The following is a 71,903-nucleotide window of genomic DNA, read 5'->3' on the forward strand; positions in this document are numbered from 1 at the left end:
TAGTTAAAGCTATGGTTTTCCCAGTAGTGATGTATGGAAGTGAGAGCTGGACCATAAAGTAGGCTGATCGCCGAAGAATTGATGCTTTTGAATTATGGTGCTGGAGGAGACTCTTGAGAGTCCCATGGACTGCAAGAAGATCAGACCTATCCATTCTGAAGGAGCCCTGAGTGCTCACTGGAAGGACAGATCCTGAAGCTGAGGCTCCAATACTTTGGCCACCTCATAAGAAGAGAAGACTCCCTGGAAAAGACCCTGATGTTGGGAAAGATGGAGGGCACAAGGAGAAGGGGATGACAGAGGACAAGATGGTTGGACAGTGTTCTCGAAGCTACCAGCATGAGTTTGACCAAACTGCGGGAGGCAGTGGAAGACAGGAGTGCCTGGCGTGCTCTGGTCCATGGGGTCACGAAGAGTCGGACACGACTAAACAACAGCAACAAACTAAAAGATCATAGAACCGTAGAGCTGGAAAGGACCCAAGGAGTCAATCTAGTCCAACCCTTTTGCAATGCAGGAATCACAATAAATAAATTTATTATCCTGAGAAAGCGATCCCTGCGTTAAGACTCCCTCTTGTCCTGCGGGTGGAGGGTGAGGAAACCCGTTTGGAGGACTGAGCCCGGTTTGGCATTTTCTCACCCAAAGGGAATCCCCGCCAGCCGGAGTCAAGCAAGGCAAATAATATTATTCCCCTGCAGGGCGATCTGTTTGTTTAACCCTTTCCAGAGACGGGTTTCTCCGGCTTTCCGAGATGCCTCTTCGGCCTCCTCCCCGCCGACCCTTATCTTCCTTTCCTTCCAACCAGCCCGCGAGGCTGTTCCTTTTCACTTCGCATAACATCTCTGCCTTCCCACTCCCTTCGGGCTCCCTCTCTCGATCCCTCTTGTCTGGGTCTCTCTTCTCCGATCTTTTACTGCCTTCCACCTTCCAAAATAATCTCTCCTACTTTCCAAATAAGATGCACGTCTCTCTCCCCAACCCCCAGCAATCTTCTCTCTTTTTTCTGTTGCTGCGTGCCTGGCGGAAGCGCCTCCTCGCTTGTTCCTTGCAAGAGGCGCTTGGAATCGGGACCCAAAACGCCTAGAGAAAAACTACTCTGGACAGGTAGAGAGGCGGGGTGTGTGTGTGTTTGTGGATTTGAATCTTCTCTGGGCTTTCGAGGGAAAGGTTTGCTTCCTGAACTGATCCACCATCAGGTTATGAAACTGACGTTCCGATCGTCAGGTGTGCGCTATATAGAACACGCACTCTGAGATCCTAAATGTTAATTTCGCAGCACTGCAGTCGTCTTGGCAGTTTCAGGGCTTTTGCAAGGCTACGGTCTTAAGTCAATTTCACCGCGAAACGAGACCCGCTGAATTTGCTTCGCATTGAGCTAACAGCTGAAAAACATAAAATAAGTAACTGCGACTTCCGTGATTTAAGGGGATCGCCAAGTTTTAAGTGGCCTGCGGTTTTTAATCAAAGTTAGTCGCTTTAACCAGGTTGCATTTCGGGGTGGGGCGGGGTCTATTATGTAAGGCAAGGGAAGAGGTAAGAAATAATTCAGCAGCCGCCCTCGAAAACGGTTTGCCTGCTCGTTCATCTTATTTGGAAGGAAAGACATTCCTAGGTTAACCTGATTATCAGCCCGAACCCCAAACAGGCTAAGCCGAAATATGTGGTTGGTGCCTATGCATACATTTAAAGCACATTATTTCCCTCAAGCAATCTTGGGAGCTGTAGTTTTCCCGCCCACAGAGCTATAATTCCCAGCACCCTTTCCAAACTATAAGTCCCAGAACTGTTTGAGGCAAATAATGTGCTTTCAATGTAAAAGTGTCCATACAGCCTGAGATCGCGGGGCCCTAAGTCCTTCGCTGTCCGCTTATCGAGAGCAGATTTTCCCTAGAATAATTCTTCCCCAGTTGCAATCAGTGTCATTCGCAATTTGTCCCCCGAAGTCGATCTTCTAAACAAAGTGCATGAGTTGGGATTGCGCCTGAAGAGCTGGGCAGCTGTGCCCACGTCCCTCAAAGCGCTTCCTGGTTGTTTTTTAATCATTTGAGAGATCGTGTGTGCCTTTGAAGAAAACAAATCTCAAGGCGTTTCATCGATATATTTATTTTTTATTATTGTATTTTATTAGCACCGGGGGAGTAGGGAGTGATCTGTTTACTCGATAGATCTCAGCTTGCATTGGAGCCGGTATTCACTGACTATAGACTGGACAAACTACAGGAAAAAAAGGGTTTCTAAGAAAACGCTGGTTTTTAGATCTCTTGCGCAAGTAGATGGACAGACACATATATGGCAGACAAATCGCCTCATCGAGATATAAAATCGACTGACACCCCATCCTTAATGAATACAGTTCATTAAAGCATAATTTAACAACCTAATGAAGAATTGAGTTGCTAACTCGACTTCGGTTAAATGCTGCGCTTCGATCCCTTTTAACACTAACCAGATATTAAACATTATTTAACCGTTGCTGAAAGCTGTAAATAATGATTGTTTTGATCTGAACGGTTAACGCAGAGCGATCCCGATCACCTTAACTTGTCAGTGGGAATCTACGAACAATAGAAAACTATTTTGTAACGTTTTCCAGAGAGGCTGCAACGAACACATAAAAATGAGCTTTGTGGCACCGCAAATACTAATAGATGTATTGCCCTCTGGAAATTGCTAGTAAATCACACGAGCGCGCACGCTGCCCATTTAAAAGAATAATAATAATAATAATGTACGGAATCATATAAACATAAAATGATTGTGTGTGTTTTTAAGAAGCATTTTATATTTTGCATACGTTGTCAAGTTAATAATGCTACCCAGATGGGAAACACATCGCCGTGTAAAAGTACAGATGTAGTTGACACAAAAAGTCTTGATATGAATGGGTGTGTAGTATTTATTTTAAAGATGGCGTGCATCTTTAAAATCTAGATCTAAAAATCACTTTTAACTGCATTAAGCTATTCTAGTGGCATCCTCTAAAATAGACGATATATGTCCATGAGCTGCATACGGAACAGTCTATCGTCTGACTCATAATTCACAGACATTCTGCACAGATCCAATACACATCATTCTACCATGACAAGGGAGTAATTAAGACGGGCAGAAAATGGACACTTAAGTTTCCAGAATCCCGAACTACCTAAGAGCATAACAATCCGGAAAAAAATCAGGAGATATCAAAGATCTTCATATTGAATTTGCTCTTTGAGGTCCTGCGTAATTTTTCAGCTATGGAACTGGATTTCCAGCTTTAGGGAACGTTCTCTGTGCTCAGGTTTTGGCAGCCAGATTTGAAACTTACTCTAGCCAGGTTTAATTAAGCGGGATAAAGGCGGGATAAGACCCAGTCAAAATGAAGTACTTTTAAGACTGCTCCACATTTAATTGTGAGCAAGCCTCATTAAAGAAAAGGAAGCTTACTTCCGAGTCGGGCAACGCACGTCCTGAGACGCGGGAAAAACACTCTTAAATCTCTTCCATGTGAAATAAGTAGGATGGACCGAAACGGCCGTTTTTCAGACGCAAATGCCGACTTTCTCTTGCCCCAAACCCTGGAAATGAACAGCGCGACGGTTTCCTGGAAGTTCCAGTTATTTGAGGGAGAATGGACAATTTCTAGCCTTTTTATAAAGTATTATCATTTGCAAACATATATATACAGTGTATGTAATACTGGGAACCTATGAGAAGTACTGCTAGCTCAAATACCGAAGTTTCGTCTAACCCAGTTTTCTGTTTCCAACGACGGACAGTCAGGTGTTTCCGATGAGGATCACAAGAAAAGACCTGATGCTGAATGTATGTTATATGTCATTAGAGGCGACTCCGCTGGGCATCGCTGCCATTTCAATGGACTGAGACTCCAAAGAATAGAGGTGGAAAGTCGCCACCCCGTGAATCTTCAACGGCCGAAGCATCAGAGAGCATAGGAGCCAACTCCTAGGTGCCGAGGGGCCTCCACCCCCAATAAAATATTTGAGGGGGCTGCCCCCTCCAAGCTGATGAGCATTGCCACTCAAATGGTGTGCACGCACCGTTGTCATGCAATCAATTGTGCGCGGTGGGGCTTACCTGGAAACACCCCCCCCCCAATATTTTATTCAAGTGGGCACCCCTGTCAGAGAGATATACAGAAAGGTGGTTGTGAAAGGTCCCCTTCTTGGGAGGGAAAAGCCATGCAGCGGCGCGACCACGTCTGCAAATGCAATACAATGCAATGCAATGCAATGCAGGTAGAAGGAATCCTCTTGGGCTGACTGCCATGGTTTTCAGGCTACGTGGAGGAGAAGGTCGGAGCAGAGGGACAGGGAACCTGTAGTTTTCCAGGCGCTGTTGTACTCCCAGCTCTCATCCTCCCTGACCATTGGGCACGCTGGCTGGGGCTGAGATGATGGGACCCCAGCTCTCCACCAGTAGAAGCTACAGAGCAGCTTTTAAGGGGAAATTCACAGGCAGAACTCCTGGCGCTTTGAGGGGAGGGTGGAAGTTTTCTCGAGGCCACCCTCCTCAACAAAATAAAAGAAGAATCTGAAGGGTCGGCTTCTATTTGGGACTGTGCACGGTCCAAGAAATGCGGAGTGAGGCTTTAAATAAATACTTGCTGGTTCTTAAACAGGGTAAATGCTCCACTATAGGTCAGCATGATTATTACCATATCGCAGAAGGAAAGGGGTGGTGAGAGAATAAGTCGCTTTGGCATAGTAAGATCGTGGAGGAATGGAGATTTGATTTACTAATGTTATTTATTTATTTCTTCATATCCTACGGAGTGCAGAATAGGCTTCTCAGCGGTTCACAAGTATAAAAACAAATCGCACGTGCATCAATTAAAATACACAATTAAAATTAATGCCAAATAAAATCCATCGCGTTGCAACATAAAAATAGAATCACCCCTTATTAAAATATACACCAAAACAATCCCATTTAAATGACACAGTACTGTAATTAAAAATAAGAGAGTGGAGGCGAGAGGGGCCCCTGATTCAATCAAGCCCCTTGCTGGGGCTTCCTGAATCAATAAACTAATTGCAAGTTAATTTTTTTTTAAAAAAAAAACTAATTGCAAAATGGGGTGGGAGGAATGGGGGGGGGGGTTCCTAGTTCTGTCTAACTTAGTTGGAGATGCTTCGAGTCATGCGTGTTCTGGCATCTCGGCAGGAGACCCGCACAAATATGTCTCTTCTCCCATGGTGAGGCTGAAAAAGGAGTTAGGAAATGAGGTTAACAACCCTGAGAGTGCATAAGGCTAGCACCTGAGGAAATGAACAGCACAGGTGAGTTCAGAAGAGAACTCAGTGAGAGCCAATGTGTAGTGGTTAAGAGCGGTAGTCTCGTAATCTGGGGAACCGGGTTCGCGTCTCCACTCCTCCACGTGCAGCTGCTGGGTGACCTTGGGCCAGTCACACTTCTTTGAAGTCTCTCAGCCCCACTCACCTCACAGAGTGTGTGTTGTGGGGGAGGAAGGGAAAGGAGAATGTTAGCCGCTTTGAGACTCCTTAAAGGGAGTGAAAGGCGGGATATCAAATCCAAACTCCTCTTCTTCTTCTTCAGAACTTGGGAACTTGGGTCTTTTTCTCTCTCCCTTCTCCCAGGCAGAATGCAGTGGGGATTACTTCTGGGTCCAGATGCCCCTTAAAACATGCCACAAGTACAGTCTGGTATAGTGGTTAAAGGTAAAGGGGATCCCTGACCGTTAGGTCCAGTCCTGGATGACTCTGGGGTTGCAGCACTCATCTCGCTTTATTGGCCAGGGAGCCGGTGAACAGCTTCCGGGTCATGTGGCCAGCATGACTAAACAGCTTCTGGCGAACCAGAGCAGCGCACGAAGCGCCATTCACCTTCCTGCTGGAGCGGTACCTATTTATCTACTTGCACTCTGACCTGCTTTTGAACTGCTAGGTTGGCAGGAGCAGGGACAGAGCAACAGGCAGTGGCGTAGTGTGGGTTGTCAGCACCCGGGGCAAGGCAAGTAATTTGCGCCCCCTAACCCGTGGATTTGTGCCCCCTAACCCTAACCCCCAGATGTTGCGCCCGGTGCGGCCGCCCCCCCTGCATCCCCCACGCTACACCACTGGCAACAGGAGCTCATCCCATCATGGGGATTTGAACCACCGACCTTCTGATCGGCAAGCCCTAGGCTCTGTGGTTTAGAGACCACAGTGCCACCCGGGTCAGGTATTGTAGTTAGTGCACTGCCATTACAGCAGGGGACTTAGCTGTAAAATCCCCACTCAGACGCAAAGCGTAGGCGACCTTAGGCCAGCTGATGTCTCTTGGCCTTACAGGGTTGGCGCGAGGATAAAGCGGGGAGGGAGACTCAGCTCCTTGTAGGAAGGAGGCATTCGAATGTTATAAATATGTACACATAGTAAGAATTATCACAGACTATGCTTCTTAAGCGCAGGGTGTGGCAGGGTGTCACTGGAGGTGTAAATGATTGTTGATAGGGGGACAGAACCTTAGATTTGTATTGATTTTGATTGATCTAGGGGGGGAGCTGCCCCCCCACACTTTTGTTGTTGTTGTTGTTTAGTCGTGTCCGACTCTTCGTGACCCCCATGGACCAGAGCACGCCAGGCACTCTTGTCTTCCACTGCCTCCCGCAGTTTGGTCAAACTCATGCTGGTAACTTCGAGACCACTGTCCAACCATCTCGTCCTCTGTTGTCCCCTTCTCCTTGTGCCTTCAATCTTTCCCAACATCAGGGTCTTTTCCAGGGAGTCTTCTCTTCTCATGAGGTGGCCAAAGTATTGGAGCCTCAGCTTCAGGATCTGTCCTTCCAGTGAGCACTCAGGGCTGATTTCCTTCAGAATGGATAGATTTGATCTTCTTGCAGTCCCTTGACTATGTCCATGTAAATGACCATCAGATTTTGAAAAGCTGGAATCATTGGATCAAGTGCGTGAGTTTTCTTGAACTAATCAAACTAAATAACTTTAAACTGGAGTCTGAATCAATGTGAAATTAATTCTTACTGTTTTGAAAAATGCTTTTTATAGGGCAGGGTAAAAGGCACTGGAACCAAGTTGGGGGGGGGCAAAGTTTGGGAGGCACAGTTTTAATCGCTCAGCCCCATAGGAACCAACTCCTAGGGGCCGAGGGGTCTTTGCCACCCCCCATAAAATATTTGACGGGGCCGCTCCCCAAGTTAATGGGCATTGCCATTTAAATGGTGTGCGTGCACCTCGTCATGTGATCAATTTGCGGGGCGGGGCTTACCTGCCCACCCACCCCCTCAATATTTTATTAAACTTGGCGCCCCTGCTCAGCCCTGTTAAAAACAGATTTGGGATTGAGAGACTCAATCTCCGAAATTGTTTCCATTTTGCGGCCTGGGAAGGAGTGATGCGCGCAAGGTCCCGGGTTCTCCGGGTCCATGAAAAAGACAGGATTCGAACCCAGGTCTCTTCCTAATGCCAGGCCTGTTTTCCCTTTGATTCGGCCCCTCCCCGCCGCCGACAAACAGGCCCGGATTTAGTGGAAAGCCACCGATTCCTATTCTCAACCCCTGCTAAGGACGCCACGTGTCTTTGTTAGGGCGAAAGGTCCACAAATCAAAAGCGAAACGTGTGGGGAGGGGATGGATTAGGCGTGGGGCGTCTAAAGGGCGCCGCTCTGTCTGTCGCACGGTCCTGGAAGAAAACTTACCTGGACAGCTCAACCCTCCTAAATCTACTCTCCCCTCCCCCTCCCCTCAACCTTTGGATTCAGCCCAGCTGCGAATTATTAATACCCAGCGTTCGGAGTACTTCTGGCCTTGCGCTGGAAAATAATGCTAGGGTAATTACGGTCCTTTATCTGACCATGCTTTTGTAAGAGAAGCAAGATAAAGAGGGGGGAGAATGAACTATCCTACATTTGGATCCTGCACTCGTTTATTTATTTGTTCTTATCTCCGCACACACGCACTCAAAAAAATCTGCCTTATCCATGTTACCGCATATAATTGTGTCCTGGCAATGCATGCAGTTGTGTTTTGGCAAGCCAAAGGAATTTCCCCCTTGCAAATAAAATGTGGTTTGGGGATTTGATTTCGTTTCATTTCCAACAAGTGTTTGCAGAGGCTCGGTCCCTGGAATCATCTGGCATTCTGTGTCCTCCCAGAGACTATTCCTTCTGAGATCTGCTCCGCTGCCACCAGTCTGCTGTATTCTTACTTCATCTGTTTAAATGATTCCTCTTTATCTACACCCACGAAGTCTTATGCAGTATTGCCGACTGTATTCAAGAGTGACTCGCAAGATTGTTCTGCAATATAGACAAGAGAGACCGTGCTTTTGAAGATCAGTGAATTTCTACTAGAGTTGACAGTACACTATAGCTGTCAAGATTGTTTCTAGAAGAAGGTCTGTATACGTCAATAAAAAAAACTTTGTTCCTCCAGGCAGGGTCCCCAGATGTTGTTGGACTACAACTCCCATCATCCCTAGCTATCAAGGCCAGAGCTCAGGGATGATGGGAGTTGTAGTCCAACAACATCTGGGGACCCACAGGTTGAGAAACGCTGCCAGAGGTTGCCGAACTACAGCTTTCATCAGCCCCAGCTAACACAATCAATGGCAAAGGATGATGGGAGCTGTAGTTGGAGAACCAACCATTGCCCACACCTGATATAAAACATTGGATTGGGAGCGCCTTTGGTCTGAGGTGCAGCAAGGCAGTTCTTATAACCTGTTAGGGAAATGAATGACGGGCCAGCCTATTAATGTCCATTAAAAGCACAATAGCTAAAAATAGAAAATTTAATGTCTGACACATTATATTTCCAGTGTTCAAAGGAAGCATGTACTCATTGTACAGAAAAATGGCCCCAACCCTGAACAGATTGAAAGAATCCCAACATACTCAGAAGTAGGGGGGGTGGAATTGAGAGGGTGGGAAAAAATGAAGGAGGGGGACCCAGAAAAACTACCCAGTCGGGACTGGGCATGCTCTGTGGTTGTGGAATGCTGTTAGCTCAGAAATGAGTCCCATTGAGTTCAGTGGTGCTACAGTACAGTACAGTATAGAATTACAATGCAAGTACAGCTTTCCCCATCACTGTGAAGGGAGAAGCTGTGTCCAGCAGGCTGGGACCTGTCTGTGTCGAGAGACAGTGGAGGAGTGTGTCTTTGGGGGTGAGGTCAAGCTGTTGGAAGGTTGCACACCTGCTTTGGCTGTAGGGAGTGACATGTTTTGTTGCAGCTGGGGCAGATGAAGGGATCCGATTGTGCTATAGTAGCCCTCTCAGGAGAGCAAGCTGGCAAGCTTGGCTTGTTTTGAAGGAGAGCATAAAAGACCCTGCTGAATCAAGCCAATGGCCCACCCAGTCCAGACTCCAGAATAGTCTTCTCATAATGGTCAACCAGAAACCCTCAAGTAGAACTCAAGCACAAAAGAGTTCTCCCCTGCTGTGGTTTCCAGCAAACCACAGATAAGATAAACCAGAGATGAGGAGACTTTCTGGTGTAGAGGAAAGGTGAGTCAGAGGCAACGTGATAGAAGTGTTTGAAATTATGCATGGTATAGAGAAAGTGGATAGAGATTTCTGCCACCACACCTTCCATAACACTGGAACTCGTGAACTGATAATAATAATAATAATAATAATAATAATAATAATAATAATAATAATAATAATATTTTACTATTTATACCCTGCCCATCTGGCTGCTCTTCCCCAGCCACTCTGGGCAGCTTCCAACAAAATATTAAAATGCAGTAATCCATCAAACATTAAAAGCTTCCCTGCCTTCAGATGTCTTCTAAAAGTCTGGTAGTTGTTGTTCTCTTCGACATATGGTGGGAGGGCGTTCCACAGGGCGGGTGCCACTACCGAGAAGGCCCTCTGCCTGGTTCCCTGTAACTTGGCTTCTCGCAGTGAGGGAACCGCCAGAAGGCCCTTGGTGCTGGACCTCAGTGTCTGGGTAGAATGATGGGGGTGGAGACGCTCCTTCAGGTATACTGGGCCGAGGCCGTTTAGGGCTTTAAAGGTCAGCACCAACACTTTGAATTGTGCTCGGAAACGTACTGAAATGAAGCTGATGGCTGGAAGATTCAGGGCAGACAGAAGAAAGTATTTATTCACATAGCACATAGTGACACTACAGAAGTCACTTCCACAAGAGGTAGTGATGGCCACGAACTTGGATGACTTTGAAGGAGGATAGGTCAATCAATTCATGGTGGATAAGCAGCTTCTATCAATGATGACTATGTTCCACCCCTGTATGCTTCTGAATACCAGTTGCCAGGAATTGCAGATGGACGGAGCACTGCTGCACTCAGTTGCTGCTTCTCATAGGCCTCTGGTTGGCTGCTGTGAAAACAGAACACTGGGCTCTTGAGCCATTGCCCTGATCCAGTAGGTTCCTATGTTCTTATTGCTCTATTAATTCATTCAATTTTTCTCCCACCCTTCCTCCTGAAGGGTCCAAGGGCAGCAGACAGAGTGGTGATGAAACATTAAAACACAGCAGCTAAAAACAGTTTAAAACGTTCTGAAAAACAGCTAAAACCATTCTCAACTGGTGATCTCAGCATTGCCAGGAGCAATGTTCTTCAACCATCAAATGCCTGGGTAAACCAGAATGTTTTTAAACATCTCCTGAAAGTCAATAAAGAGGACAGCAGATGCACCTCTCGAGGGAGGGCATCCCACAAAAGGAGAACCACCACCAAAAAGGCCCTGTGGCTAGTCGCTGCCATCCAAGCAGCCCCCAATGTCAGCACCACCAAGAAGGCTTCATTATCTGATCCTCAGATCCAAGGTGGTTGGTACTGGGCCAAAGACTTATGACCTACAAGGCAATGAGAGCTGAAATGACTACAGGGCAGATATCCTGATAATTGCTTTGCTAGCTTCTCTGCAGTCGTGTCAAGCCAGAAAAGGTGAGCTGAAGTTCCTCACCCAATCGCTCTGTTTCCTGACAAGCATCAGGTGCCTGGGCCATTTTTACTTTTCTGGAGATGACAGAAGGAAGGTGCTTGATTCTCCCCTCTTTCCATGGGAGTATTTAGGACTGAATAATGTTGTTGTTGTTTAGCCATTTAGTCGTGTCCGACTCTTCGTGACCCCATGGACCAGAGCACACCAGCCACTCCTGTCTTCCACTGCTTCCCGCAGTTTGGTCAAACTCATGCTGGTAGCTTCGAGAACACTGTCCAACCATCTCATCCTCTGTCGTCCCCTTCTCCTTGTGCCCTCCATCTTCCCCAACATCAGGGTCTTTTCCAGGGAGTCTCTTCTTCTCATGAGGTGGCCAAAGTATTGGAGCCTCAACTTCATGATCTGTCCTTCCAGTGAGCACTCAGGGCTGATTTCCTTGAGAATGGATAAGTCTGATGGACTGAATAATAGTCACTGTCCATTCTTGCAGGTCTGATCCAACCCACTTGAAATGAAGAGAAGCTGAGCAACGAATGTGGCTTTGCAGACAGAGGTAGGAAGAAAGAGCCAAGACATAAGATATTGGCTGGAACTAGGGCCACATTTTATTAAGTCACGGTTTTTACAGGAGGTGGCCGAGGCACAGGAAGCCATCTGAACAAGCCCCTGCCAGATTTATTTATTGAACAACATTTGCAAACTGCTTAACTGTAAATAAATCCTGCAAGAGGATAATGAGAGTGGCAGCCATTCCCTTAAGCCCCACACATTTCCAGATAGATTATGCACCTAGAGCAGGGGTGGGGCAGCTTTTGTTTTCCTGCCCAGGGCCACATTCCCTTGAGAGTAATCTTTCAGGGGCCACTTGCTGGCAGACCAAGGTGGGTAGGGCTAGAGTCAAAAGTGCCCTTCTCCTCTCTTGTCCTGTCACTTAATCCTCTCTTTATGTGTAACAACATAAAAAGAGAGAATGGCACTTCTTGTCCAGCCCCCTGTTCTCACAGCAGCCACCTTCTCTCCCCCCCTTTCTCCACCTGTTTTTCTTTTTTTCTTCCACACCCTTCTCTCACACACATTTTCTACCACACCCTTCCTCTCTTTTCTTCTGCCCCTTTCCTGGCACCCTTCTGGGCAAAGATTACTCTTGCCAGAGGTCTGGACTAATTCATTACTGAGGATTTCCCCCTCCCCCCCCCCCCTCATCATCCTCCTCCTCTTCCCATCGCTCCATCCATTTTGCCCCCCTCCCTCAGTTCCTCCCCATACACACTACCATCCATCTCTCCCTTTGCTTTCTACCCACTGACACGGGGTAGGGGCCAAATTCCCCACCACTGCCTTCTAACCTTGCCATTGGGACATCAAATTAAGCTACACAAAAGGTAAAGGTAAAGGGACCCCTGACCATTAGGTCCAATTGTGGCCGACTCTGGGCTTGCGGCGCTCATCTCACTTTACTGGCCAAGGGAGCCGGCGTACAGCTTCCAGGTCATGTGGCCAGCATGACTAAGCCGCTTCTGGCGAACCAGAAGAGCACACGGAAAAGCCGTTTACCTTCCTGCCAGAGTGGTACCTATTTATCTACTTGCACTTTGACATGCTTTTGAACTGCTAGGTTGGCAAGAGCAGGGACCGAGCAATGGGAGCTCACCCATCGTGGGGATTCGAACCGCCAACCTATTGATCAGCAAGCCCTAGACTCTGTGGTTTAACCCACAGCACCACCCGCTTCCCTTTAAGCTACACAAGGACTGTCCTAATAGGGCTGCTTAGAGCAAGCAACTTCCACCACATAAATCACAGCTTCTACGGTAAACCCAGGGCTGGCCCAAAACATTTCGGAACCTAAGGAGAGCCACAAAACAGGGAGTGGAGATTTACATCCATACCAAGCTCACATAATTACACCACTCAAAAATCCCCTCCACATTGAAAACTACTGTAACTGCCAGAGAGAAGGGTTCCAGTCCTGCCTTTCTCCTGACATACTTGTTTTCCATGTGCACAGAATATTTTGATATGGAGGAGAGTTCAGTCATGTGAACTGAAGTGGTCTTCTTCTTCTTTGGCGATCCCTCGTAGCTGAGTAAGATTGTCTTCCCTGAACATGGTTTTCAAGTGTTCTCACAGTTTCCACCTCAGGGGAGCAAGGCAAAACAATAAATAAATAAACCCTGGTGCAAAAGGAAGATGCTGGTGATTTATTCACCAAAGGTCCATCTTTCGGACTGGTGGATTGAATGCAATTAGATGGCTCATATTTTGTAAAGAAGGTTCTGTGAAGAGGAAGGTGAAGGATTCTGAGACACTGTTGGCTGGGAACCTAACCTGGTGAACCATTAAGAACCAATCCAGCTCTTATCTGCATAACTTTACCTCTTCATTTGCATGGCAACACCCAAGGTTCTGTTTCCTGGTCACACTAGAATGTGACAGAATGTAGGGAGAGTGAGATGGAATGCTGGGAAATGGCTTTTGTTGCACAAGCATCTTGGGCTGGGGTATTGCTTATTGGAGTTTGTTGGGGAGGGTTGTTGCTGTTAATCTTATGTCTCTTTATTTTGAATCTTATATAGAGAGAAAAAATTAATTCTGTTGTGTACTAGGGAGAGGGAGGACGTATGTTCCATTAACAATTGGATGGTCCAACTTCCGCTTATGATTCGGAAAACTCTGAAGCCCAATCAATCAATCAATCATTAGTCCACCTGTCTCCCAGTGCGGAACTCAAGGTGGATCACAACATAAACTAAAACAGATGCAACTAAAAAGACACAATAATTAATATAGCACAACCCAAAATGTAATAATAATAATAATAATTTATTTATACCCCACCCATCTGGGCTTTTGAGTTCAACAGGACTTTTCAGCAGGCTGGATATGAAGTAAAACCAAGGGTGGGGATTTACTGAAGAGTGAAGTCTTTTTGCTCCAGAAGTCATAATGCCTTGCTTTAGTTAGTCAGAAGCTCGTTTGGGTGGTGCAGTCTTAGAAGTGGCTCAGCTTATTGAGGGTTGTGGAGAACAGCTCCTGCAGTATCTCTGCAGTACCATCCTGTGGGTGTCCACCTCGGCCCCTGCTCCACCACTCTTCAATCAAACTGCTGTTTTCTATTTTAGTTCAGAAACGCTTGTATTTGTTTCAGAAAGGGCTAGATACAACAACATGACCTCCGTTGAAGTGATTTACCGGTTAAAGGGGTCAGCAAACTTTTTCAGCAGGGGGCCAGTCCACTGTCCCTCAGACCTTGTGGGGGTCTGGACTATATTTGGGGGGGAAATGAACAAATTCCTATGCCCCACAAATAAACCAGAGATATATTTTAAATAAAAGGACACATTCTACTCATGTAAAAACACCAGGCTGGCCCCACAAATAACCCAGAGATGCATTTTAAATAAAAGGACACATTCTACTCATGTAAAAACATGCTGAGGGCTGGATTTAGAAGGCGATTGGGCTGGATCCGGCCCCCCCGGGCCTTTGTTTGCCTACCCATGGGTTAAATTAATTGGTGCCTACCATAATAAAATGCATTTTGAGCTGTAGACCTACAAAGCTCCCTTAATCTGGATTGATAAATAAACAAACAGTTAAATAGCAATAGAATTAAAACTATATTTATGTAGTTATAAAACTATATATTAATATAGTTTCATTCTGGAATTTGTTTAATTGGTGTTTTTTTAAGGATTGGGGTTTTTAGCTGTTCTCATTTGATCCATAAGCTGCCTTGAGTCCCTGTCAATGGAAAAGGGTGGGATATACAGTAAATAAATATATACCGGTAATCAAAATCATCATCCACTGAACTCAATAGGATTTCCTTTGGAGCTAGGATCTTTGTTCCCAACTGAACGCCACCAGGACTGGTGGGGAGGGGATAATTCCACGTTCTGCCGCAATATTACTAAATCTAAAGGGGGGTATACCTCATCTCTAAGGATGAAGCCCCCGACACTGCATGCAGGAGCTGAAAGAAATCTATCGTGCGCACTTACCTGGGAGTAAATCCCATTGAGCATTGGGAAACTGATCTTGGCTACACGTGCGTAAGATCGGGCTGCTGCAAGACTAGGCGTCGCAGGCCATTTTCTCCCCATTTTGCAGAGGGGGAAACTGACCAGATACATTAGCACAGAAGCGATAAGGGCTTTTCCCAGCCCCAGGGACACCGTTGCCCCCTTATTTCTCTCTGCGATTATTTCTCCATATGCATTGTAAGACATCCACCGCAGCTTCGTGTGTCTGCTATGTTGCTCTTGTTATCTTGAGAGACTGCGGGTTGCTTTTTCGTGCTTTGAAGTCTTTTTAAAATTATTTTAAAGTAACGTGATGTATGCTAAAGAACCGGGAGACTCCGGGTTTGTGGGATCGACTTTCACTTTGGCTGAAAGTGAAAGATGCACCAGTCAGAGCCCGAACGAAAAGCTAGAGAATTTAAGGATTCTGAGCCCAGGAATTTGTTCTGCGTTCCAGAACTAAGTCCTTCTGCAAAGTCCTGTTCCGTCCAAACGTCCATTTCAGCAGGGTCGTTTAGGGCAGGGAAAAGGGGTCGTTTTGCTGGGGGTCTTGCTAAATCCTTACGGTTCTGCTGCAAATTATCCCGAGATCTACCTTCTGCCCACCGTCTTCTAAAAAGCAGATTATCAGCCAGCAAAATAAGGCCACTCTTAGAGATTCTTATTTCAAATAAAAGTAGCCAAGGACAATGTAATCGCAGTCCGTTTAATAAAACCATAATAAAGGGAGATAGAGATGTAGCTGGATGTTCATGCATGCTTATTTACGCGGAAGTAGGACCCCCGATGGGGTTTACTCGGAAGCAAGTGAGCAGGAAAATGTAGCCCAAGGGAAATTCAAACGCCTTTTATGACTCTCGCTTTCTTGTGTTTGATCATTTGTGTCTGGATGTTTTATTTCTGTGAGTGAACGTGGTTGCAGGAAATATAATATATATATATAAATTCATCAGAGAAGGGGGACGAATTAGGAATAGTTAAGAGCTGAGGAAATTATAAATAATTTCCGGACTTTGAAGACGAAAGATATGGACGGGAAGTATCCTGGGATTCTACATCTCCAAAGCAATACCTGTTCATAGCGAGATTTCATCAAGGCAAAGAGTCTGGTTTTAGAAAATACAATAAGGTCTCTTCAGAACCTTTCCTGCAATCTCCGTCTCAGGAAATCACTTTCGGCTCCCCCGTGCAAGCCGAAAGCAGGTCTACTCGGAAGTAAGTCCACCAAGTGCAATGCGATTTACTCCCGGGAAAGTATGTCTAAGACTACAACAACCTAAACCCAGAGAGGTTAGGCTGCAGTCAGGTCTGTCCCGCTGAACATCCTGGGAGTTCAGATCTCCGCCGCAACAGTCTTTCAAGGCGGGTCCCAATTTTAAAAATAGTAATAATCGACACTAAAACCCAGTGGGAAAAGAAAGACTAAAACTAAGTTGTCCAAGGGACAACTGTCTCCAGCTACGTTACTGCTTGAGGCACGTCAACACAAAGGTGCTGAATGCGTTCAAAGACAAATTGATTTTTTTTGGGGGGGGGCAGCTTACATTTGCAAAAGTAATGCTACTTGGCCATCTCTTTTTTCAGCCCTAAAAGCAGGGCTGTTGTTTTTAACTGCGGACAAGGTAGCCATGAGAAGCCACACCTGGCGAATTACTGCCTGACAGTATGCTCATAGCAGAGAGCATTTGTTCCAGAGTGGGGAGGTGGGCACACGCTTGGTTTCCTCTTTATTCACTTCTTTTAGCTGGATCTATGGTGCTGGATACCTCGCTTTCCTTGGCGGTTGAGAGGTTCTCGGTTTCCTAATTTGTTCTGCAGCGGGAGAGGAGGTTCAGCGAACATTCAGAATGTCAGGGCATCTTTCTAATTCGAAGTCACAAGCTAGTTAAACCGAAGTCACTTCGATTTTTAGGTCAGTAAGACCAACCTGGGGCTTTCAGTTTTAAGGCTCCTAGCTCCCTAGCTTAAAATAAGTGGCAGCCAGATGAAAACGAATTTCTTTGAACTTCGGAGGCCTCCTTGGTTCCCAAATTTCTTTGATAAATGACCCTCCACATCCAATGGAATACTGAGCTATCCGGTGTAATACTGGTTCGAGTCAGCTGGACCCAAGAAAGAGAGCAGGACTGCTCTGGAAAGAATTGCGCGTTTTCCTGATCCCCTTTTAAGTCACAGCCAATTCACTTTGTCCTTTAAGCAACTGAGCAGGAGTCGTTATTTAGGATATTATTCGAGGGCATGCCATGGAGAATAGAAGACGCCACCTCTAGTTCATTGTTGTCTACATTGGCTGGCAGCGACTCTCCAGGTAGAGAGACTTTCCCATCTGTACCTGCCGGACCCCGAACCTGGAACCTTCTGCAGAAACCAATTCTAGCGCAAGAGATTTGCAAATTAAGGTCCATTCAGAAGTCCAAAGAAACTGGTTTCGCCCTTAATTATCACTCCTAGCATTCCGTCTTCCCTGTAAAGAGCTGCCAGAGAGCAACAGGTGCTTGTGTTTAAACCACATAAAAGCAGGAACACTTATGAATTTAGGGTCTGCTCAAGGTACAACCAACAACCATTTTTCTGACGCCCCCCGAAATTATTTGAAGCTTCAGTTCGGATTGAAATCCCCGAGGCTTTGATTGTCGTTTTTATAATGCAAATCAGAAATGAATAGGCTTCGGGTTTGGTGCATCTACTTACATTTTTACGCTAATCTCAAGATCGCCAGAGCCGGTAAATCTCACCTATGCGGATGTATTAAACGGCGCAAAATCCAACCCAAGTTTTCCAGCTAGCAGCCTCAAGTCTCTGGAAGTAAACAATCCTATCCTACCTCTGCGAGTTTGTTCTTTAATGGGGCTTACTCCTAAGTAAGTGTGGCGATCCCATTGAAACAACCTACTTCCAAGTAAACATAGTTGGGATTGGGTTGTTGTGGCTGTAGGCTTTACGCACGGTTATTTGGGGGAGCAAACTCCATTTAAACTTAACCAGACTCGAGACTGCATGCAGAATAGGCAGAATCGGGCTAGAATCAGCAGTGGGAAAGCCTCTTTCAGTCAGAAAGGAAAAGATTAACCGCTTAATGGAAATATATCAAGCTAGACAATGTAATACTAGCTTACGATGATGTGGTTGGCTGGGTTGATTCGAAGCCCGGCCAAATCTGAGAAATTCCTCGCTATCAGCCAGAAACCAGAATCGCTTTTTTATTTTCTTTTTAAAGGTCTTCCCCTCAAACTTTGACCTAGTAGCGCCATCCAGGATTGGGGGAGGGGGCGAGATCGTTTTGAAACCACAGTATTTCTGCTTAACTCTGTTGCGCCCGAGGCAGAAATATACTTTTTTAAAAAGTCACCCTGTCCTGGAGCTGGAAAATTCATGAGCTCTTTCGCGAATCCTCTTCTTTCCCCGACTTTTAACGTCTAAGGAGAAAAAGCGTTGCATCCTCTCTACTTCAAATTTCGGCTGCGGTCCGTTCCAGTTCCGCGTGGAATAAGCCAGCAAACTCGCTCAATGAGGTTTCGGGACAGTTTCGTGAAACTGATAAGCTCGCCTTACAGCCCAGCGGCACAACTGCAAAGCGGTCGGTCGGTTTTAATGCATCCTAAAAGTTGCAAGTTCAGGGGTAAGTGTGAAGGTTTTCTTCTGCGGTGGGAGAAAGCTCGGTTTTCAGAGTTTGTCAGCTGGTGCCAAGATATCGCTTTTTCTCCCTCCTCTCCCTTTTTATGGGTCTTCGGGGGGGGGACCCCAAGGCAAGGATAGTCCCCTTAAGGGGGAAGACAAGTTTTAATCAACCTAGTGGATGTTACATATGAATATACAACAACGTGAGCCTAGACCTGGTCGGTATCCGAAGCAAACTTTTCTGCTTAAATCAAAACTTCATGCCGCTGATAATTTTGAATTGATTTCCTGGGTGAGAAAATCCTTCATATATTTACTACATACATTTTTTTAAGGTTTCAAATGAATGATAGCAAGGCTGCTCTCTCACAATTAAAGCCGGTTTAATTCGAGTGACTTTTTAAGCGTGGGGGATGGTTTAGTTGTCTTAGACCGAGAGAATTTGCAGAGATATAGATAAATAGATGCATGTCAGTTCCAGAGAATTCAGACGGGAAGCGAATACGGAATAACTGGGATTTAATGATACGAAAAACTTAGAACCTAAGGGAAAAGGTCGACAAGAAAGGATTGCATAAAGGGAGGGGGGAGATGTCGGCAAAATAGGGGTGAACGGTCAGAACAGAGAAAAATAATCGGGGGGGGGGACTGCTGAGAGATTGGGGAGAGAAAAACCCCTTAAAAGTCCCAGTGATGTTAATGAGATTTCCCAGAAGTAATAAACGTAGCACAACTGCGTTGTTGACTCAGCTAGAAGCCCAAGGGATTTATTCCCATGCAAAGGTGTTTAAGGGTTATAGCCTTCAAATTCCGCCGCCCCCCCAGTTTTAATTATAGAAATTGATTCTTAACGAAGCTGGAGGTGAGATCAGAGGCCACAATCCCGAAGCAATCCGTCTTTAAAATGCTATCAAAACCGTAGCTAGGTCTGCCCCCCCCCCTCCTTTCGTGGTGGGGAGGTAGCCGATTGGCAATTCAGTCTATCAAGTAACCTCCACGCACACCAGACATTTAAAAGCCAATTTCTTCCCTTTTATATATATATAAAAGGAAAAACCATGGGAACTATAATTTCCGCCATTCCGGGCACCCTGAACAAACTACAGTTCTCGCGCTTCTTTGGGCGAGGCGGGTGGAGATGTGCTTTCATGTATATTCACAAGCACGCACGATTTTCTCTGCCAGCCGGGGAGGCAGCTCTGGAAAGGAAATAATCGAGGGAGAAATCAAGAGGCCTTGGCAACGCAAGAGAAATCCATACCCTGCTTTTAAAAAAATAAAAAATAAAAATCCCCTTAAGTTACTTTCTGGCTTCAGGGCAGGGAAATCTCCCTAACTTTTTTTCCTCCTCTTTTTTCTAAATGGTCGCCACCCAACCTTGCCCTACATGCCTCTCTCTTTCTCCAGCTTGCCAGGAGTTGGGGGGGCGGTCACGTGACGCGGCCCCCTCCCCCCCCCCCGCCGTAAAGGGGCCGAGCCGCAGATGAAGGGAATCACTTTAAGGCCGAGATTAGGCGAGAGAGGAGCTCGTCTCCCAGGCGCGATAGGCGAGCCGGGTCCCCAGCAGCTATCAGCACGGCGGATCAGAGATAAGAGGCGCAGCCGGAGCAGCGGCGACGCAGCACAGCCGCGCTTCAAAGGAATGGGCTGCTGAGCAAGAACCCCTTTTGCATTTTTTTTTAGGGGGTGTGGTGGGGAGATACTGGGATTAGACTCCCTTTACACGCACAAACCCTTTTCCGTTTGCCTGGGATTTCCCCCCTTTTTGGATTTTTTTTTTTAATTCTTATACTTTGTTTCGAATCGTCTCAACTCAGAAGTTTGCCTGCTCCAGCGTAAGTATCCCTCTCTCTAAATTATCTCTCGTGCAAGCTGGGCTTATCTTCCCAGATAATGCCACACTCGGAGAAGTGGGGAAAGGGAACGGTGGGGGGGGGCACGACTCTATTAGCTCTGCAAAGACCCACTATTGATAACCGTGTCTGTGATTTACGAGTTTCCTGATTAATCCCCCATCTTTTTTTATCTTTTTTTTTTTTTTGTAAGGGTGGGGGAACCCTGTTCAGATAATGTTTTCCTACAGAAGAACCGATAGGGAAAGGACGCGCCCCTCCGCCCTGTTTCATGAGAGGATTGGTTATATAGGATGGGCCTAGGAAGCACATTCCTTTTCCCTATTAGATAGATCTTGTAGGGGTCCTATCTCTCCGCCGCCGATCCCCTTTACTGAACTTGCTCTCCTTGGGTCCACCCGAATCCTAAAGTCAAATACATTGGAGATTTTTACGTCCCATTTTAGCATTGATGGCTTTCTACTTCTTTAGAACCTTTGCATGTATCCGTGCAAAAAACAAAACAAGACAGCAACCCCAAAACATTGCAATCTGATATTGCAAATTCTATTCGAGTTTTAATTCGGAGTTAAGCGCAGCTGGGCTGACTTCGGAGTAAATCATGCTATCGTGAACCGCTTAATTCTGAGTTGGAATTCAGTGTGTTCAATATGTGTGCTTTTTAATAAAAAGCTAAGCCGTCAGCAAGTAGCGCTTCTTCCTCGGATTTTTAAATTTATTTTTATTTTACTTCCTAGTAAACTTGGAGCCAAGCTATGCTTTACTCGGAAGTAAGTTCTTCTGAAGTCAGTGGGATTCTAATCCTCGAAACTAATCGGGGGGATTCTTGTTTCCGCAAGGAAACCTGCGTAGGGCGCCGAAGTTGGTTACCGATCCTACAGCTCTTTGGAAATAAACTTAAATCTGTTCGAGAGATCCTCTCAAAGCGAGGTTGGCACACTGGAAATCCCATTTAATTTCAGCGACAGCCTTTACTTCCGAGTGAATGGGATTGCAGCCGAGATCGCAGCCACACAGTAAAGTTCATGAGGTTCTTAAAACCAGAGGCTTACTTTGGAGTAAAATGTTATAGGCGTAGGTTTAAGTCGGCCTTCCGTAGTAACTAGTCCTGCTTTGGTTCCTGTGTTTCAGCAGCCAAAACCCGCTAACTACGGAAAGATTGCTGCTATTTTGTATTGCATAAAGTTGTTTTAGTGAAATTAAAATACTGGTGCCCTCCAACTGCAGTGTTAATTTGCAGGGCATCTGGGGCTTCCTATATATTTGTTGAATATGTGATGGATCAGAGATCTGGATTTCCTACTGAACTCTTCAAAAGGGTTTCTGCTATTTTCATTTGACGCATTTTTCCCATTTTTTTAAAAAAATTTTTTTTGACAAGAGCTGAGTTATTTGCTTCCATGTAAACATTCAGAGGACTGTACTTATTCTACGTTTCTTCACCTCCTCATCCTTCAACAACTTTATTTCTTTCTTTACTTTTTGAAACTTTAAAAAGAACCATAAGTTAAGCACCCATTTCCAAGGTCACTAAAGTAGTTTTTTAGCTGAGTGGAATTTGAACACTAGTCCAGCACTCTTAACTCATCGCTAGCTCTCTGAAATGTTCTAGCAGAGTGTTGCTTTTATATGTGGGATGAGGTTTTGGGGGTTGGTTTGAAAGTCTGTATTTTAATGCCACCTTCGTGGAAGTGGATTTAGTGCTTTTGGTTTTCTCCCTCAAAATTGTCATTAGGGTGGCAAGTGGCTATTAGGATAGTGGTGTAATTTTGGGGAGAGCTTTCACAGATCCGAATTATCCAAACCATTATGGGCAGGGGGGTAAGGACGAATAATTCAAGAGTGTTCCAAGAAAGAGGAAAAACTATGAACCCCTAGATTATGACACTTGGGTTTTCCTTCCAAAGTTCTGGGTCCAAAAATGGCTCACCAAATTCAGCACGACTTTTTTCCTTGTAAATGGCATGGAGCATGAATTGCAGTTCAAGCAAATGGGAGCCAACTAATTGAATTTAGGCCCTGCTTCTGAGTAGACTGGCATAGAAATCATAACCCAAGAAAATCCTTAATGAAAACAATTAAAAAGAAAAAATAATAATCTGCAAATAGTCTTAGCAGCAGTAATATTATTAATATTTATTTTTTAAATGCAATTTGTTACTACATCTATGGTGGCAAACTCTGACGCCAGTTGATAACCCCTTTGAGGACAGAAATTCTACATCCACTTACCTGGAACCTGGTTCTTTTCAAAGAAGTGGGACTTATTTACACATATATGTGATGATTAGGACAAAATCTATTGTGGATGCTGGGAGCACGCAAGATTAATTGTTAGTACTTAGCCCAATTCCAAACTCAGTTAAGAGTGACTGTGTTGCAGTGTGTCCTGTTAAGCTGCTAGCTTTCTGTCTAAATATTATAGGCTGAGCTTTCGGATGTAGTTCAGTGCACAGAAAGTATCCTATTTCTGACTTGCATTTATATTGGCGCAGTGCATTCACCACAACGGGCAAAGTGGTTCTAAACGGGCTTCATTATCCATTTGGGCTGATGCAACTTAACCCTGACAGCGCTTTTGGGACCGGGGTGTAAATGAACTTGGAGGCTGGGGCATCAGTTAACACACAATCCACTGGCCTAATAAGGACAGCCAAATGAGACCAAAAGTCCGTTCTGTGTTTGACCGTGGCCAGCTGGATGGTTCTTGTTCCTTCCTGGAACCTGGCCTTCCAAAAGCAACTTCTTCTGAATAGATTCCTGGTGTCCCTTAAGCACTTATCACTCATTATATTTTAGTTTTATATGTCATATATATATAATCTTTTCCCAAAGTTGGTGGCCATCACAACATCTTCTGGGTGTAAATTCCACATGTTATTTGTATGCTAAGTGTTTCTCTTTCTTATTCTGAAGCTTTCGGGTGGGTGTGTGTGTGTGTGTGTGTAAGGGGCTTTAATCCTTTGCATTCCTAGCAGATGGTAAGCTGAGCTCCTTTGGGAGGAGTTATAAAAAATAATTAATTATCATTAACAATAAACATGCAGAGGATTGTACTGCTTTTTGTTTCCTTTTAGTAGTCTGTTCTATTCTGGGGGTTTAGGATTTAGGGGAAGTTACTGTAATATGGTGGTGCTTATGATTATATATATACATGCCGCCCCCCAAGAGCACCACTGCTTACGCTTAATTATTTTAGTTGGACACATTTCATGCAAATGTGTTCTCCATACTCACCAGAAATATTTGTAAGAGATTAGCTTTTCAACTTGGTGGCAAGGAAGACCCTTATCTGGATGACGCTTGTTGCTCCTGGTTAATTCGTAATAGATGGATCAATTCACTCACAGCTGAAGAGGATATTTCATCTGGTTAACAGTGTCGTTTTTGAGCCTCAAATGGGTTCCATGTGACTTTCTGTTCATAGATTATATTTCTGCCCCTGCAAATAAAAAATAAATCACTTAAAGTCGGAATGCTGTTATGCTTCAATTCACAACTTCTGAATATGGCAATTTCCTGCTGGGTGGCATATGAAGTGGATCCCCTGTCCTTGAAAGTTTATGTCACAATGAATTTGTTAGCCTTTAAGATGCCACAAGACTCTTCAATGAATCTTCTTGGAGTAGGACTTAGTTGGCTGCAACTCAGTAATATTTCAATTACTAATAGCTAGAGCATCTCAAAGTGGATTCAGCTACTACTTCTAGAGTAAACTAACTGCTGTGGTACTCAGGTTCTGATTTTGGGCCTCCCATAGACATCTGGTTGGCCACTGTGAAAACAGGATGCTGGACGAAAAGGGTCATTGGCCTGATCCAGGAGGCTGTTCTTATCAGGGTGATAGGACTACCCAGTCCAGGATGCGGCAGCTAGACTGGTGACTGGGGGCGGCCGCCGAGACCACATAACACCAGTCTTGAAAGACCTACATTGGCTCCCAGTACATTTCCGAGCACAATTCAAAGTGCTGGTTTGACCTTTAAAGCCCTAAACGGCCTCGGCCCAGTATACCTGAAGGAGCGTCTCCACCCCCATCGTTCTGCCCGGACGCTGAGGTCCAGCGCCGAGGGCCTTCTGGCGGTTCCCTCATTGCGAGAAGCAAAGCTACAGGGAACCAGGCAGAGGGCCTTCTCGGTAGTGGCGCCCGCCCTGTGGAACGCCCTCCCATCAGATGTCAAAGAGATAAATAACTACCTGACATTTAGAAGACATCTTAAGGCAGCCCTGTTCAGGGAAGTTTTTAATCTGTGATATTTTACTGTATTTTTGGTTTCTATGGAAGCCGCCCAGAGTGGCTGGGGAAACCCAGCCAGATGGGCGGGGTACAAATAATAAATTATTATTATTATACCACAAAATGAGTAGGCTTGAGCTCTCAGCCACTGGCTCCCTGTGTAAGGCCCTGTCGGGAAGTGTTCTTGGAGACTGCACTGCACACTTGCTAGGGGATCAGCACCACTGACACGGGTGGGTGAAAATTCCATGTAGCCTCACAAAAGAATTTGCTTTTAGGGCAATGCATTCTTGCATTGTTCGTAAAATACTTTTAAAAATAGCCAATTGTTCCACTTCTCTTTACGTCTGTCAGACTACAGATGCGGGCTGTAATCCTCAACTCATTCATTGCAACATAACCCTATGGGGCTCAGTGGGATAATGCTAGGTAGGCATAAAGAAATTGAAGTCACCATAGTGTTGCTTATACACTGGGGGGGGTGTAGTATAGGGACAACTGGAATCTACATGAGTTTGATGTTTAGTGGCTTGTGAGCTACATCAGGGTCCAGATCTGAGGATGCAATCCTTTGCAGACTTTCTTGGGAGCAAGCTTTTTTGAACTCTGTGGGCCTTACTTCCATTTTTTTAAAAAATTATTTTAATTTTTATTTAAGAAAGATACACAATTCACATTATATTACATATATATACATACAAGAAAAACTCCATCAAAAAGAAAAGAAAAAAAAGAAAAGAAAAAGAAAGAAGCAAGGAGCAAAGAAAGAAGAAAGACACACAAAGCATAAACGCTTACTTCCAAATATACCACATGAATGGAGGGCATCAGTGAGCTGCAAATGTCTCTCCTCTGGCTTCTGAGTGCCAAAAGTGCTTCATCCACAGCAGAACTGGCTGGCTGGTGTCCAGGATAGAGTTGTCCATTCCTTTGCCCTTAGCAATAAAGCTGTCTAGGTGACCTAAGCCACTCACCCTCTGAACCTAACCTACCTCACAGGGATAGTGTGAAGATCTTACCTTTTCCCTTAATTGTACAGTGGTACCTCAGGTTAAGTACTTAATTTGTTCCGGGGGTCCGTACTTAACCTGAAACTGTACTTAACCTGAAGCACCACTTTAGCTAATGGGGCCTCCTGCTGCTGCCGCACCGCCGGAGCACGATTTCTGTTCTCATGCTGAAGCAAAGTTCTTAATCTGAAGCACTATTTCTGGGTTAGCGGAGTCTTTAACCTGAAGCGTATGTAACCTGAAGCGTATGTAACCTGAGGTACCACTGTATAGCTTATATTTTCTTAGCTTTATGCTGCCCTTGCTGAACACCGAAGTTGTACATTTCATAATTTAAAAATGGCAACAGCAATGGGGTACCTGCATGTTTGCTACCCTGACCTAGTTAGAGAAAGGGCAAAAAATAATAATATGAGAATATGCTAGTATATGGAAATGGAAATGCACTGCCTCTTTGTATTTACCAGCCCTTTTCAAGTCATTGATGCAAAAAAAAAAAAAAAAAAATCTCCAGTTAAATAAGTTTTTTTAGGAGACATTTTACTAACTGATGATTTTTGACAGTCAAGCTGCTGTTACAACATGTGAGCAAAAGAAATTTTAAAAAATGGTGAACACTCTCCAAATTTCAAATGCTGTGAGTTCCAGTCTTCCTTCCCATCTTTGCTGTGATGTTCAAACCACTCTTGCTAAGTTTTTTAGGGCAGGGATGGAAGCTACGGGAAGCAAAATGGATACGTTTGATTAGAGAAAAATCATTGTTCACATTTACTACTACTAATAATTAGATAACCCCTTTTGAACTTTTTATGTGCAAAGGAAAATGAATGAATTTGAGACATTTGGGTCTGAAGATTGGGTCAATATTGCTTAGCAGATAGCAGAACAGCTGTATGTTACCCTAGAGTGAATGTTTTGAATACCGTATTTTTTGCTCTATAAGACTCACTTTTCCCCTCCTAAAAAGTAAGGAGAAATGTGTGTGCGTCTTATGGAGCGAATGCAGGCTGCGCAGCTATCCCAGAAGCCAGAACAGCAAGAGGAATTGGTGCTTTCACTGCGCAGCGATCCCTCTTGCTGTTCTGGTTTCTGAGATTCAGAATATTTTTTTTCTTTTCCTCCTCCAAAAACTAGGTGCGTCTTGTAGTCTGGTGCATCTTATAGAGCGAAAAATATGGTAATTTCTTTTATGTAACTGACAGATGAGGAAAAGAGGGGGAAAGGGAAAGGCTGGATGAAGCAACTTGTCATTTGCCAGAAGGAGCCAAGATGCAGGACTCAAAAGCATCTCTTTATTTCTCCTCTCTCCTGTGTTCCAGGTGCCTGAAAGCTGCTTCAGTTGTATCGGCCAGGGAGGATTAGCCGAGTTCTTCATGTCAAACCTCCGGCCCTTGCCGTCCAGCTGCCTTGTTTGTGCCCCACCAGCTGCGCTGCTCCTGCCTTGAAGGATACAAAATGTACCAGAGCTTAACTCTTGCCCCCAACCCTGGCCAATCGGCATACTCCCATGACTCCAGCAACTTCCTGCACTCACCAGCCAGCCCGGCCGTCTACGTTCCCACCAGCCGCATGCCTTCCATGCTCCAGAGCCTGCCTTACCTACAGAGCTGTGAACCTGCCCACCAGGGCCACCCCCTGAGCAGCCATCCAGGATGGGCGCAGCCAGCCAGTGCTGAGGCCTCGCACTTCAATGGCAGCAGCCCTCACGCACCGCCGGGCTTCTCCTACTCTCACAGCCCCCCTGGCGGTAGCGGTGCAGGACGAGAGGCAGGCTACCAGAGCCCCTTGTTGCTGGGCACCGGGGGGCGCGACCAGTATGGCAACGCTCTGGTGCGCTCGGTCAACGGCTCCTACTCCAGCCCTTATCCCGGGGCTTACGTCAGCTCTGCGGAGATACCGCCATCTTGGACTGCGGGACACTTTGAGAGCAGCGTCTTGCACAGCCTTCAGACGCGACAGGGGGGCTTGCCTGGCCGGAGACCCACATTTGGTATGTAGCGTATCTCCCACTAATAGAACTGTAGAGTCAGAAGAGACCCATGGGCATAGCTAGGGGGCAAGGGGGGCAGCTGAGCCCCTAAATCAAGTAAATAAGTAAAGATACTTAACTAAAAGTAGAAAGATTTTTGGCAGGTTTTTCTGAGCACTTAGGGTCAAAAGGAAGTAATTTAAAACAACGGTCATTGAGACATTTCATTCTGAATCTGCTGGACAGAGCCAGACAGAGGATGTTAACAGGTGGGTGTGCTGCCCCAGCCCACAACATAAATCCTGGCTACACCCATGAAGGGACCCAAAGGGTCATCCAGTCCAACTCTCAGAAGCCATTCCAAGAGCACATGGTTCTCTGCTATTGAGGACCTTTCGATTCTGGGTAGGACACTTTTTTCAGACCTTAGGGCATTATGATGGAGGCCTTATCGCCCATTTCTTTTGTCCAGAAATTATCATTAAAACAGTTGCTTAAAAAGCACCATGAAAGTCCGCGAAACCTGTCAATGAATGTTAAAGAAGTGTGCGGTCTGTGGCCCAGTTCAAACATAACATGAAGCTGAATGGTGGCATCATAGCATGAATGAGGAAACGCACAGGCTCCCAGAGTGTCAACCAGAGTTGTTTTGCTTCTCCTCGGGCCGTTCTGTTTCTGCCTTGCACTGACTGAAGCCATGGTTTGGCTTAGTGCATCATCCAATCCCAGGGTTGTGGTTTACCTCACTTTTGATAAACCATGAGCTATAACCAAAATCTGTCCTTATGGTTTGTCTGGGAGTGTTAAACCACAAGCTTGGGTTCGAGCAACGTGCAGCTAAGCCAAATCATGGTTTCACTCGTTGCAGCAGCAGAATGACTGGAAGCTCAAAACAACCACTATCTCCTTTCCAGAAGCCTGCATGTTCATGCTAAGTCATGGTTTGACCTGGCATTCTATGCAAACAAGGACTATGTTGAGTGTATCACACTGTGTTCAGTACTTGTCTGTTTGACCTACAATCTGTCTCTGGTCTTAATTTGTCCTAAGCAAATCCACCCCAGAACCTGGAAAATTCCAGAACCTGGAAATTCCAGAACCTGGAAAATTCTGTAAATTCACTTTGAGTCAAAATGTGCATGTAGTCAAAGGCAGGGATGGGAAAGTTATGGTCCTCTAGATCTGTTCAGACTCAAACTCCCATCAGCCCCAGTCAACATGGCCAGAGGGTGAGGGATGATGGGAGCTGGAGTCCAGCAACATCCAGAGGGGCAGAAATTCACCACCCATGGCCTAAGAGTGCTTTAATACTGTATTGAAACCAGTATCTAGTTGATTCATAATTGGTTCTCCTCTAAGGTCTGCTGGAAATTATAGGTCTGTGAAAAGGGGATTATTTAAGAAGAAGAAGCTTCCAAGAGGCGTCTGAGTGACATTGGCTATGATGGCTACCCCTGGTGCATCTAAAAGCCAAGGCAGGGCAAGAGGCATTTGAGTCAACACTGTTGAAAACAGAAAGCTGAACTAGACTGATGGCTCTCTTGAGGTTCTTAAGCTGGTTTGAAATTGGTTTCAAAGTTTGTCCTGGATTTTTGTTTTGTTTTATGTGGGTGCATGCATAACTACATCATTCATTTTAAAAATGCTAAGTCTCCCTTTATGGAATAATCTGCTAGAGGTAGTATTGTAAATGGGGGCACTGGAGAGAGGGATGAAATGGAATATTAGAAGAATGAAAACTTTGGCCAAGACAAATCCTCCCCACACCCTGGCATTCAAGAATCTCCAGCAAACGCTGCCTTGGCTTGGAAATGGTATAAACTATTTTGGGGGTTCTGTGTGCCTGGGACGTGGCTTTGGAAGCCAAATTCTGTCCTTCAGACAGTATATGGCAATATATGGGAACCCTTCGGTTTAGAATGTGTGCCTGATCGCTGTAGTTAGTGTTCAGATGCAAAGGAACTTGAGAAAAACACTTGGATATTTTTCATGCCCTATATGGGAAGGAGCAACGTAGTTTGTTTCAGGCAATGAATTCATCTGCTTGTCTCTCAGTAAGCGCTTGTGTGCTGGTTATATTTTGGCTGGCAGTAGCTTTCGATATATTCATAAACCTATGTGCATTTTGCTCAGTGTGCAATGGCTCTGTGTCGTTATATATCTGTTCAGGTCTTATGCTGTTTCCTAGGCAAAGTGCCATTCTATACAGTATGTGGTGTGTGTGTGTGTGTGTGCCTTTCTACACAGTATGTGCAGTATGTGGTGTGTGTGTGTGTGTGTGTGTGTGTGTAAAACTGCATCCCAGAGGGAGAAAAGGCTTTGATGGCAATGCTCTGTATTGTCGCACTACATTGTATCAAATGTTCACAGCACTTCAGAAGTATTTCTACGAATGCAGATACCAATGGGGCTGACATGAGAATGAGAGTGCAGGATCTAGCCCAGTAGTGTGCAGTCAGGTGGACTAGGGGGACTAGACTAGTCCTCTAAATGTTCCTGGTAAATTAAAGTATCAAAGCCTGGTGCCTCCTTCCTAAAGCCTGGGAAGATTCTGCCTGGCTCAGGGAGGGAGGCATGATTCTCCAAAAGGGTCCAAGAGCTCTCCCTTCACCTTCCCGGCTTTGGGAAGGAGGCAGGAGGGCTGCAGTATCTTGTCAGAGGCCTGGCGCGTGTGACCCCCATCGCCCCTGCAAGCTGGTGCCTCTGGCCTAACTGTTCCCCTGCGGAAAATTTCGCTGCACACCACTGGTCTAGCCTGAAGTCAATGTTCATTTGGAAGTGAGCTGGCGCTGATTTGCATGCAGGGCACTTGCGCCTAAGTCTGCTTCTGAGTTCATGACTTCCAGATCTGAACTAGGGATGGTGTGTTCCCTGCTAGTGGCTGTGCCTCATCAGCATATTGCCCTTAGATCTTTACCCCCATTAAGAGCAGCGCGAATGGGAAGGAATTCTGGGGTCAAATGCTCATCTATATCAAACTTTGGCCTTGCTTTGCTTTGCACATGGATTGGGTCTGTGTGGGTGGGTGTAAGTGTGCACATCTCTTATTTCTTTTGAATGAACAACTGCACTCCAGTGGGTTTTCCAACAATTTTCATCGGTAGGGGATTTCAGAATGGAATTGGAAAGTCTTGATTTAGCATGGGGACCAGCACTATGCTATCAACTATTTTATATGCCATTGCAGCATATGTTAGGATAATAGCATATTGTCCCATTGGACTGGGAGGCAATTGGGCTTTTTCCTGGGAATATTTTGGAAGGGTTGTAGTTGTAGTAACGTGGTGCCTGGTGAGGATTTTGCCTTTCTGATAACATTTCTCGTTACCTGTCACCTGTTAACATAAAAAAGAAAGAGGTGGCCCTCTTCAAATGAAGGGAAATTTTCAGCACTGCAGATTAAAAATAGGAGCATCTTCTGTTCTTTGGACATTTGACTTTAAAAATCCAGTTCCCTGAGATTTTATCTGTCGCTTTAAAAGAATCATTTCAAAACAGGGGTCTGAATTCCAGTTTTAAATTGGTGGGTGTTTCTACTGAACTGGATTATGGCTCAAAGTTTAATGCTTGAAGCTGCAAGAACAGTGACTGACAAGGGAAGATTGACAACGGAAAATGGCGCTAGTCTCCAAAACACATGCAAGAACTTTTATATCTGTACCTTGATGCCATGTAGCTTGGTCCTATGCATGTTTACTTGACTGTAATTCCGCTGAATTCAGCTAGGCTTCCTCTTAAGTAAGCAGGCAGAAGATTCTTACATTCCATTCCACAACCAGCCCTCGATTTTGCCCGGATTCGTTGCTTCCCAAACCCTTCTCTCTCTTCCCAAACCCTTCTTGCGAAACTTCAGAAGGGAAAAGATTTTTTGTTGTTGTCGCGCCCTTCCAAAAGCTGCCTTGGTGAATAGCCTTTCTATAGTTACATATAGGCTATGAAAGAGCCACGGGCTTACACTTTCCCCATGGAGTCAGAAATAACAGCGGTGGTTTCGGGCGCCCGGAGTAATCTGCCTCCCTCCACAATATCCATGTTGTGCAGCTTTCAGAGGTGACGCTGTTTGGTGTTTAAATGAGGTGAGCAGATTTACAGCCGTTTCACCTTTTAAAAGTAATTTATTGGGGTAAATGAGTTGAGATCTGAACAGACTCCAAGGCTCCTAATTCGCCTTCGCCCAAACAAATCTCTCGCCCTCCCCGGCTACGTGCGCCGTGGCACCATCCATCAACACCCGCTCAAAATCGCCCAGCCATAGGACCATCAAAGCCGCTTCGCTTCGCTTTGGGTTCACACTGCTTTTTTTACAAAAAGAAAAGAAAAGAAACAGAAACAGAAAAGAATCTCAACCAAACGCACTTTCTTAAGCAGGCGCTTGGTTAATAAAACCCGCCTCGATCTGGTTCCTGTAACTATTCCTTCATTTGGGCTTTATGTTCCGAAGTCCCTTTTGAATCCTTTTGAAAGACGACTTAATCTTTTGTTATCTTGGCTGGATGGCCCTGTCTCTGCTTTTCTCCGCCCTTTATCTTTATCCTAAGAACAAAGCAGAATTAGTCCTCCACTCTTAAAAGGAGAAAAAGTGCTTTAACCTTGAGTCCCACCGCCAGAGTGAACGGAAAGGCTTCGGGAGTAAAATTTGGGGGTTGTGACCCAAATCCACCACCACCCGCACCGGGGAACGCCATTCTAAACACTGCCTTTCTCCTACTTTGCGTCGCTGGAAATATTTTCGGATTCGAATAAAAGAAGCAAGCAAAGAGCCCTTTGCGATGTGAATTCGCCGCTGCCCTTTCAGTTCAGCTGGATTTTGCAAAACCCACGGAACCAGGTCTCCCTAGCATAGCAGGAAATATTCTTGAATTTCCAAAAGGCATTGTTTCTGTATTTAGGAGCTGCAACCTGTAGTTTAGACAGGTCCTGTGCATTTTTATTCAGAAATCCCACTGTCTTCAATAGGATTTACTCTCAAGTAAATGATCAGAAGACTGCAGCCCTAATTAAACCACTGGATTTTTTTTACTTTGAAATAAGTTTAATTGATTGCAGTATTAATCTACCCCCCCCCCCAAAAAAGTATGGAGGTTCAGGCTTGCAGTTTAGGATTTACAAAATAATAATATGGGTGTTTAGTAGGCAATAAGACTATTAATCCTGTGCCTAGGTGATCTGGGAGTAGATCCCTGAACACAAATTCCCTAAAAGTGGAATTTACTTTCAAATAATAAGCACATAAGGAGTGAGTTGAACTTAATTCTGTGGGGCTAGTAGGATGAAATTCTATGTACTATTTGTGTACATTATTTCCTTAAATTCTAAACTGATCTTCAACAGAAGAGTCCAGGACGGGGTGTGAAATAATTCTGGATATGAAAGTGGAAAAATGCAACATTTTCAACCTGCGAGGAATTTCCACAATGTAACAACAACAACAAAAAGTTGGGTCCCTTTACACTTCCATCAGTATCAAAATGGCATGTCTTCCCCCTCCCTGCTACTTACATTTGGAATTTTCTCAGGCGTTTAAATCAATATATTAATTTGCAAAGGTGCATGTCATTAGAAACTCCTTTCAAACATAACCACCAGTTTTTCGCTTGATTACAGTATTCTCTTTTCTGAGCTTGCATTCCTAAGTCATGCTTAGAGGAGGACCGTTGAAATAAATAACTGAAGACTGTTGATTTTCAGAGTGTCTACCTGGAATATGACATATTGTGGGTGGCATCAAACTGCACAGCACATTTGCATCCCCGTCAGTACCAGTTTTGCAACCTAAGTTACAGAATTCAGTCTACTGATCATTTTGCACAGCCATACGTCTACTGAGGTTTGGGGTGTGTGGTTTTATTTTATTGTGTTACGGAAATTGTTGAGCTGTAACAGATTAACTCCGTCAAACAAGTGATCAACTAAATTATTTAGATACTTGAAATGACTTGTCTTTGGGTAGGGGTGCTAAATCATATTAAAAGTCATATCAACTGTTAAGCATATTTATGATTTTCATATCAAATCAATACATTTCCCCCCTGTGTTTGTATCATTATACCTTCTAATAGTTCAGTGACTAGAATCAGCATTCTTGACAGTGCAGTCCTCTGTTTATTCACTCAAAATGCAAATCCTGGTTCCAGTTGTTCTTACATTCCAGTGCATTTAGGATTGCACCCTTAATCAGGAAGTAAACCCTATGGAGCTCAGTGAAAGTTCAGAAGGAAACATATAATAAGACTGGGCTGTTGCTCTGTGATGTGAAATGTATCCACAGGGATTGATGGTGGGAGGGATCAGTTGAATTTGCATCCCTCGGCCAGTAAAGCGAGATGAGCTCCACAATTCCAAAGTCGGCTGTGACTGAACTTAACGGTTAGGGGTCCCTTTATTCTTTACCTAAATATCCTTGGGAGAGAGCGATGCTGTGCATCCCTGAAATAAATTAGCACTGAGGCAATTCCTTTTTCATAAACTGTTTAAGCCTTGCTTATTCCTCCTTCAATGTTTGCTCTTAATGTTCCATAAGCTGCAAGGGTTGGTTTCTTTTGATAGTAAGCATTCAGTACTGTTTTCTCAGTTTGTGAACTTGATACTTTTGTTTGTTTGTTTGTTTTTAACTTTACAATGGCTAGGCTAAGTACATATCCCTTCATTGCAATCCAGAGTTAAATGTCTAGATATGAAGCCCGGTGCATGTTTTACTTGGAAATAAACCAGTGGTATTCAATTAAGCTTTCCCATGAATGAGTTGAGGGTGACTGTATTCTATTTTCTGGTATGGCCACATGTGCACACAACAGTATTTACCTGAAAATCAAATGCTTTCTGATTGTTTCCCTGGTTTGATGATTTTAACATAGAATATATCTCTACGCATCAGAGCAGGTACTCCTTTAACAGAGCAGCAGATCTGTGTACGTATTTTTAAGTTGCTTTTTCAAAAATGAAGGGATGTGGGTGGTGCTGTGGGTTAAACCACAGAGCCTAGGACTTGCCGATCAGAAGGTTGGTGGTTTGAATCCCTGCAATGGGGTGAGCTCCCGTTGCTCAGTCCCTGCTCCTGCCAACCTAGCAGTTCGAAAGCACGTCAAAGTGCAAGTAGATAAATAGGTACCACTCTGGCAGGAAGGTAAACGGCATTTCTGTGCACTGCTCTGGTTCGCCAGAAGCAGCTTAGTCATGCTGGCCACATGACCCAGAAGCTGTACGCCGGCTCCCTCAGCCAATAAAGCGAGATGAGCGCCGCAACCCCAGAGTCGGTCACAACTGGACCTAGTGGTCAGGGGTCCTTTACTTATCAAAAATGAAAGGGCTAAAACAAAACCTAGGTAGTAGGTGACCTATTTTAAAATGAGGCATTTCTTCTAATGAGAGAAATAAGAACAGCTCTTCTTTGAAGTTGCCTGTTGAATGACTTTTAAAAGATCATCTTTACAACAATGGCCACTTATTGTATAGAAATGGGAGATCATTGTCTGAAGGGTTTATCACTGGAGCTTTATATAAAGTGTATAAATACCGAAATAAATTGAACATTATTTCAGTAACCAAAAATGAATAGAGGGGAAAAGGTGATCCCTGATGTTTCACTTATAAAGAATAGATCACAGAATCTTAGAGTTGGAAGGGACCCTGAGGGTCATCTAGTCCAACCCCCTTCAATGCAGGAATCTAAACTAGTATCCATGACAGGTGGCCGACCAACCTTTGCTTGAAAACCTCCAACAAAGGAGAGTCCACCACCTCTCATTGGAGTCTGTTCCACTGCTAAACAGCTGTTACTGCCAGAAAGTTTTTTCCGAATGTTTAGTTGGAATCTCCTTTCTTGCAACTTGAAGCCATTGGTTCGAGTCCTACCCTCCAGGGCACGAGAAAACAAGCTTGCTCCCTTCCTCCATGTGGCTGCCCTTAAGATATTTGAAGATGGCTATCATATCTCCTCTTCTCCAGGCTAAACATACTCAACTCCCTCAACCATTCCTCATAAGGCTCAGTTTCCAGACCCCTGATCATCTTGGTTGCCCTCCTCTGCACACGTTCCAGCTTGTCAACACCCTTCTTAAATTGTCAGCTTTCTCCTCCTCAGTCTCCGTGTTGCTCTGTCACCCAATAGCATTTTTCCATGTTCCCAATACATGGACTTACCGTACCACTTGCTTGTTCTTCCTCTTCCTTCAGACATAGTCGAAGAAACCCTTTTAATTATTTTTAACCTCTCTATCGATTAAGGGTGCATTCCTGTACAGTGGTACCTCTGGTTACGTACTTAATTTGTTCTGGAGGTCCATTCTTAACCTGAAACTGTTCTTAACCTGAAGCACCACTTTAGCTAATGGGGCCTCCCGCTGCTGCTGTGCTGCCGCACGATTTGTGTTCTCATCCTGAAGCAAAGTTCTTAACCCGAGGTAGTATTTCTGTGTTAGCGGAGTCTGTAACCTGAAGCGTATGTAACCCGAGGTACCACTGTATTGGAGTTTTTGGGCTGTGTTTCTGCAACACCAGATACATTCTACAGGCATCACACCTACACCAGTCAAACTCCTCTGGTTCCATGGCTGCAATGCAGCAATTTGGGTGATACACTTCACACATGCCTCTAGGACATGGTTATGCGCCTATCATTGGGCAATACCACCAGTTCTGGCATGGGACATTTCCCTCCCATTGGCTTCAATGAAAGGCAAGACAACAAAAGCCACTCCTGTGTCAAAAGCCTCCCATACAACTGTACCATGGAAGAGCATAGGATATGTTGTAACTTGATACCCAATTGCTGGCCATCACCTTTTCAATTTGAGGATTGCAACCTGGAAAGGGAAGAGGAATTCCCTGGTGCAGATTTGAACTGGAAGTCCCCTGAGCATGCCTGTACATGCTTTGCAAACTACACCACAGGGTTCCTGTTTCTGGCTACTGTCAAGCTGTCCACCTTCATTTCATGCGAGAGCAAAAAGCCCCCATGTTGGGACTTGCACCAGCAACCACTGGAGTTTGTTTGTAGCTCCTTTGCATGCTTTTTGTGTATTGGGGTGGGGTGACCTGCATTGGTGACTGGAGTCCATTGACAGATAGGTAGCCGTGTTGGTCTGCCATAGTCAAAATAAAAAAATTCCTTCCAGTAGCACCTTAAAGACCAACTAAGTTAGTTCTTGGTATGAGCTTTCGTGTGCATGCACACTTCTTCAGATACATTGAAACAGAAGTTGCCAGATCCTTCTATATAGTGAGAAGGTGGGGAGGGGTATTACTCAGAAGGATGGTGGGAGTGGGTGATTGGCAGATAGCTGAGATGAGCCTGTTTACTTAGTTGGTCTTTAAGGTGCTACTGGAAGGAATTTTTTTATTTGGAGTCCATTGGTGACTGGTAGGGCAGAGAGAAGGAAGGTCCAAGAATAGATGGAGAGCCAGAACCAACGACAAGACCCCATCCTTCTCCCTGCTGAATTCTACCAGAGCAACACTGAGACTGAGAAGGAGAAAGGTGACCCTATGGATTGGATGAAAGATATAAGATAGGCAGGTGGAGGCTGGCTGAGGGCAGACTCAGGTTGGTGTGGGGCAGTGCCATATTCACTCTAATGGACCAGCCTCCACTGGCATGATAGACATCTCATCTGGGTAGCCTTCATGGGTTGGCTTCCTTGGTGTGTGAGTGTCTGTGGGCATATCTGTCACTTTATGTATCTTTGCCCGATGCTCCACATAATTTGGCTTTGCTTGGCCCATCAATTGTTTAAAAGCCCAGCTGGATATAGAATCTGAAACTGGTGGGAAATAACATTGTGTCTAGATCTCTAAATACAACTGGATAAGGGAGCATCTCTCTAAAATGCATGTGACTTCATACACATGGCACCAGAGAGGCCATTATCTTGATGTGTAGTTAACACACCCTATACTTTGGATTGCATGTAATGCAATTCCATTTATAAACGTAGACTAGCACATGTTCACTTTCAAGTATGCATGCACATTTAACACTCTTATACATACCTTGACATTTGTTTTAAATTGATTTTAACATTGCATTTTTAAATTGTAAGGACCTTGTATTGAAGGGTAGGTAAGAAACTGAATAACTAATGACAATAAGAACACCACATGCATGGTCTTCTTCGTGTGGCCCCCACTCTAGCTATTATATGACTTAGGGCTACAACCCTGTTCATTCTTTTAAAGGTAAAGGGACCCCTGACCATTAGGTCCAGTCGTCACCGACTCTGGGGTTGCGGCGCTCATCTTGCTTTATTGGCCGAGGGAGCCGGCGTACAGCTTCTGGGTCATGTGGCCAGCATGAATAAGCCGCTTCTGGCAAACCAGAGCAGTGCACGGAAATGCCATTTACCTTCCCGCAGGAGCAGTACCTATTTATCTACTTGCACTTTGACGTGCTTTCGAGCTGCTAGGTTGGCAAGAGTTCATTTTTTAGATGGGAGTAAATTAAACATAGTAGGACTTGCTTCTGCCTGTGCATAGGATTGCATAGCTCACCATGATTAAGCACTAGGTGGATGCAGCCCATTATCTATATATTTCCTATATTTACCCTTCTCCTGGATAAAATGTGTCTGTCGTGCCTATACCTCCATTTTAAGATTATCAGATTCAATCTCTATTTTATTTAATGGCTTCTTCATGCATTGCAGTGGCATTCAGTTCCGAAAGTGCATTGGTGGAGGTCAGCTGTGAATCTGCCCTTTTTATTTGGTCAAGAGCACCTTCTAAATTATATCCTCTTATGATCCAAGCCTATGTAGCTAAAGTGCATGTGAGGCATTCTTGGTGCAGTACCTGAAAACTGCAGTGTCCTCTTTCCCTTAAATATTGAGTTGCCGTTCTTCAAGCATGCAGACTTTTATTTTAAAAATAAATAAAAAGCATTGGCTTGACCTATCAGTTTAAAACGTGCAGCCCTAAAAGCAAAGCATAGGGCAAATGTGTGTGCCTGAAGGCTTAGCTCTGACCCTCCATCGGAGCAGAGCTCTCGAGTCCTTGCCTACCACGAGGTCAGTATTTGGCCGGCGTCATGCTGTAAAACTGACTCCGAACCTCTACCCGGAGTCTGTCATTTGTCAGCTCTGAGCTGTCGGTGTGATTGATACCCAGGCCTCAGTATCCCCCAACCTTCTCCATCAGCCAAAGACATTCCACCAGGTCTTGTCCAGTCTGCCTGTCGCCACCAGTCAGCAAGCAGCGCTGCTTGATTGAAATCAGGGAAGTCTCCCGATCTCCTCCGCCTCCCCTTTTATCATCTTAGAATAACATCATCCCGATCATTTATTTTTACAACCAAGCTGGGTCGCACTTCATCTCGCCCATTCAAACAGCACAAAGCAAGGATTTTTCTGGGGGCAAATGGAAGCCATGCACTCCTCCGAGTCTCCGCCGATGTCAGTGGCTATTAGTTATGGCTGCTTCATTGACAATACATTTATCACTAATTAAAGAATACAAGAAATTAACTGAAAAGGGGTGTGTGTGTGGACTGAGTGGAGGGGATGTAGATCATTTTTCTACTTGTCTAGCTCAGGAGACACATGGCTGCCTCTTAAAAACATAAGAAAGAGACAAGTATTGGAAATTTGATCGTTTTAATGCTCTGATCCTAAACCCCTTGGGCAAAATCTAGACGCACCTCAGCTTCGTGAACATCAGTGAAATCCTAAAAATCTATTTTATTTGTATTTCTATCCCGCCTCTCATTGGAAGGCATATAAAAATACAGTTAGAACTACAACAGTACACACAGCCACACCCATAACCCCAAAACAATCCATACAGCACATTGCAGATTGCAGGGACAAAATGCAATCTGGAAGAAGATACCAATGATACAGTAGGGTGGTGCTGTGGTCTAAACCACTGAGTCTCTTGGGCTTGCTGATCGGAAGGTCAGCGGTTCGAATCCGCATGAAGGGGGGAGCTCCTGTTGCTCTGTCCCAGCTTCTGCCAACCTAGCAGTTCAAAAGCACACCAGTGCAAGTAGATAAATAAGTACTGCTGCAGCAGGAAGGTAAACGGTGTTTCTGTGCACTCTAGTTTCTGTCATGGTGTTGTGCCAGAAATGGTTTAGCCATGCTGGCCACATAACCCAGGAAGCTGTCTGTGGACAAATGTTGGCTCCCTCGGCCAGAAAGTGTGATGAGCTCCACAAACCCATAGTCACCTTGGACAGGACTTAACCATCCAGGGGTCCTTTAGCTTTTTTACCTTTTCCAATAATACGAAGTGGAAACTATTGGTTTTAAGTGTTCACTTCTCATATCATAGACTTGTAGAGTTGTCAGGGACACAAAGGGTCATCCAATCCAGGAATGCAATGCAGGAATCACAGCTAAAGTTCTATATCAGGGTTCCCCAAACTAAGGCCCGCTGGCTGGATAAGGCCTGAGGGACTCGTTTATCCAGCCCATGGTGACCCCCGCCGCCGGCTGCCACCGCCCGCTCTTACTGGCGCTGTGCTGCGCGACTGCCCAATTCTGGGTCGGAGGAGCACTGAAAATAGCTTGTGTGCATGCGCAAGCATTATTTGTGTATGCGCATGCGTTATTTCTGGTGCACGTCCGGGTCAGAGGAGGCCTGTGCACATGCACACAAGCTATTTCTGGTGCTCCTCCGACCTGAAAGTGCACCGGAAATAGCGTGTGCGCACGCGTATGGGCACGCGCTCCCCCGCCCTCCGGCCCACCGTGCGATCAGCGCTGGAGACTCTGCCCTGAGGCGTGGTAAGTTTGCTGACCCCTGTTCTATATACTGATAGCAACACTGTAACTGAGTACTGTAATTGAGTACTGATGGTGCCTCATACATCTTTCTCCTTCCAACTCACCTCTTTTCAATATCTCTCAACCTCTTGGCTCACACCTAAGACACAACCCATCCAGACTGGTTCTCTCTCTCAGGGCCCAAGCACCGTCCCTTGTCTTAAATATATACACACAGTGGTCATTTTCTTGTCTCTTGGTCACACTGATTGGGCTTCCTGTCCTTAGTCCAATGTTATACCCGACTTACAAAGGTTTGTGCACACAATAACTCCGAGGCTGTGTTTGAGGAGAGCAGGAAGGAATGCTCTCTACGAGGTTCATCCTTCCTTGAAATTCTTTGCCCTTCTTTCACTCCCAGGGAATGCAGTGGATTTCACTGGGGGAAGGTTGGGGGGCAGGTTTATCCTTTAAAATTATTGACACAACAAAAGGGTGTTAGTGGCGAATTCATTCCTGTTCATCAGTTGCAGTGCTTATAAGAATAATAATAATTAATAATAATTTATTATTTATAGCCCGCCCATCTGGCTGTGTTTGCCTAGCCATTCTGGGCGGCTCCCAACAGAATTAAAAGCACAATAAAACATCAAACATTAAAAACCTCCCTAAACAGGGCTGCCTTCAGATGTCTTCTAAATGCCAGGTAGTTGTTTATTTCCTTGATATCTGATGGGAGGGTGTTCCACAGGGTGGGTGCCACTACAGAGAAGGCCTTCTGCCTCGTTCCCCAAGCCACCATTTTGCTGCTGCCCCAAGAGGCTATGGCGTACCAAAAGGGGGACAAAAATAAACCCAGAATATTTGTGGTATGGATCCTGTGGGATTTCAGCAGGAAGTTAAGGGGATATGCACAATTGGATGTGAAGCAATGAGGCAACCTCACCCAAAATTGAAGGTATAAGCAGTATTGACAGTGGGATCTCTTGTGACTGTCTTGCCCCATCATGAGCACAAATTTTCATAAATGCAATGGAAATGATGTCTGGTGGGAGCCTCTGTAAGGAGCTCCAAAACCTAGCCTGTAGGCTTTCTGATGCCATCGTTCCCATTCCATGACTTATTGTACTTCACGGTAGGAGATTTACCATTTCTGAGATGTGCTATGGTGTCTCTTGTCTCGATGCTGTGAAGGGACTGGGTCCCTACTTGAATGCCTAACGAAATGTGTCTCACCTTTTGTTTCACTTTCAGAGTTCTTGGAGGAATTCCCCGGAGATGGCAGAGAATGTGTTAACTGTGGAGCGATGTCCACTCCACTTTGGAGGAAAGATGGGACAGGGCACTACCTGTGCAACGCCTGTGGTCTATATCACAAAATGAATGGCATTAACCGTCCTCTCATCAAGCCCCAGAAAAGGCTGGTAAGTCTGGCTAACCCTCAGTTGGCTTCTGTTTTACTAAAGGATTCTCCACATCCACCTTGTCTGGTCTTTAATATTGGATGGCCTCTTGTGTTTACTGCTTCTGGGGTCTTAGGTGTCAGGGGCAGGGTATTTTTCAAGCCAGGAGCCACACTCAGTCATGAGCAACCTTTCAGGGGCCACATACCTACATGCCACTCTCTATCCATGTGAGCCAGAGGTCTTGTCACAGATTAAGGGTCTGGAAGAGGTGTGAAGTCTGGACAGAGTTCTACGGTTTCAGATTGAAATGCCTTGGGGCCACATTTAGGTCTGAAATCCACATTCTCTCTGCTTGCGGATGGTACCAGGGGTATGGAATTCTCTTCGCAGTGAAATCAAGTAGGCATCGTCTGCAATGAGCTTCACAAGCCAACTTAATTCTTGATTATTTCAGCAAGCCGCCTTATGAAAACGATTTACAGTTTTTATCAGCTTCTTGTCAGATGACCCAACACATTTCTGTATTTCCACTGGATTTCATTCCTTACATTGTTTAGTTGAGGTTCTGCACATTGCATGGGAGGAAAGAGGGAGGGAGAGATTTCCGATATAGAAATGAATAAATCATAGAATCACAGAAATTGTAGACTTGGGAGAGATCACGGGGGTCGTCTAGTCCAATGCAGGAATCTTTTGCCCAATGGGGGGGGGCTCAAACCCACAACCCTGAGATTAAAAGTCTCATGTTCTACCAACTGAGTTATAATATTGTGGTCTGGCATGCATAGTGTTGATATTGTGAGTGGGCAGACTGATTTCCACACAGCACTTGCCTCCCTGTTTTGCTTCTAACCTGATAGGCAGATTAGAACTTCCATTTTCAGAGTCAGTAAAATCTACACACCAGTTGCTGTGCCTTCCTGTTCTGGTTAATGGGCTTCCTGGAAGTATCTGGCATTATACTAGTTAAAACAGGGTGTTGGACTCCTCTCTCTCTCTCTCTCTCTCTCTCTCTCTCTCTCTCTCTCTCTGTGTGTGTGTGTGTGTCCTACCCACACACATACGCCACACCCCATGGGTCTGATCCAGCAGGTGGCTGCTTATATTCTGAACTCTTTGCAAACTGAGTGGATGCCAGTGCAGAGACCTTGGGACTGTTCTCTCCTCCTGCATGAGGAAAGCTGCCTGCCAGAACCCCCCTGGATCGGGCCCAAGGCCCATTTAGTCCAGCATTCTGTTCTCATAGCAACCAACGAGGTGCCTATGGGAAGCCCACAAGCAAGACCCCCGGGTGCAAGACCCATCTGCCCATTTGTGATTTCCAACATCTGGTATTCAGAGGCTTACTGCAGCCAGTACTGAAGGCACAAAGCCATCCTGGTGAGTAGCCTTATCTACCAGGAATCTGTCTAATCCAGTTTAATAAGATTGAGTTTACATCCAGAGAATCTGGAAGCTGGGGGTGGTTCCTGTATCTTGTAGACCGGTGAGTTGTCAGTTTTAGATAGCGCTGCATTCTCTATGAAGCAGCAAATATAGTCTGTGGGTTCTCTTAGACCCAGCTTTTTGCTTAAGGCTCAGATTACTTTGGTGGCTAGGTATGTTTCTGACCAGCTTTGGTTTGTGAGTCAGCTGCAATCTTTCCTGGATCAGCTTAGCTGGTCTACAGTGATTCAAGCACTGGTAATCTTGAAGATAAGGCTGGTTTAGAAGCCATGACTGGTGCAGAATTCTGCAGCCTGTTTGCTATTGGGTGTTGGCTACTGCGTCAGGGACGCGGGTGGCGCTGTGGGTAAAAGCCTCAGTGCCTAGGGCTTGCCGATCGAAAGGTCGGCAGTTCGAATCCCCGCGGCGGGGTGCGCTCCCGTTGTTCGGTCCCAGCACCTGCCAACCTAGCAGTTCGAAAGCACCCTTAAGTGCAAGTAGATAAATAGGGACCGCTTACTAGCGGGAAGGTAAACGGCATTTCCGTGTGCGGCTCTGGCTCGCCAGAGCAGCGATGTCACGCTGGCCACGTGACCTGGAAGTGTCTCCGGACAGCGCTGGCCCCCGGCCTCTTGAGTGAGATGGGCGCACAACCCTAGAGTCTGTCAAGACTGGCCCGTACGGGCAGGGGTACCTTTACCTTTACTGCCAACATGGGACGCGGGTGGCACTGTGGGTTAAACCACAGAGCCTAGGACTTGCCGATCAGAAGGTCAGTAGTTCGAATCCCTGCGACGGGGTGAGCTCCCATTGCTCGGTCCCTGCTCCTGCCAACCTAGCAGTTCGAAAGCACATCAAAGTGCAAGTAGATAAATAGGTACCACTCCAGCGGGAAGGTAAACGGCATTTCCGTGTGCTGCTCTGGTTCACCAGATGCGGCTTAGTCATGCTGGCCACATGACCCAGAAGCTGTATGCCGGCTCCCTCGGCCAATAAAGCGAGATGATCGCCACAACCCCAGAGTCGGTCACGACTGGACCTAATGGTCAGGGGTCCCTTTACCTTTACTTTTTACTGCCAACATATAACACCTATTATTATTTATGGTTTATTAAATTAGTATACCAACCACCATCCATAGATCTCGGGGTAGTACACTGCATAAAAATACAAGATAAAAACGCAAAAGACATAATAAAAACAAGAACGAAACAAACCCGTAACACCCTCTTCCACAAACACATTTAAAAGGAAAGAGAATGCTAACCAACCAAAGGCCTGATTGAAGAGGTATGTTTTTGCCTGGTACCTAAAGATGCATAATGGAGGTGCCAGGAAAACATCCCTGGGGAGAGCATTCCACAAACAGGGAGCCACTGCAGAAAAGGCCCCGGCTTGTGTTGCCACCCTCTGGACCTCTGGAGGAGGCCCAGGAAGAATGACCTCGGATGATGATTGCAGGGTCTGGGTTGGACCTTGAGTTATTGTGGTTCTGAGCTGTTTGAGTTGAGGTTGCTCCACTAACTGCCAGTATGTTGAATGTACTAGGAGAAGAACTGTGGCTCAGAGGCAGAGAATCTACCTTCCCTGCAAAAGGGCCTGGCTTCAATTCCTGGCATCTCCAGGTAGGGCTGGGAGAGGAGCCTTGGTCTGAAACCCTGGAGAGTTGCTGCTGCCAGTCTGTGTAGACGGTAATGAGCTAGACAGAACAATGGATCTCACTCAATATGGGGCAGCTTCCTATGCTTCCACCAACCTGTTTTCAAGGTCTTGCTATTGGCATACAAAGTCTTAAGCAACCTGGGGCCAGTGTGTATATGAGATCACCTTATTCCCCATTCCTCTGCCTGATCTTTGCATTCTGCCACTGAGGCACATCTGAAGGTGCCTACAGGGTCAGACTCTCTTCAGCAAGAAAGTGTGCATTCAGTGTAGGAACTTTTACGGAACCTTTTGCAAAAGGTTCTTCATATATGTGACTTTTTCCACTTGCAATTTTATTCTGAATGCATCCAAATGCAGGTTTTAAAACCACGTGACTGCTACTCCCTGCTTTTCTTTTCTTTTGGCCTGCTTTTCAGGTTTGGGGTTCCAATTTTAGGTTTCATAAAGGAAGCCCAAGCTTTCAAAACGCACAGCCATTCCCCAGATTCAGTCTGCAAAACTCTGGCGCCTCATGGTTGGAGTCAAGACTGCCTATGTTTACATTTAGCAACTTCACACTTCATCTAATTTTATACTCTGTGGCTGGACTCCAGCTAACTCGGAGTAGACCCACTGAAAGTAATGACCCTAAGTTAGTCACGTTCATTAATTTCAGTGGGTCTACTCTGAGCAGGAATAGCACTGGATACAACCCAATGCGTCTTTCCCTTCCACTCTTACTCACCGAGCTTTAAAGTATAACATTCTTCCCTCCCCCTTCAGTTGTTTGGAGAATATATCTTACATCCCTGGCAGCAGAAATGTTGACTTGTCCTTGGGATTCCAAAGGTATTTCCCATGACCTTCCTCTGTCTTTGCTGGATTAAAACTATTCAAGCCCTAAACGTAGTATTGGAAAGGGAGAGGAAAATACACGGTGGCAGCTGGTCAGTGTGCACTTGGAATCTGCCTTAATCAAAGTTAAAAAGGGGGAGATTGTGGGCAAATTGTGCAATTCTAATCGCAGTGGTGAATGAAGATAAGCCCTTTCCTAGTATTGCTGTTTCTGTTTCTTCTTCTTCTTCTTCTTCTTCTTCTTCTTCTTCTTCTTCTTCAATCACTCGTAGCCGAGTAAGATTGTCTTCCATTAACACAGTTTTAACAGTGAGTCCGTAAGTGACTGTGGAGGCCAATTCTGGATCCACACGTCCTTCCACAGTGGGGACATAGGTTTCTGGGCAGGAGTTGATCATGGTGAGGGTTTGCCAAGTATACCTTCCTCTTAGCACATTTCTCCCTTGCATCCTGAGTTCGAGTGTCTTCAAAGCCCATGACACCTTTGGTAAAGGCTGTTCTCCAATTGGAGCTCTCACAGGCCTGTGTTTCCCAGTTGTCGGTGTTTACACTACATTTGTTTAGATTTGCCTTGAGAGAGTCTTTGAACCTCTTTTGTTGACCACCGGCATTATGCTTTCCATTTTTAAGTTTGGAATAGAGTAGCTGGACATGAAGATAAGATCTAACCTAATATTGCTGGTTAACCTCCCCTTAGCCCCCTCTCCGAACCAAGCATGCATCTGGAATCAGAGTTTGACTAAGAACTAAAGTGCCTGAAGAAGGTTAGCCAGAGGGGAGAGTTGTCCATCTCTTTCCCTCAGATTCATAGGAAGGGACCACAAGGATCATCTAGTTCACGGGTGTCAAACACAAGGCCCGCGGGCCGAATCCGGCCTGCCAGACCTCGTCATGTGGCCCGTGGCATCAAGGGCGAGGAAGCCTTCCCTGCCTGCTTGCAGACAGGGCTCCAATCGACGCACCCCGTCGGCCCTGCCTACCGGCCGGTCCCTCAACTTTCGCCTGCCTCGCGGGCCGGGCAAAGAGGCTTTCTGCTCGCTTGGTCTAGTCCGGGGCTCGCTGCGGAGGAGGCGGTCCCGCGAAGCTGAGCTCGGAGCCGGCTGCCTCCGCCCCTCGGAGCCTCCCAGGCGTGGCTGCTCGAGGGGGCGGGTCGCGCGCGCGGCAACTTTTGGAGCCTGAGGGAGCTGCGGAGGCTGGCAGCGAGGGCAGGGAGCGAGAGCCACGCTTGGGACGCTGCTCGCTCGGGCCGCAAGAAGAGGCCACTGCGGCGCTGCAGCTGGCGAGGAGATGGCCGGGGGCGCGGGCGGCGGGGCCAGGGGCTGGCTGGGGTCGCCCTGGTGGGCGGGGCCGGCAGGCAGGGAAGGGAACGTGGAGGCAAGTGGAGAGTGGGGACCCAGCGCAGGTCTTGCCGCAGGCGGCGCGCCCTGGCTGGGCTGGGAGAGGCGAAGCTGCTGCCGGTTCAGCTGCGCAGAGTGGGGTGGAGGGAGCCGGGCGAGCGGGTGGTGTGCCACACCGCAAAGCAGGGGCGTCTCCCACCCCGAAGAGGACCGCGCCAGCATCTGGGCAGCTGGAGCAAAGTGCGAGCCTGCCAGCAACTTGGCTGCGGGAGCCTGGCTACGAAACACCGCCCCCTGCCCACGCCAACACATCGGCTTTCTCCGGGCCGGAGGACTTGGCGGATAGCCCCCTCCCCAGGAGCAACTGCAGCAGCTCGGGGCCCCAGCAGGACATCCTGGCCACCCGCGCCCACAGTGCTGCTGGGGCTCCCTTGCAAGGAAGAAACTGCTGCTGCCCAAACTGCAGCTCCGTATCCTCCGACTCCTGAGTGCGGCGGCAGGGCGGGGGGAGGCAAGATTTGCTTCTGCTCTGCTCTGTTGGGACAGGCTCCTGTCTCCTCCCCGTTGGAGCTCCAGTCTGCCTGGAAGCCCATCTCGTCATCTTTTTAAAAAATCATTATTATTTCTTCTTCTATTCTTATTTAAAATCGTACTGGAATAGGTATATTAAATAGTGTATAGGTTCAAGACAACACACACCAGTGCCTAAGGAAAAATAACTTTGATAAAGTCCTACAGATACAACCGGCCCTTTGAGGGTGACCAAACTGCTGATGTGGCCCCCCGATGAATTTGAGTTTGACACCCCTGATCTAGTCCAAACCCCTACAATGCAGGCATCTTTTGCCGAACGTGGGGCATGGACCCATGGCTGTTTCTTGGGTGCCCACACAGTATGATCAACAGATGTACAATTTGTGCACACAAATCATTGAGCTGTTTATTCACAGGTAACATTCAACAAGTGTACACCAGAGTACAAAACAGTTGAGCTGCCTTTCACACAAACACTTGTGTGTGTGTGTAGAGTCAACCATATAAAGAATTGGAGAAAATAATTGTTCAGCTGAGTATCGTGTGTCGTTTGAGCCACAGTGACTCTGGGTGCGACTCTCCATCTTGGTTCAGTCCTCTGGCTTTGTAGCTGAGGCTGCATATGAGCCTTTCCTCTGTGCTTTGAATGAAACACATTACAAAGTCCACGATACCAAAAGCTTATCAGCTGCATTTGGCTGCCGAGCGCAGTCTGGGGTGGACTTTCTGTTTTAAGGGCTCGGTCTGGTTTTGTATAAACAAACACATCGGGGCGCAATGTTGAAGTCAACAACTTCCTAGCCAAGGTCAAAGCTCTGCAAAGGCGGAGTGGCATAGGAAGAGGAGGGAGGAATTCACTTTCTCTTTTTTTAAAAAAGCACAGTAAGAATAATGCTGGAGCTTTTGCAACAAATGTGCCTCCCTCCCTCCTTCCCTGACAACCAAAATAGACCTTCGTCTTTTACCACTATTGCCAAATGCTGGAGAGAATTTGTAATCTGACTGTTTCTCTTCTGGAAGAGTAGTCCTTTTCCTACAGGGCTCATCTGCTATGGTCACAGTCACACCATATGTTTCGATCACTCTTATATGTTTTTAAACAGTCATGGCTTCCCCCCAAAGAATCCTAGGAACTGTGGTTTGAAGGGGGCTGATAGCTGATGGGAGACCCTTAAGAAATGACATTTCTTAAGGATTTTGTTTTGGGGGGAAAACCATGCCACTGTTTGATCAAACAATATCACAGCAATCCTTACAGTCCTAGTTGATTTTACTTTAATTAACAATATTGTGATCTGTCAACACTTTTTTTCATTATCATGATCACAGTGTTTAACCAATAATAATAATAATAATAATAATAATAATAATAATAATAAATTTTTATTTATATCCCGCCCTCCCCAGCCGAAGCCGGGCTCAGGGCGGCTAACAACAATCAAATAATCAGTCAAATAATCACACAATCTAAAAATATTTCATTATAAAAATTAATTAAATCAAATTGATGGCAACCAATTAAGCAAAATTCTGAGCAGGTTGCCAGAGGAGGGAGTCAGGCTGCGCCCTGACCAAAAGCCTGGCGGAACAACTCTGTCTTGCAGGCCCTGCGGAAAGATGTCAGGTCCCGCAGGGCCCTAGTCTCTTGTGACAGAGCATTCCACCAGTTTGGAGCCGCAGCCGAGAAGGCCCTGGCTCTAGTTGAGGCCAGCCTAACCTCTCTGAGGCCTGGGACCTTGAGGATGTTATTATTTGCAGACCGTAGGTTTCTCTGTGGGGCATACCAGGAGAGGCAGTCCCGTAGGTACGAGGGTCCTAGGCCGTATAGGGCTTTAAAGGTTAAAACCAGCACCTTAAACCTGATCCTGTACTCCACCGGGAGCCAGTGCAGCTGGTATAATACCGGATGAATGTGCTCTCGCAGCGAAGACCCCATAAGGAGTCTCGCCACGGCATTCTGCACCCGCTGGAGTTTCTGGGTCAGTCTCAAGGGCAGCCCCACGTAGAGCGAGTTACAATAATCCAGTCTGGAGGTGACCGTCGCATGGATCACAGTGGCTAGGTCAGGACGAGAGAGATAAGGGGCCAACTGCTTAGCTTGGCGGAGATGAAAAAATGCCGCCTTTGTTATAGCTGTAATCTGCGCCTCCATAGAGAGGGAGGTATCAAAGATTACACCCAAACTCTTAACGGCCGGTGCTGGCACTAATTGCACCCCCGCAAGAGATGGGAGTTGCCCCCTCGATCCCATATCGTCCCGCCCCAGCCAGAGGACCTCTGTCTTCGAAGGATTTAACTTCAACCGGCTCCCACGTAACCATCCAGCCACAGCTTCCAAACATCTGGTCAGTGTGTCTGGGGCCGAGTCAGGATGGCCATCCATCAACAGATAGAGTTGGGTGTCATCAGCATACTGATGGCAACCCAGCCCAAAACTCCGGACAAGCTGGGCGAGGGGGCGCATAAAGATGTTAAAAAGCATCGGGGAGAGAATTGCACCCTGAGGCACTCCACACACCAAGGAGTGGCGTGATGACAATTCCCCCCCAAGCGCCACCCTCTGTCCCCGACCAGAGAGAAACGAGCGCAGCCATTGAAGGACTGTGCCCTGGATCCCCACGTCGGCAAGGCGGTGGTCCAGGAGTTCGTGATCGACCATGTCAAAGGCTGCTGACAGATCTAGAAGAATCAGCAGCCCCGACCCGCCTCGATCCAGCTGCCTGCGGAGATCATCTGTTAGGGTGACCAGAGCCGTCTCGGTCCCATGACCAGCGCGGAAGCCGGACTGGAATGGATCCAGAGCAGATGTTTCATCCAGAAACCTACCAAGCTGTTCAGCAACCGCTCTCTCAATCACCTTACCCAGGAATGGAAGATTCGAGACCGGGCGGTAATTGGATAGATCTGAGGGATCTAATGATGTTTTCTTTAAGAGCGGACGCACCACCGCCTCCTTCAGTTCCCCTGGGAATATCCCGGTGCCAAGGGACAAATTGATGATATCCCCCAGGGGGGCCCGCACCTCGTCTGGACACGCTCTAATCAGCCATGACGGGCACGGGTCAAGAGGACAGGTGGTGGGATTTCCAGCTTGGAGGAATCTGTCCACATCGGCTGGAGATATCCGGTCAAAGTGGTCCAATACTGGACCCGAGGACAGTCGAGGGGCCTCCAGTTCCTTTATTGTATCCAAATTGGCAGGGAGGTCATGGCGGAGCAACAGGACCTTCTCCGCAAAAAAGCTCGCAAATGCCTCACAGCTAATTTTGTTGAGGTCTGTAGCGTTGGCCATTTTTGCTGTAGCCGCTGTAGAACGTGACCTGGCAGAGGAGGAGGGATGACCCCATATTACCGGTACATACAGTGGCGTAGCGTGGGTTGTCAGCACCCGGGGCAAGGCAAGTAATTTGCGCCCCCTAACCCGTGGATTTGCGCCCCCTAACCCGTGGATTTGCGCCCCCTAACCCTAACCCCCAGATGTTGCGCCCGGTGCGGCCGGCCCCCCCTGCACCCCCCACGCTACGCCACTGGGTACATATTATTATATAAAGCAGTGGGAGAAAACAAACACAAAACATTCAGGCCTGGACCTGGAAAGCCCAAACCTGTGCCTAGAAATGGGGAACAAATGTGTGGGTGAGCATTTAGGAACTTCACAACCAGAATGCTAAAATGTGTCATTCCACTATGTCTTCCTGAAATGCCGGTCACCACTGTGGTCTTTGCAATACTTCTCGTTCTGATTCCTGTTCCCCTTCACTTAATTCATCATTTGTGGGGACCAAGTTTTTAATAGCAAAACAAATGGATGCGCAGTTTTTTTGCATTGTGGGTAATTTCCAAGGCGATGGGGTGATGCTCATGAAGAACTGATACTTTAAGGCTGTGAAATATTATTGAAGCACCTAAAGTGAGAGTATGCTAGTTTGCAAGATGTATCTGCTGCAGGACTGCACGATATCAAGCTGCCAGTTTGGGGTGGAGGGTTAGAGAGCCTTCCCTCATCACAGAATCATAGAACTGTAGAGTTGGAAGGGACCCCAAGGGTCATCTAGTCCAACTCCCTGCAATGCAGGAATCTCAGCTAAAGCATCCATGGCAGACCTCTGCTTAAAAATTCAACCTCTGTTTAAAAACCTCCAAGGAAGGAGAGTCCACAACCTCCAGGCTAAACATGCTCAACTCCCTCAACCATTCCTCATAAGGCTCAGTTTCCAGACCCTTGATTGTCTTGGTTGCCATCAAAGCTTCCTGGATATTTTTAAAACACTTCTCATACACACACACACAGAGAGAGAGAGAGAGAGAGAGAGAGAGAGAGAGAGAGAGAGAGAGAGAGAGAGCAGGCTAACTTTTCATGTGAAAGGAGGAGTGCTTGTTTTTACCAGGCACAAATCCAATGGTATGATTCTCACGCTGGCATCTGTGCAGCAAATCATCGCACACATCACATGGAACTGCTGATTGCATGTAGCAGTCAAAATATGTGTCTCTGTTTGGGTCAGAGACTTAGCAGTGGAACAAGTTGGGCTCCATAATTCTAACTCGTAAAACTTTCTCATTTGAAGCCCTTAAAAGTGAAGGGGTTACAACAGAGCCAGAGAATCTCTTAATTTTCTTCATGAACATGGGCACATGTATGGACATACCTTGAAGAAGACACCAGGGGCTGGTGAGAATTGCTTTGGGCGGTAGTGGTAGGAGATTCAGCTCATCCAGGTACCCTTAGCATTGTCAGTTCTTGCATTGTAATTTTTTACTATTTTGCTTGTTTACACAACCATCATGCGAGGAAGGCCACTGGGTTATTTCTCACTCACTCACTCACTCACTCACTCACTATGTGTGTATATATACCGCATTTTTCGCTCTATAAGATGCACCAGACCATAAGACGCACCTAGTTTTTGGAAGAGGAAAACAAGAAAAAAAATATTCTGAATCCCATAAGCCAGGACAGCCAGTGGGATCGCAGCGCAGCGATCCCGCTGGCTGTCCTGGCTTATGGGATAGCCATGCGCAGCCTCTCCCGGGCAAGGGGAGCTTTCATCCCACTGCCCAGGAGAATCTGTGCACGGCTAAGGCTCCCCCAAGAGCCGTGCTCCCTTTAAAGAGCGCGCGGAGTGTGTGTGCGCGGCTCTTTAAAGGGAGCGCTGAGCAGAGCCTCCCGCCTGCATTTGCTCCATAATGCACACACATTTCCCCTTACTTTTTAGGAGGGGAAAAGTGCATCTTATAGAGCGAAAAATACGGTATATACAGAGTGAATCCTTTAAAAGAGGCCCTGTGGATATAGAGTACACATGTTCCACGGGGCCTCTTTTTAAAGACTCATCCTGTATATTTCAACAGTTAACAAATTTAATAAAAAAATATATAGTTTTCCACTGATATTCAGTTACCTTCTCCACCCAGTACATAGGTATGGAATTCATTCCCCCAAGATGGTAGCGGTGACATCCATCCTGGATGGCTTTAAAAGGCAATTAGACATGTTTATATTTGATGTCACATCAACCCCTCATCTTCTAGGAAATGGGCTTTATCTCAGATGTGATCATTTCCTGCCTGATGCAAATGCAGCATCGCTTCAGCACCACCCCACTTATATATATTTCTTCCTTTTCAGTCCTCCTCTAGACGCGCCGGTCTCTGCTGCACTAACTGCCATACGACCAACACTACGCTCTGGAGACGGAATGCAGAAGGGGAGCCAGTCTGCAACGCGTGTGGATTATACATGAAACTGCATGGGGTAAGGAGCATGTATTCATTAGCCTGGTATTCTGTGCATGTGTCTCTTCAAACACAAAGCCCCAGAGAAGTAATAAATGCAGAAACAAGTACAATATACAGAAATAAATACAGGCGCGCACACCTCAATTTATGCCGGAGTTACGTTCCAGGTCACCGCATGCATTGGCAGAACGCATTAAGCCGCCCGCCCCAGCCCTCCTCCTTCCGGTGCCGAACATAATAATAATAATAATAATAATAATAATAATAATAATAATAATAATAATAATTAATTAGTAATAATAGTAATAATTAATAATAATAAATTATTATTTATACCCTGCCCATCTGGGTGAGTTTCCCCAGCCACTCTGGGCAGCTCCCAATCAATGTTAAAAACAATACAGCATTAAATATTAAAAAACTTCCCTAAACAGGGCTGCCTTCAGATGTCTTTTAAAAATAAGATAGCTGCTTATTTCCTTCACATCTGAAGGGAGGGCGTTCCACAGGGCGGGCACCACTACCGAGAAGGCCCTCTGCCTGGTTCCCTTTAACCTCACTTCTTGCAATGAGGGAACTGCCAGAAGGCCCTTGGCGCTGGATCTCAATGCCCGGCTGAATGATGGGGGTGGAGACTCTCCTTCAGGTATACAGGACCAAGGCCGTTTAGGGCTTTAAAGGTCAGCACCAACACTTTGAATTGTGCTCAGAAACATACTGGGAGCCAATGTAGGTCTTTCAGGACCGGTGTTATGTGGTCCCGGCGGCCACTCCCAGTCATCAGTCTAGCTGCTGCATTCTGGATTAATTGCAGTTTCCGGGTCACCTTCAAAGGTAGCCGCACATAGAGCGCATTGCAGTAGTCCAAGTGGGAGATAACTAGAGCATGCACCACTCTGGCAAGACAGTCCGCAGGCAGGTAGGGTCATCCTGCATACCAGGTGGAGCTGGTAGACAGCCACCCTGGACACAGAATGAACCTGCGCCTCCATGTGCATCAAACACACACAAATTGAGAGTGGCCTGTATGTAGTTAAAAACAATGACTCTAAAAGTCAACTCACAAAAGAATCAGACACAAAAACCCTTCTACCCAACAACAGGATGGACAAATACTGCCATAAAGGCAGCACAATATAGTGGTCTCCATCAGTTCCCAAATACTTGAGAAAGAAACGTGAATTTGCCTTCCTGGAGAGAATGTTTTGCAACTGAGGGGCTACCACTGAAAAGGCCTGTTCTCTCATTGCTCTCCTCCAAACTTTTCTTGGAGAGGGCACTGAGAGAAAAGGCTTCAGATAACTATTTTAGGGTGTGGGTCAGTACTTATGAGATAAGGCAGTCTATAAGGAATCAGGGTCCTAAGCTGTCTAAGGCTTTATGCACCATTTTGATTTGAGTTCAGAAGTGGAATCTGCATTCGGGCCAGAACCTGTGCCAGTGTACTTTGCGTCTTTCAAAAATGTGGACCTAGGTTTCACCTGTCCCAGAGACAGAAGACTGTCCTTGTTCAAGAAGTAAAAATACTGTACTCATCAGCCACAGCTATTTCTCTTAACCCAGTAGTGTAGGAAGGAAAATGGAGGAAATATGGGTGTGTGTGTCTGTCGTAAGGTTCTCCAAATACTCTGCCTCATGCATCTACTAGCCCAAGGACTGCCAATGAGAAAAATGAACCCCTCTGAAGGACAAGGACACCATGTGCATTGCACAGATACAGTGACTATAAAGCGAATACTGGAGTGCTCTGCAGAAAAGCAAGTCAAAGCCGGTACTGACGATTCTTCCTCTTTTTGATGTCAAGGTACCCAGACCTCTGGCAATGAAAAAAGAAAGCATCCAGACGAGGAAGAGGAAACCTAAAAATATCACCAAAGGAAAATCCTCAACAGGTATCAATAATAATAGTAAATTATAAAATAAATGCCGTCTCGGTGCATGCATGGCTGTCCTGCTCAAAAAAGCTTACAATCCAACCTTCTACACTGCAGAATTAAGGAAAGGAAGGCAGTATCTGCATGATTTGATCCTTTGATGTCTACCATTGTGAAGCAGAATTCATGAAGTGTTCACACAGTTCATACACACTATGGGGTCAGCTACATTAGTAAAAACAACAAAAAACAACAGCAGTGTTTTGAATGCATTATAAAGATCCAACACCAGATGGTGCTGGAGAGCAAAAAGAAATTATTTGCGATTTTTCATAGGTTTTTTTTCTTGTAACAATTTAATTTCTGACTTATTTATAGCGTCGTCGTCCCCGTGTGTAGATCCAGCCCATGTGTTCACACAGAGAGTTCATCTTTCTCTCTGTGTGTGATCCACAGTTCAGCCAAGGTTTCCCTCTGTGTGTTTAACCTTCACCCTGCCACACATCCAACCCTAGCCAAACCCACAGTCTGAAGAGATGCAACCCAGAAAGAATTATTTCTTATGATTCTGCTGGCCGGCTAGTTAGACCCTCTGCGATAACAAAGGATAAGGGTTAAAGCAAGGGCAAGGGTGAGCTTGAAGGATGACAATTATAAAAATTAAGATTAAATTATAAGTGATAAAATTAAAATGCTTAGTCCTTGTTTGGCTGTTTGGGGTTGACGTCCCCATTAAGATCTTCTAAGGTTTTCTAAAGTATTTTCTATTTGTGCAAACCTTGGGGACTGCTCCTCTTGTGTGTGGATGATACTGTTTTGGCTGCAAAAGGATTGGCACAGTGGGTTGAATTTGCTATTGGTAATGGGATAAAATAAAAAGGTAGGGAGCCTATTCCAATCTGAGGGTTGTATTCCATTGCAGGAACTTTCTGGGGGCCACATGCAGTGATGGTAGGGGCCAGAGGTGAAAGCAAGGAAAGCAATGGATGTGATTGTTGCCTTTGTACAGTAGGCTAGATTCTTCATCCTTCATCCCCAAAGCAAGAGCCATTATCACAGTTCCAGAAAATGTGACATCTAGGCAAACGTTCTCAAGTAACATGCAGAGGAGAGTCAGTGAGAAGTATGGGGTGGGGTAGGGTCTAGGGAGGGTCCCAAGGGCCAAATAGATATCTCTCAAGGGCCACATTCAGCTCCTGTACCTGACGGTTCCTTGCTCCTGAGAAATAAGCAAATGTTTGGTCTCAGAGGCCTTGCACAGATGTCAGAAGTTTGAAGGAGATGGAAATATGAATAAATCATATGGCTTATAACTAGCAATAATAATGCAATCTGCTTCTGCTTCACACTTTCATTAATGTATGTATTCTTTAAAACATTTTATCTTGCAGGGTCCACCAATTCAACCACCAATTCCCCTTCCTCCATCACAAATTCTGAAAGCACCGTCACTTTAAAAACGGAACCCTGTGTAACAGCGCAATATCCAGGGCAGTCGATCGTGGCAGCTTCCCAGGTAAATGGATGATGGGAACTGCAGTACATCTTGACAAATGATATGATATGATATGTAGCATGCTCATGGATTTTGTGCTGCTGGTGGAGATGATAATGATGGACTCCTCTAGCAGTGATTGGCCAAGCTGCCGTAATTTCAGAGTCTCCTGGGCCAGTTAGAAATTGGCATAGTCTTAGAGTACAGCAGGCCGGAGCGGAAATAAAGGCCTCTATTAAAAATGGAGGTCTATAAAAGGGGGCATTAGACCAAAGGAATTATGGGAATGGAGATGAGTCCTGCAGAAGAATGAGTGGGAGACCTGAAGAAGGAATACAAGAGTTTAGTGTTTCTCCCCAGCTGTTGGACCAAACTCCCATCATCCCTGACTACTCATCCTGCTAGCTAGGGAAGATGGGAGTTGTAGTCCACCACAGCTGGGGACCCAAGTTTTGAGAAACACTGAAAGGGAAACTAGAAGCAGGGAGGCATAAAGAAGGATGGGGAACCTGTGGCTCTCTGGATGTTGTTGGACTCCAATTCCCATCAGCCCAAGCCAACAGTGGCCACTGCTCAGGGGTGATGGGAGCTGTAGTCCAACAATATCTGGAGGGCTACAGGTTTCCCATTCTTTGTGTATACAGCCACGAGCTGCAGAGATCAGGAAGACTAGAGGTCTGACCCATGTTAAACATGTTAGTCTTTATGGTAGGGGTTAAAGCAACCAATGCAATAGAAATTTCACCTGTAATGGGGACAGCAAGCCCATTCATTTCTTTGTTGCAAATCCTTGTAGGGTCCAAGCCAATCTGAAGACGCTCTGGCTGACAGCCACACACAGTTCAAGTATGAGCCAGAGGACTACGCCTTCTCTGCGGCCACCATGACCCAGCAGTCGGGACTAAGCGTTCCTCTTCGCCAAGACTCATGGTGCGCCCTGGCACTGGCCTAGGAAACTGGCCTCCCATTTTTAAAATTGAAAGCAGGCAGCAAATGAACCTGTTGTTCCCATGACGTCAGTGGATAGCAGGCAAAAAAAGGACCTTCCTACCTTAGTACTTTGGGTGATCAATGTGGGTCTATGTTTTCTAAATGCTGGCTTCTTTTTCCATGGAAGATGCACCATTTGAACTGAATATGGCCAATTGCCTCCCTCTTGACACATCTGACTCTATGGGTCTCTTTTGCTCTCAGAAAGTTTTCAAATTTTACCGGCACCAATCGAAAGCGGGAAGAAACCCTGACCTCTGTTCGGAGAATGAGGTATCTATCTTCCCCATGATCCATTTTAAGGAAATAAATCTCAGAATCTATACTTTTGTTCACAGTGATTTCAACTCCCCTCTTTTTATGACTCCCCTGTGTGCAATTTTACTCCACTTCCCAATAAAGACTATAATAGAAAGTGGCACCAAGTAACTTAATTTTATTAAAATGTAAACAAGTCTTGCCTTCCTAATGTTTATTGGTGTGGGCAAGGCAAAGGGGGGAGGAAGGAGAGGAAAATAAACCTGTTTAAAAACATTTGCTGTTTTATATTAAAAAGAAAATACTTCTGATAGTGTGCTACCTTCTGGAGTGTCTAATTTATCACCATTTTAAAAAAATAAATCGCACAGAGAAATTCTCTTGAACTGCTCTTCCAAGCATTCTGTTGAAGGAAGTTTCTCAACACACCAGCCCATCACACTGTAGCAGAGCTGGGGCCACTCCCAGTCATCAGTCTAGCTGCCACATTGTGGATTAAGACTTTCATTGCCTACTTGTCATATTATACACCCAGCGTATGGTCTGAAGGCACATGAGGTCACCATCTTGCTGAGGTTCAGCAGGTCTGGGTCTGATCAGGGCCTGGAACCCCATGACCACCACCCTGGGCTCCATGGCTGAAGAAAGGTAGGGTGCAAATGTAAGAAAGTAAATGAATCTATCTATCTGAGGTCGTACGCCTCTGAATGCCAGTCACTAAGTTACATGAGCCAGAGTTTGCACTGATGGTCCACATGGGGGCTTCCTATAGTCATCTGGTTGGCCCTGGACAAGATGAGCCTTTGATCTGATCCAGCAGGACTCTTCGTTATGAACTAACTACTATGGAAAATGGTGATTACTGTGTTTTGGGAATTTAATTTTGACTTTCTAAATACAGGCATTTGAATCTTTGTAGCTCAGCTTTGCTCTTGCCCTCAAAGGCCAGTCAAACGCAAACAGAAAAGCTTGGGGCCAGGAGATTTCACAGCACTGCAAATACCTGACTGTCTTATCATACAGCAGAGGGCAAAGACTTGTTCTGTGTGATCCTTGAGGACAGGACGAGATCTAATGGGCTTAGAGGAGGAGGTTGGAATTTTAGTTGTCTATCAGGGTGGTAAGAGCAGCTCAACAAAGGAACTCATAACCTAGAGATTGGCGGGTTCTCCAACTCTAGAGGTCTTCAGGCAAATATTAGGCAGCCATATCTTGGAGATGCCCTATCCCTGGATTTGATGGGTTGAGCAGGGGGTTAGACTAGCAGGTCTTGGGAGATCCCTCTTACTCTTGGAGAACCCCTTCAAGTTGGGATCTGCCAGTATTCAGTGAAAGTATATTACATTCAATGACCTTGGGTTCCTTTCCAGACCAGCTTCTGTAAACAAGTGAGGATTTCCCAAGATTATTCGGGGACCAATATAAGGAGATTTGGAGAGACCCAAACTTACTGTTTTCCCCTGTTGAAATGCTGTATGGAAACAAAAATGGGAGTGAGAGAAGTGAGTGGTGAGGTGTCATCAGCTCAGCATGACCAATTGTGTGTCCAGCAACTTTGCTTCAATCTAGCAGGAGCTATTTATAGCCAGGAAGTTGTCAAGGAATTACCCATTATTATGGAAACAATCTGGTTCAGGGCTTCCTGCACTGGTTGTTTTCCTTGTCAAAGAGAAATATGTGGTTTGGTGGTGTTGTTGTTTTTTTATGATGTCAGACACACACAATGTCCCACGGTACCGAAGGAGAGAGGAGATGGAGAGGAGACTGTCTGTGAATTATGGGGACATTGTTAGTTCCCCGGGAACTAACAATTGATCATTAAACCACTCTGCAATTATAGCTCTTTGAGGGGAATAGGGAGTCTCCTAGCAATTCTCAACCCCCTTAACAAACTACGCTTCCCAGGATTCTCTGGGGTAAACCATGGCTATTTATAATGCAGATGGTGCCTTACTTCTGCCACCTCTGTACATACTTGTTGGAACTCCACAGTGTCATAATAGGATTATGAGGTGAGTAACCTCCTGAAGCAAAGAGCAAGAAAATGGCTTAAGGTGTGTAGGATTTGATGAGAGATGTTGGAATGAAGATACTGGATGCTTTAGACTGCTTGAACAAAGGGGGACACACACAGAGAGAGCTATTTTAAATCCATTGACCATCAATCTTGTAGCCAGTAGCGGGGAATGGGTGGCCCTGCAGATGTTGGACTCCACTTCCCATCAGCCAACAATGGCTGCTGCTCAGCTCCAGCCACCATGGGTAATGGTCAGGGATGATGGCCATTGGACTTCAACAACACCTAGCAAGCCACAGCCATGTCCAAAGGCAATAGCCATGTTCTCAACCTTGTCTGCATAAGTCATTTTGTAAAGCGGGCACAGAGAGAACCAAAACTCTGCCAAGAGCTGACTCCCGATGGCTCCAGTAGAGTTATTTATGAGCTGCTGGTAAATGCGGACTGTACACTTGCAGCTTAAAGAAACAATGACAGCATGAGGAAAAAACGAAACAGTTGCTCTGCAAGCCCAACCTGCTTCTGCAGAGGGCTGCAAGGGGGCTTGTTGCAAGGCATCCATTATTTTTACACCTGAAGTATAATGGAGCAGCGTTCCTCACCCAAAGGCGTTGCTAATGTGCATTCATTCTTGTAGCCCTCGGAGTAGGTTTTGCACAATAGTCTCCAGTGTAGCAAATGGAACAGTTCCTTTTCTGCAATGGGCAGAGGCAGGAAAATTAACCCCTGTCCCCCACTATCTCTATCCCAGTTCCCATATGTCGTCCATGTGTAAAAAGGTAAAGGGACCCCTGACCATTAGGTCCAGTCGTAACCGACTCTGGGGTTGCGGCGCTCATCTCGCTTTATTGGCCAAGGGAGCCAGCGTACAGCTTCTGGGTCATGTGGCCAGCATGACTAAGCCGCTTCTGGTGAACCAGAGCAGTGCACGGAAACGCCGTTTACCTTCCCGCCGGAGTGGTACCTATTTATCTACTTGCACTTTGATGTGCTTTTGAACTGCTAGGTTGGCAGGAGCAGGGACCGAGCAAGGGGAGCTCACCCCGTCGCAGGGATTCAAACCGCCAACCTTCTGATTGACAAGCCCTAGGCTCTGTGGTTTAACCCACAGCACCACCCGCATCCCTCTCGTCCATTTATAGGACAGACCTAAATGACTGGGAAGGGGGAAGCGGGCAGTTTCTCTCTTCAGTATTATAAAATTACAACATGAAAACAACAACAATAAAGACACAAATCAATACTCATGGTCCACATCCTGGACTTGACAGAGCCTGAATGCGATCTTTATTTATAAAGGTATTTATATACTGCCATTTATATACTGCGACGTCAGGGCGGTGTACAATGATAAAATGTCATTTAAATGGTACGAAACAATAATTGAAACGATCACTTTAAAAAAAAACACTATTCAAACAGCAACATAGGCCTGTTCACAGGACATCTTCTTAAGCAACTGCAATTCAAGTTGGCATTGAGTGGACTTTACCAACTTTAGTTGGAAATCTTTAATTTTAATCACAGCACGTGTCTCCTCTGCCAATTTCCAGATCTTCCACTGCCACTCTGTAATTTCTGTTGGTGCCTGTTGTACTCCCCCCTCAGACAGAAGCTATTTCAGCTTAAACACCCATTAAGATAGAGCTGTAGCACATTTTTGCCTTCAGAATAGATTATGCAAAAAAAGTCCTTTTTGCAGGGGGTGCAGGTACGGGGGGGGGGAACACCTTACCCGTTGCTTTTCCATGCCTATTTGCAGCCATCATTCTCCAGCTCTGCTGCTGCTTCTATACTAGTTTATCTTTAACACGGTGGCTGCTTCTTTTGCTACAATATCCTAGCCAATCAGGGACCACATAGTGAATGTGATAAGAGAATACGGTTAAATCATCGAGGGTCAAGCCCACATGTGCACAGGAATATATACAGAAGCATTCACTGAAAGGTGTATGGATTGATTGCTGAACTGAGCAGAGTTTCCCGAGAGTTAAAAGCTTTTGTTGCTAAAATTAAGGCACCAGTCCTCAAGCTAATGAGGATAACTTCATTCTTGATACCTAGATTTCTGGGCATGGGGAATGCATATGATGGAATAATAATAATAATAATAATAATAATAATAATAATAATAATAATAATAATAATAATAATAATTTATTATTTATACCCCGCCCATCTGGCTGAGTTTCCCCAGCCACTCTGGGCAGCTCCCAATCAAATGTTAAAAACAATACAGCATTAAATATTAAAAACTTCCCTAAACAGGGCTGCCTTCAGATGTCTTTTAAAGATAGGAAAGCCGCTTATTTCCTTCACATCTGAAGGTAGGATGTTCCACAGGGTGGGCGCCACTACCGAGAAGGCCCTCTGTCTGGTTCCCTGTAACCTTACTTCTCGCAGGGAGAGAACCGCCAGAAGGCCCTTGCCACTGGATCTCAGTGTCCGGGCTGAATGATGGGGGTGGAGACGCTCCTTCAGGTATACTGGGCCGAGGCCGCTGAGGACTTCAAAGGTCATCTCCAACAATTTGAATTGTGCTCGGAAACGTACTAGGAGCCAATGCAGAACTCTCAGGACCTAAGCATCTAGGTATGCTTGCCTAAAGAAGAATGCTTTTAGCAAGTGCCCCAAAAAAGTCTAGCAAAGGAACATGCTTTGTTGAAATTTCAGCCTTCACAACACAGGAAAACGGCCAAATAAACAGCTATTTTCGTGGAGGAGGGTCAAGATATTAACTGATATGAATGAAATTTCATATGTAGCTATATAATCCCTAGCGTAGTAAGATAAGATCTTTGGAGCAGGCATTTTTTAAAAAAAAAAAAAGATTTTTATGAACCGCCCTAGTATGGCAGTAATTGTTCCTTGATCATTTGTGTGTGTCCCCCCCATAATGGCACCTCCTTTCCTATGCCTCTGGCACAGATCCTGTTCATTCCAATGGTCCAGAATAAATTCCTAGTGGATTGGGCCTCACTCTTCAAAGCAGTACAGATTACTGTGAAGGTACAAAGCTACCAAGTGGAACTGAAGTCGCAAAGGTTCCTGGTGGGATTGAAGCAGTAATGTCCCCTAGAGATAACTTTGGATTTTTTATTTTTTTGTTAAGTCTCCCAGGTTAGTTCAAGATTTATTGCACCATTAACATGACCATAAACAAGAACAACTTGCATTGATATAGATGTGAGAGCTTCGTTGTGCTACTTGCTGACTCTGTGAAAATTCAGAGGCATCAGTGTAAAGGGCAGGACGAACAGATCGCTGCAGTTATGTTGTAAAACCATCTGGGCCAGTGGCCTTTGGACAGCAGCAACACATACATAGCCTGAAGGTGGCTGTGCAGCAACAGCAGAGCGCGTCCACCAACGCACGTGGGGTGACGGGGTAGCACATATTGCACATGTGCTTTCGGTTAAGGAGGTGTGGCAGGGACACAGTTCTAAGTCTTTAAGCCCTGTGCATGCATAACAGGACAGCAAGTGATAGGCAGAAGAGGCATCATAGCTGCGGGCAGAGAGGTTCAAGCGAGACCATTAGATAGTCAAAGACGTGTGGTCCACGTTCTAATGGATTATATACTGAAGGTTCATCTATAGGATTTATGGCGGCTAACAGATTGAGGTTGAATCCTGACAAGACAGAAGGACTGTTTTGGGGGACAGGAGGCGGGCTGGTGTGGGGGATTCCCTGGTCCTGAATGGGGTAACCGTGCCCCTGAAGGACCAGGTGCACAGCCTGGAGTCATTTTGGACTCACAGCTGTCCATGGAGGTGCAGGTCAATTCTGTGTCCAGGGCAGCTGTCTACCATCTCCACCTGGTACACAGGCTAAGACCCTACCTGCCTGCAGACTGTCTCGCCAGAGTGGTGCATGCTCTAGTTATCTCTCACTTGGACTACTGCAGTGTGCTCTATGTGGGGCAACCTTTGAAGGTGACCCAGAAACTACAATTAAATCCAGAATGCAGCAGCTAGACTGATGACTGGGAGTGGCCACCGGGATCATATAACACTGGTTCTAAAGCAGGCTTCCTGAACCTCAGCCCTCCAGATGCTTTTGGCCTACAACTCCCATGATCCCTAGCTAGCAGGCCTAGTGGTCAGGGATGATGGGAATTGTAGTCTCAAAACATCTGGAGGGCCGAGGTTGAAGAAGCCTGTTGTAAAGGATCTTCACTGGCTCCCGGTATGTTTCCGAGCACAATTCAAAGTGTTGGTGCTGACCTTTAAAGCCCTAAACGGTCTTGGCCCAGTATACCTGAAGGAGCATCTCTACCCCCATCACTCAGCCCAGACACTGAGGTCCGCCTCGGGGAACCAGGCAGAGGGCCTTCTTGGTAGTGGCACCATCCCTGTGAAATGCCCTCCCTTCAGATGTCAAGGAAATAAAGAATTACACAACTTTTAGAAGACATCTGAAGGCAGCCCTGTATCAGGAGGTTTTTAACGTTTGATGCTTTTATTATGTTTTTAGATATGCTGTAAGCTGCCCAGAGTGGCTGGGGAAACCCAGCCAGATGGGTGGGGTATTATTATTATTATTATTATTATTATTATTATTATTATTATTATTGCCCTTCCCCTATACAGAAGGCACTTGTCAGCCAGACACCAAGTCTGTTTGATACTGTCCCCATTTGGCCACTCAGGAGTTTCAAGGCTTGTAGGTCCTTAACTTCAACCACCATGTTTTGTAAGAGTTCCATTGGAGACTAGACATAATATGGGCCAGCAATGAAACTTTAGGGCAGAAGGGTAGCCAATGTGCTGCCCTCCAGAGGATATTGGCCTACAGCTCCCATCATCCCTGGTCGTTGGCCATGCTCATGGGAGTTGGTCCAGCAACATGAGGAATGATGGGAGTTGAAGGCTGAGAAGACCAAGGAGACCAGGGTTCAGGTTGCCACTCAGCCACGAAACTCACTGGGTGGTCTTTTCCAGTCGCTGTCTCTCAGCCTAACCTACCTCACAGCACTGTTGTGAGGGCACAAAAGGGAAATGGAGAACCATGTATGCCACCTTCAGCTCATTGAAGAAAAGGTGGGATATAAATATAACAGATAGACAGAGAACCAGCCTCCTCCAGGGTGTTTTAGATTTTGCAGGACAGAATCATGGAACTCCAGTGAAATATACTTGGAGTTGAGTGTGAATTTCATGCTCTTTATTCAGCTCATAGTAGCAATGAATGAAACTTTCCCCAAAACGTCTAGCTATATATACATTATTTACACAATGAGCCCCACGTGATTGGCTAATTCTGGGCTGCTCCTGACTCACTTCATCCAGAAGCCTGATTGGCTGCTCCTGCAGGCCAATCAGGTCGCTGATTCACTTCCACCTGGAGCTGGATTGGGTGGTTCCTGCAGACCAATCAGACTGCTGCATTCTGGATTCTATTGTTCTAGGATTCAGATCAGTACATAACATCCCTATAATTTGTAGTTCAAATCTCAATGTAGGGAGGGGAAATTAGTGCTATGGCCTCCATGATTTCTCCCTAACTGATGTCCCCAAAGGTCATTTGTGACAGCTAACTTGGCACATAGCTTACCATTTTCTTTTTTTCTCTCTCTTGCTATTGCTTGATCCATAGCAATCCTGACTCTTCATATGTTCAGGTTACCGTGCGAATAAGGTGTCCATGTTTGACCTTGCCATCTTTCTCTCTTTTGATTAATAACTCTCAAACCACAATCAGACGTGGGTGGGAGCACTTCCACAGTCGACAGTTGCTAATGCTGTAAGACATTTAAAAATAAATGATAATGTTTCTCTTAGCCTGACAGCTTACATGGGAACTTACTAAGAAGGCTGTGGGTTTGTTTGGGGGCTGTCAGGAAGCATTTAAAGTGCATTCTATCACTCCAGATTAAAGGGGGTGGTAAGCTACACACAGCAATACCGTTTCGGTCACAAGACCATTTGGAGCCTCTTTGCAAATGGGACAACAAGCTCAGAAGCCTCTCTCACTCTGGATTTCCTCTCCAGCAACCGAGACCAAGAAACACAATTCATTTCTTGGGCACACTCACTTGGCAGGGCTGCAGAGTTCTGATTCTCAAAGGCTGAGATCATAGGCAAGAAGCTGCCGCCTTATACTATGTCAGACCATAGTTCCATCTAGGTCAATAATCTCTAAACCAGGGGTTGGGAACCTCCAGCCCATAGGCCTAATCAGGCCCAACACGGGTCCCAATTTGGCACATGAGGCTGTTTCCCTCCAAACCAAGGCCACCTGCCCTACATCTGATATGAGGTAGAGGGGAGGTGGAGACAAGGATGAGGATGCCTTTATGCTCCCAATCATTGGCAAAGGAGGCAGCTGAGTTGTTGTTGTTGTTGTTTAGTCGTTTAGTTGTGTCCGACTCTTCGTGACCCCATGGACCACAACACGCCAGGCACTCCTGTCTTCCACTGCCTCCCGCAGTTTGGTCAAACTCATGCTGGTAGCTTCACGAACACTGTCCAACCATCTCGTCCTCTGTCGTCCCCTTCTCCTTGTGCCCTCCATCTTTCCCAACATCAGGGTCTTTTCCAGGAAGTCTTCTCTTCTCATGAGGTGGCCAAAGTACTGGAGCCTCAGCTTCAGGATCTGTCCTTCCAGTGAGCAATCAGGGCTGATTTCCTTAAGAATGAATAGGTTTGATCTGCCTTGCTGTGGTGAAGGGGCTTGAATAACTCAGAGAAGCTATGAGCTATGCCGTGCAGGGCCACCCAAGGTGGACAGGTCATAGTGGAGAGTTTTGACCAAACGTGATCCACCTGGAGCAGGAACCGGCAAGCCACTCCAGTATTCCTGCCAAGAAAACTCCATGGACAAAGACAACAGGCAGCTCAGTGGGGAGAGTCAAATAAGCCTTGAAAGAGCTTGCAAGTCCCCTGCACTGTTGGGACTTCAAAGCACCCCATTGCCTGATGCCACTGCGAGTCATGTGATTGAATGTGGGAGATCCTGCTTGTCAAATTTGGCCCATAAGGGTTAGGGGAGATTAGGTGCCAGCCCACTAGTCAGCTTGACTCCCTGCCCCCAGTCTGGGCCTAAACTAAACTAGTGGTGAAGGCCCCAGGTTCCAGGCAGGGGTTTCCCCCAGCTCCACTTAAGAGATGCCAAAGAATGCACATCCAAGTGCTCTGTGATGCAGCTACATGTAGGACATTGCTTCAGAAGTGTAGTTACTGATTCCTTTACTGTCTGGCATATGAAATTACCCATTGCTGTGAAGTGCGAAAAGATAACAGGGGTGACTAGAGAAGTGGTGGTAAATTCTAGCTGTTTCAGAGCTAAGCAGAAATAGCTGGGGATCTGAAGCTTCTTGTTTCATCCTAGGTTAAATCCTAGGAAAATGGGACAGTAAGGTGAAGAAGCCTGTCCTTGTATATTTTTATTCCACCTGCCTCCCTCTCTCCTCTATTTACCCTTCCCGCTTCCACCTACTTGGATTGTCCCTCAAGGGACCTTATCAGGCAAAGCCCTACAGCTTCCATATCTCCTGGAAAGCTGCGCCAGCCTGAAAGCTTCAAATGGATATTGGTTCCTTTCACCCAATCCTAGCACTGCAGCATTATCTCAGGGGGCTTAGGGGTGCCTTCCCATTTTGCAGGGGTGCCGGCCAAGGGAGAAGAAGAAGCTTTGCATGGAACTTAGCAGAGGAGGAGGTTCTGCTTATCATTGGGCTGGTGTCTATTTTACGCCCTCCTTTGCAAAGAATAATAATAATTAAATGGAGGGAAAGGGACAAGAGATGCAGGGTGCAAAAACCTGGAGTTTGGGCTCCCTTGACCACCACTAATAGGACTCCTGCACTGGAGGCTAGCCCATTAGGGCACCGCTCCACCAACCTCAGCCAGCCATCGTCAGGCTTCAGGGAATTGACTTCCTCCCCGCTTTGGCAGTAGATAAACAGAACAAAGGAAAAAGAGTCTTCTTACCAGTTAGAAACTTTAATGATCACAGCGAGAGAACAAAGAATCAATTTCCTAAGAATGAAGGTGCTCCCAGTTAAGGGTTCCACTCACTTCCTCCCTAGTCACCCACGTCACTACCATGTTGTCAGGGGACTGCCATCGAAAAGGGGGGAGGGAGGCAGGAACATACAGGGAGCCTCCTACTTTGCTGAGCAGTAACACTTCGTCAAGGACGCAGGTGGCGCTGTGGGTTAAACCACAGAGCCTAGGACTTGCTGATCAGAAGGTTGGCGGTTCGAATCCCCGCAACGGGGTGAGCTCCCGTTGCTCGGTCCCTGCTCCTGCCAACCTAGCAGTTTGAAAGCACGTCAAAGTGCAAGTAGATAAATAGGTACCGCTTCAGCAGGAAGGTAAACGGCGTTTCCGTGTGCTGCTCTGGTTTGCCAGAAGCGGCTTAGTCATGCTGGCCACATGACCTAGAAGCTGTACACCAGCTCCCTCGGCCAAAAAAGCGAGATGAGCACCGCAACCCCAGAGTCGGTCACAACTGGACCTAATGATCAGGGGTCCCTTTACCCTTTACCTTAACACTTCATCAGAGACTGGTGAAAGCGAAGCCTCAGGTGAAACGGAAGAAGAAAGGTGGGGGGGGGGAGGTGAGGCAAAGGCTCACAGATGTTACTGCGAGCCCCAGCACCACTCCCAGGCAGGCTAATAGGGAAACAGACATGCAGCTTCTGTCGCCTAGTTTTTGCAAGGGAGTCAAATGTAAGGAAAAGAGGTGGAGACTGGGGGTGTAGAGGTTCTTATGCTGGGGGGGGGGGACAGGAAGAACCCACTCTCGGAATCTGCTAGGGACTGAGGCAGACATGAACTTTGGATCTCTGCACTGTACATAGTTTGCACCAAATAAAACCTGGAAAAAGGCAGGTCGGAGTCCTGGCTGTTTATTTGCGAGCCACCATACTGATCCCTGACTCGTGTCTTAAAACCTGAGCTCGTAACCGCTGTGCTTTCTGTGCTGCCACCTTGTCTGCTCTTCTTGACCTTGGGCAGAGCAAATGAATACTTTCCAGGGACAGTGAATTTGTTAACTCCCTCCCTCCCTTCCAGTGCTTCTTCTCCATCTAGTATTTCCCAGCTTCTGCCTTCTGAACTGTGCCCCTCTGCAAACCACTGTTCCAAATCTATACTCTACTCCTGCTCCTGGGAAGATTAAGGATCCTGATCAGGAGCAGGGGGAGGCTGCCATCATTCCTCCTCAGAGCAGCTCTCTTCAGCAAGGTCTCTGACATCAGCCAACTTACAACCTGCCTGTCTTCTTACAACCAATCAGGATGGCTCTGCCTGTCATTGGGTCCACCGGTTGGTCCCTCGGGCTTCTGTCCTACCAGCCCCAATGGGCGCCAGTCACTCCCAGTATTACAGTTGCCAGTAAGTAAATAAATAATTAAATGAATTTTATTATTTGTACCCCGGCCATCTGTCGGGATTGCCTCAGCCACCTCTGGGTGGCTTCCAGCATATACAAAAACACAATAAAACGTGAAACATTTAAAAACTTCCCTCTACAGGGCTGCCTTTGGTTGTCTTCTAAAGGTTGCATCCCCTTGACATCTGATGGGAGGGTGTTCTACAAGGTGGGCGCTGCTACTGAGAAGGGCCTCTGCCTGGTTCCCTGTAACCTTGCAGAGGGCCCTCAGAGCGGGATCTCAGTGCCCAGGCTGAATGACAGGGGTGGAGACGCTCCTTCAGGTATACAGTGGTACCTCTTGTTAAGAACTTAATTCATTCCGGAGGTCTGTTCTTAACCTGAAACTGGTCTTAACCTGAAGCACCACTTTAGCTAATGGGGCCTCCTGCTGCCACTGCGCTGCCGGAGCACGATTTCTGTTCTCATCCTGAAGCAAAGTTCTTAACCTGAGGTACTATTTCTGGGTTAGCGGAGTCTGTAACCTGAAGCGTCTGTAACCTGAAGCGTCTGTAACCCGAGGTACCACTGTACAGGGGAGAGGCCATTTACCCAAGTACCTGCAGACTGGGGAAGAATGCTACAAGTACATTCTTAAAACTGGAATGCCTCATCCAGATGGCTCTTCACAGTGCTTTACCATGCCATGGAGAACTGCATCCCCACTCGGGATCATGATAGTGACCTGAAAAGTGTCAGAAGCTTCTGGCTGGGCACTTTGAGAAGAGGATTCTGGAATAGATGGGCCTTTGACCTGTTCCAGGAGGGCTTTTCTCATGTCCTTATGTGCCCTTGCTCAACGGGGCAGGGTGGAAAAGGCCTCATGGGCAAACCATCAGCTTGGCTGGACGACATCAACTCCCTTCCCACCTTGGAACCATCGACCACCCCTGGTCTTTTCTCTTGAAGATGCCCTCAGTCTGGCTCGCCACATCTCCCCTCAATGTATTGTCCCCATTCTTTACACACTGTGAGCGGCACCGGTGACTTTCTCTCCCCCTTTAAACATTCTTACTTTGCCTGGGATTAAAATGTGATTAGAAAGGATTTAGCCACTTTGGGGCATGAAATATTAACAACTCATTTATTTCTGTGTGTCTGGTTTTAATCACAAGGTTTCAAGATGGTCAAAGCCTTCGCCCTGAAGCGGTTGACTTTTATCGCTCGAAATGTGCCCTTTTGCCTTTCAGAAGTTGCAGGAACGGCAAACTTTCCGTCTGAGGCCACGTAATTTCTCAGAGCGTCGGGGGTTGCTGTGGAATGAAGGAGTCATGCAGTGGTGCCAGCAGAGCAGGACTTTGGGGGGCAGTTTCAAATTACCCTACTGTACCACCGATGGCACAGGAGCGAGACTTCTGGGCTTGAAGGTATGCTAGGTTCATTAGTGGATCATCAGTGATCCTGGGCAGGCTACTTTGCCTAATCGCCTCACAAGGTTGTTGTGAAGCTAAAGTGCCCCTCTGAGCACCTGTAGGAGGATGTGAATGTCAGGTATAATGGTTTAATTCACACTGAAATGGAGAATGCTTGTGTGCGTTGCTGAAAGGGTTCAACTGGAAGATTTCATTGATGCTAAAGAAGAAGAACAGGAGCTCTCTAAGCACCTGGATGGGTTGATAATAAATTGTTGTTCTCTGCTCTGTCACATGCCTGACCTAGATCACATGAAAGAGAAAGGAATACACTTTAAGGTAAAGGGTAAAGGGACCCCTGACCATTAGGTCCAGTCGTGACCGACTCTGGGGTTGCGGCGCTCATCTTGCTTTATTAGCCGAGGGAGCCGGTGTACAGCTTCCAGGTCATGTGGCCAGCATGACTAAGCCGATTCTGGCAAACCAGAGAAGAGCACAGAAACGCCATTTACCTTCCCGCCGGAGCGGTACCTATTTATCTACTTGCACTTTGACGTGCTTTTGAACTGCTAGGTTGGAAGGAGCAGGGACCGAGCAACGGGAGCTCACCCCGTCGCGGGGATTCGAACCACAGACCTTCTGATCAGCAAGTCCTAGGCTCTGTGGTTTAACCCACAGCACCACCCGCGTCCCTTTTACACTTTATGCATATGTTAATTGGTGGGTCTCCATTTTGTGTCTTAGCCTTTCTCTGAATGCCACAAGAGGTGTAAATGAGTCTCCTGAAGGGAGAGAAAATGGAGACTGTGGGAAGAAAGAGATATTTGCTTCTAGGTCTGTTTGGAATTGCCTTTGATTTCTAAGATGCTGGACATGCACAAGATATTGTGTGGAATTATTAGGATGCATTTTAAATATTTTGGTTGTGTTTTGAAGATGGTTTTGCAAGGGAAGCCTGACTCAAACTTATGGGTCTGGACAATGTTTTATTCCAAAAGGATTCAGTCTTTATGCATCCAGTTGCTTCAAGCAGCACATTATTGATATATGCAACAGAGAGTGCCTCTGACCATGTGCAGAGAGATCATTTCACTTCCCACTGAATACCCATATCTTGTATGGATAGGTTCCCTGCCCCTCTCCTCCTTATGGAATCCACTATTAAGGTGATGGCTACTAGCATAGAAGGCATTGAAAGCGGAGACTGGACCATTGATAGCGAACCTGTGTCCTCCCTAAATTGTTGGACTCTAACTCCCATCAGGCTCAACCAGCATGGCCAGTAATCAAGGCTGATGGGAGTTGTA

General features: G+C 46.1%; 1 protein-coding gene across 2 annotated transcripts; it reads left to right on the top strand.

The window, feature by feature from the left end:
• Positions 1-838: 838 nt before the first annotated feature.
• GATA5 (GATA binding protein 5) lies at positions 839-58,159 on the top strand. Of its 2 annotated transcripts, none has more exons than XM_081196528.1 (7): positions 839-1,107; positions 26,942-27,612; positions 41,544-41,713; positions 53,120-53,245; positions 55,034-55,121; positions 56,495-56,619; positions 57,395-58,159. In XM_081196528.1, the coding sequence occupies exons 2-7, from the start codon at positions 27,078-27,080 to the stop codon at positions 57,548-57,550; spliced, it is 1,200 nt and encodes a 399-aa protein (XP_081052654.1). In that variant the 5' UTR covers positions 839-1,107; positions 26,942-27,077; the 3' UTR covers positions 57,551-58,159. The 2 variants fall into 2 exon arrangements, with proteins under 2 accessions (XP_081052654.1, XP_081052653.1); XM_081196527.1 differs by lacking the exon at positions 839-1,107 and adding an exon at positions 19,963-20,357.
• Positions 58,160-71,903: the final 13,744 nt, after the last annotated feature.

Source organism: Podarcis bocagei, assembly GCF_964188305.1.
Source record: "Podarcis bocagei genome assembly, chromosome: 5".
NCBI classification, from domain to species: Eukaryota; Metazoa; Chordata; class Lepidosauria; order Squamata; family Lacertidae; genus Podarcis; species Podarcis bocagei.

Bases quoted from the DNA above. Each gene is read 5' to 3' on its own strand.
- GATA5 (XM_081196528.1), top strand. From the start codon at position 27,078: ATGTACCAGAGCTTAACTCTTGCCCCCAACCCTGGCCAATCGGCATAC. The intron at 27,613-41,543 runs GTATGTAGCGTA...TTTCACTTTCAG, and splicing joins TGGCCGGAGACCCACATTTG to AGTTCTTGGAGGAATTCCCC. The intron at 41,714-53,119 runs GTAAGTCTGGCT...CTTCCTTTTCAG, and splicing joins TCAAGCCCCAGAAAAGGCTG to TCCTCCTCTAGACGCGCCGG.